The sequence below is a fragment of the Nannobrachium achirus genome (genome assembly GCF_963921795.1).
Source record: "Nannobrachium achirus genome assembly, chromosome: 8".
Lineage (NCBI taxonomy): Eukaryota > Metazoa > Chordata > Actinopteri > Myctophiformes > Myctophidae > Nannobrachium > Nannobrachium achirus.
In genome coordinates, this window is record NC_137817.1 from 54,249,767 (window position 1) to 54,321,855 (window position 72,089).

General features: G+C 42.5%; 1 protein-coding gene across 1 annotated transcript; it reads left to right on the forward strand.

Annotated features, from left to right (window-relative positions):
- Window positions 1-12,894: 12,894 nt before the first annotated feature.
- rcbtb2 (regulator of chromosome condensation (RCC1) and BTB (POZ) domain containing protein 2) lies at window positions 12,895-46,832 on the forward strand (the record flags this gene model as incomplete). The annotated part of the gene is made up of 12 exons (XM_080732297.1): window positions 12,895-13,111; window positions 15,483-15,662; window positions 25,658-25,808; window positions 28,680-28,846; window positions 29,594-29,752; window positions 30,907-31,014; window positions 31,663-31,805; window positions 33,324-33,514; window positions 38,174-38,300; window positions 41,713-41,852; window positions 43,975-44,105; window positions 46,692-46,832. The coding sequence occupies exons 2-12, from the start codon at window positions 15,537-15,539 to the stop codon at window positions 46,830-46,832; spliced, it is 1,584 nt and encodes a 527-aa protein (XP_080588423.1). The 5' UTR covers window positions 12,895-13,111; window positions 15,483-15,536.
- Window positions 46,833-72,089: the final 25,257 nt, after the last annotated feature.

A 72,089-nucleotide genomic window follows, 5' to 3' on the forward strand; every position in this document is an offset into this window, starting at 1 on the left:
TACACACCATCATTCACCACCACTACCAGCAGCAGCAATGAATGCATGACGTCTTCTAGCTTCCAAAGGCTCTGTGTGTGTGTGTGTGTGTGTGTGTGTGTGTGTGTGTGTGTGTGTGTGTGTGTGTGTGTGTGTGTGTGTGTGTGTGTGTGTGTGTGTGTGTGTGTGTGTGTGTGTGTGTGTGTGTGTGTGTGTGCGTGCGTGCGTGCGTGCGCGCGTGCGTGCGTGTGTTATATGCTATGGTTATATGAAATACTTCAATGGTTTCCTGTGGAAATAAGCCAAGTGCTTTTCTAGGATCTCCTTTTAGTTGACCTTGTACTGTACCTTTTCCTATGCAAACTTCTAATAAAGTCTTCAATCAATCAATCAATGTGTGTGTGTGTGTGTGTGTGTGTGTGTGTGTGTGTGTGTGTGTGTGTGTGTGTGTGTGTGTGTGTGTGTGTGTGTGTGTGCGCGCACGTGTGCGCGTGGTTGTCAAAGTCCCCCTCAAATAAGGTGTCAAGTGTAGACCTATGTTTTGAGGGCCAAAGATCAAAGGACCCCAATTGATTGATTGATTGATTGATTGATTGATTGACTGATGAATTAGTAGAAGGTTGCTTAGGAAAAGTTACAGTTTCATGACAGTACAAATCACAGGTACAAGGTCAACTAAAAGGAGATCCTGGTAAGCTTTTCGGCTTATTTACGAAGGAACCACTTTATGTATCTCATATAGCCTACCCTAACATTGAAAGACAGACGGATAGAACACAGTAGCTTTGCTACTTTGCTTATAGGAAATCATCAATAACAAAAGGGGGGAAAAAGCAGTCAAAGTCACACATTTTACCAATTATCATTATGCCAACTTTTTGTTCCCATTTGTAAACTCACCAACGTAGTATTTTTTTTCTTCTTCTTTTTGCATAATGTATGGACTATGGACATTATGCAAATGAGGAAAGGTTCCTCATTAATAGCTTTCACATGGAACAGTGTTGATTGTAGTAATACGTGTTGTTGTTGGAATTACCGTATGCACATCAGTGGTGTTTAAGGCCATTCAGGCACCCTATAGGCACGATGACGAGAACACATGCTGTGTGGAGAGTCAGGGACGTGCAAAGAATGTTAAAGAGGCAGGGGCTAAAACTTCTAAAAGGGCCTTTTGGTGGAAATATCGAAAATAGCAGACCTCCAAGCTCACAACGTGCGTTGTGAGCTTGGAGGTCGGCTATTTTCAGTGCATGATACCACACTGAACTAAGCATCTCTCTCTCTAGGTCGTCCTCAGACGAGCCTTCCATCGTCGCTTCCAGTCATCCCGGTTCTCCATACATCTGGCCAGCTCGTTGGTACTTTGCGCTCCTACGTCTTTCTTGAGTACATCCACGTATGTGATTGTGGGACGTCCTCGTGACCGGTGCCCATGTGTTGGTTCCCACAGCACCAGTTTGCTGGCAGGAAGCTCCTGGTGTCTTTGGCAGTGTCCTGCTAGTCTCATTCTTCTGGCAGCTATTTTCTCGCTCACCCTTGGTATTCCCTCATATAGGCTCTTGTTGGTAACATGTGCACTCTTACTGATGTTAAGTACTGCACGCAGCATTCTAGTGTAGCACCCATCGAAGAGACTTCTGCAGGGTTGGCTTCAGGGTCCAGCATTCACTGCCATAGAGGAGAACAGACTCCACCGTTGCAAAGAAGAAGCTGAGTTTGATTTGGCGGGGGAGGTTGGAGTTCCATACACTGTTCATGCCATTCAAGGCCCTCCATGCAAGTGCCTTCCTCACTTGAAGATCTTTCTCTGTTGAGTTGACCCATGCGCCCAGGTACTTGAAGTCCTTGACTACCTTCAGCACAGCGCCTCCTGTTGTTGTCAGAGGTGGGTGTTCTGGTAAGTTATAGGTGATAACCTCAGTTTTCTTGGCATTTAGCCTAAGGCCAACCTTGGCACACTCTAACTCCACTGTGTTCAAGAGTTCCTGTGCTTGTTTCATGTTGTCAGAGAGCACTGGAGATGTGGAGTAGCGACATGGATTTCTACACAAAGAGGGCAATTCTTTCAACATAAGATGCTGCATTCAAGTTCAGGAAAGGTAGGGCGATGCAATTCTCTTGAATGTTGTTGCCTTCAGGTATGGCATGGAAAGAGGGCATTTGCATTTCTTTCACCATAGTAAAAACTGCATTTATGATCTGGAAAGGACACTATTTACAGACGAATAAAGGGCAGGGGCTCAAGCCCCCTTTGATTTAAGCTGCCACAAGAACATACCTCACAGGAGGAAACCACTCACTCAGAGTCAAGATGCAACAGATTAGTGAAAGAGCAACGGAATCATCCTCAATCATCATTTACCTACGAAAGTCTTTGCTTTCAATATCTTATCTATACCGAGAACCTCCGGCTAAACATCCGGCTAGCTGTCTTTTTTACCAACTCACAATTTATCCTCTCTTTCAAAGTTAATGCAACATTATGGCAATTTCCATTTGACTTTCTAGGAACCTGCAAGAATGAAAAGGTATCGGTTAACAAACATTTACAAACATTATGGCCACCACAGACGGAGCCTAGCCTGGCATTAGCCAGACTGATAACTGGATTCACTCACACATTCCTCCATGGTATCAGTCTAGACTTCGGCCTATAGGAAGCGAGTTTGAAAAATCAGAAAATGACCGGACCAATCAGTGACTGCGATTCAACTGAACAGTGTAACGCAGTCAGTGATTGGCCTGGTCATTTTCTGATTACTCATACTCACTCTCTATGGGCCGGTGTCCAGACTGATACCGTGGGGGAATTTGTGATTGAATATCAGTCTGGCTAATGCCAGACGGAGCCTGACTGAAAAGTATTCATGGCCGATTATATGACCAGGGAGTCATTGTTACGAAAAGAAAATAGCTGGAATCGATTCAGCATCCACACAAACCTCTAATTAGACATTCCGCAGCTCATATTGGCCAATTTCAATTTTTCCAGTTTTTCTCCCATGCAGGCCCTCTTGACCCCAACATTGATTGGCTCTCACAAAGTTTCCCAGAGGAGTTGGATTGAGAGGTGTTAGTAGACACCTTTATAAAAACATTGGTGAAGAATGTTATTGGTAAGCATTTATTTTACAGATGGCTAAAACGTTGGCATAATAATAAAAATTGGTACAAATGTGATTATTATGGTGCACAGACACATAATACCAGCATGCATCCTTTAAAATCGCCCTGAAAAACCACTTACAGGCAGCAGCCGTTCGCAACTGGTAAAAACAAACCTAGCCCAGCTCAGCCCTACCCTCCCCTGCCCCTTCTTTGTATATACTTACTGTTTGTATTGACTTACTGTATTTTGTTCTTTCATTGTTTTTTTTTTTTTTTTACTGACTATATCTACTGCATAGTACTGTGTTCTATTTGTCTGTCATTCAATGTTATATGAGATACTTTAATGGTTTCCTGTGGTTTCCTGTGGAAAAAAAGCTTAGTCTTTTCAAGGATCTCCTTTTAGTAGCCTAGACCTTGTACCAGTGAACTGTACCGTCCTGAAACTGTACCTTTTCCTATGCAAACTTCTAATAAAGCCTTCAATCAATCAATCAATCAATGCCAAGAATAGTTTCATTGTACAGTAATCCTTGACCCTCAAAACATAGGTCTGGTCGTCTGGACACCTATTTGTGCAGTTACATGCGATATTGGCTGAAACTTTATTTAATTTTTTAACATGGTAGATGGGATATTTTGACAACTTTTTAGCATAGCTCATCATTTTCAGCACATTTTTTTCCAATCAGAGAACACTGATTAGAAGTATATTTCCAGTCAATGTTTATTTTCTTCCCACTAAACTAAACCAATGGTACCCTGCCTACATAATGCTGCCTAATCATGGCTGATTATGCAACAAGCTGATAGGAAAACAATAAACTGATAGTTATAACTGTAAAATGTTGGCTTATATTATCATGTATCTTGATTTCCAGTGCTTTTAACTGGCAAACTGGCAGGAATGTGAACTTGTATGTACTCCAACACAGCATAAAGACATATCTTGGTTGCAGGAATTCTAACAATATGCAAAAAGAAGAGAAAGAAATACAACCACCTGGAGTTATTATCACCGTTTAAATAGTCTATCGATATATATATTGTTATAACAGTTAATAAATAAAGATGTGTGTGGTATAACAATGGCTAGAAATGCATGAGGAATCAAATATCACAGGCGATGGGGCGTCCACTGGCCTACCGGTCCAGGCGCATACCACATAGGCTCAGTGTAGCCTTACAGCGTGTCCCTGGTTCGATTCCCGATCCCGACTACCTTTGCTGCGCTTCACTCCCCATCTCTCACAGGTGCATACAGACATCCTTGTGTAATCCTTTTAGTGCAGGCCCCATCCTTGAATGTGGCATTTGGAAGGACATTTTAGTTCATCAAAAAGTTTCAAAAGAACATTTTTACCTGGAGACAGAGAGTCCAGAGAGTCATACTCTTTTTTCGAACAAGAGCTCTTTCAATCGTTCAAGGTCGGTTGGAACGGAGAGAAACGATGTATCATTTAAGGCACGTGAAACACAGCTTTGGTTCATTTTTTTTTAAACGTGAGAAGTTTTACATCCAAAAGTCTGAAGACAGTGAAAACATAACATTCAGAGAACCTAAAATAGAATTATTTGTTCCACATGCAGACTGTATTGTAAAATGATTTACAAAATAATTTGCCTGGCGGGTCCGTTCTGGCCCACGGCCGGCTGTTGCCTACCACTGGCACTGCGGTACATGAAATACTATTACTATACTACTACAATGAAAAACAACGGTGATATGATTCTAACAATAGATATATGCAACCTATCTCTGAATATATGAATATATGAGCAGCATAATATACACTACTAGAGGTTCGCTGCGCACGCTCACATTCAAAATGCAGAACTATTATTTGTTGCAGCGTGATTCTGTCCAGGCGTCATCCTTATGTACTGACATCATATCGAGTAGCATAGAATATATAGCCTATTTATGTGCCACGTTTGTGTGCGTGTGTGTGTGTGTGTGTCTCAGTTGAGACATGTGTGTGTGTGCGTGCGTGTGTTTGTGTGTCCCAGTTGTTGAACGACCCCTGACAGTGAGCAGTCCTGCTGACCTCAATTTAACCTCCACTTCTGGGCTGTGTGTGTGTGTGTGTGTGTGTGTGTGTGTGTGTGTGTGTGTGTGTGTGTGTGTGTGTGTGTGTGCGTGCGTGCGTGCGTGCGTGCGTGCGTGCGTGCGTGCGTGCGTGCGTGCGTGCGTGCGTGCGTGCGTGCGTACGCGCGTACGCGCGTTCGTGTGTGGAGCTGCAAGACCACCCGCTGCATTGCTGGTCCTGTTTCTCAATTGTAAGATAAGATGTACTGTATGAATAGACCATTTTGTTTATTCCAAAAGAAGAAACTTCATAATTTCATCATTAATCATTCCATGACAATCTTTTTGTAAATTGTTTCCCCAAAATGTATGTACCGTATGAGTATGAGTTTGTACGGTAGTAGTCTGTTAACAGGTATGGTAACAGCCAACAGTCATACCGGTACATTCATATCAGCAAGGTGAGTGGTGTTTCACACAGTGCAGTGCAAATAGACAGTGTGCGATAAGCAGTGGGTGACACACTTTTTCAGCTTGTTGGCTGAATTTACCACATTGTAGAACATTCACACAGTGATTATTTTGGATAAAGACTGGAATTGGAATTTGGATGGCAGAATTTAGTCAAATATGCTCAGGTTTAAGGGTTAATTCTTCTAATTAGCACGCAAACAAACACTTTGTTTTATTCTATTCTATTGTATTATGTAGTATGCATGCCTCTGCCAGACAGTGGAAAGCCATTTGGCTGCAGGGGTGTCCAAAGTGCGTCCATTTATGACCATATATGGAGATATCATATATGGAGATCTCTGTATCTGTCTGTCTGTTTCCCTTTTATGCCCATATATGGAGATCTCTGTATCTGTCTGTGTCCTTTTATGCCCATATATGAATATCTCTGTCGCTTTTAGCTTGTTTCTTCTTTAAGCAGAATATGCAGATATCAGCAGCTAGATCTGTGACATCAGAACACGTCATACTGATGACATTCAATATGTAACCATGGCATTTTTTGAGCCGGGGAACGCACGTGCCGAATCTGAAGCCGGTGGGACAAACGGTTCTCGAGATACACGGATTACATCTACGCATACACGCACGCACGCTCACAGAGATTTGTCACATTTATTGTAAGATAAAAGGCCCGCCAGCACCGTCAAACAAGAATATTTTCCAATTTGTCTCATTCTGAATGGGTCAAAGAAAGGCTATTTTGTTGTATTTTTTACCTTGCACATCTGGTTACATTTATGTGAAATAAATAAGGCTTATGTGTGTTTTGTTCAGAGCAAACACCTTACAAAAGACCACTGATATATATTGATGATGATAGTTAAATCAAATATTGTAATTGAGATGCATAAAATGTGATTTTGGGTTATGGTCGGACCGAAATAAGCTTATGTCAGGAGATGTTGAGGTGTTTTAATATTGTCTAATGTGGCCCCCTTTGAAAAATGTTTGGACACCCCTAGAGTCATCATATACTTTCGGGTTATTTCGATACAAATCAATTGAGATTAGCCAACATTCCTGTCTTAAGAGCTTGTTTTAAACAAAACAACAAAACTAGAAGCAGTGCTCTTCCGAGCACAGGTCAGTTGTGGCCTCCTGGTGGTGCTATAATGGTCCAATGTGAAAAGTGTGCCATGTCTTCTTCAGCCTTTCACGGCAATCGAACATTGCATTTATGATTTGAGGCATTTTAAATTGTTTAGCAGAAGTTGACCTGCTGGTGGCGCTATAACAGGCCAATGTGAAGAGGGTGGCATTTTGTTCCTCGACCAAGTGGGAATGTGTGTGCATAGTTTCACCACAATCCAAAGCTGTGTTCATGATTTGCGGCATTTTGTTCAAAACGGGCCCTTCCTGCAAAGGTGTCAATCTTAGTCAATCAGGATGGAATATGAAAAAGCAAAGATATCCGTCTTGATATAGGCCTATATGAAAATATTAAAAATATGAAAGAACCGTTTTGTTTAATGACTATAGAGATACTGTGTACCGATTTGTGTGATCTTTGGACAAAATCTTCTGGAGTACTGTCAAATCCGCCTCCTGGTGGCGCTATAACAGGCCCATCTGAAAAAAATTGGGGCAGAGGTGCCAACGGTGCCAGAGATTAGATGTTCACACCGACAGACACACACACGCACACACACGGACGGACAGCCAGGGTCTGCAAAACATTAATCTGAGTTCCCAGAAGTTTTTCCTTTTTCTTTTTTTTTAGCGTGAAACATATTCTCGGCCATGCCTTTCGGCCTGGTGGAGAGAATGATCACTTCTGAACTTCATGAGATTGATGTACAGTAGTTCTGCTGAAGGAAGTTATGGTTTGGCAGAGCATTAGGGACATTTTGTTCTCTGTCTCCATCTACTGGACTGTATATATATATTGCACATTGTATGTAGAAAAGCCAACTTTCCCACTAAGCCAGGGGTCTTCAACAGGGGGTCCGGGACCCCTAGGGGGCCCTCAGAGTTACTACAGGGGGGCCGCCAAATTATTGTGGTAATTATTTTAAATGAACAACTTGAACCCTCGCATCCCTATTCCGAGTAGAACTTTAGCCAAAAATAGCAGAATAAGTAGTTGTAGATTGGCTATTTTCAGCAAATAGGTTTGGTGTAGAGGTAAAAAAAAAAAGAGCAGACCAAGTTCATAGTGAAAGGTCAAGTTTACAAGATATCACAATTTAAAGGACAACTTTGTTTTTTTACAACAAGGGTTCACATATTTTAGATTGTAATTAGAGAAAAGAAAGAGTGTTAAAATGTTTTCATTTGCTTCGTTCTATTGTTTTATTGCGTTTACTGTGCTAAAATGTGGGGCATGCGTACGCATGGGGGCATGCGTACAAGTGGCTAAATGTGTCTTTTTAGACACAATAAGACAGCAATTTCTTTATTGCTATTTACAGTAACACTTCTAGCCTCCATAAGTCACATCCAACCATGAAAGGTTGCGTTATATCTTGGGAATGGGCTTATTCTGTGTAAAATTACATATTTAGCCACTTGTACGCATGCCCCCAAACACTGAAATAAGCATCTGTAAAACAATAGAAAGAAGCAAATGAAATCAATTTAACACCCATCTTTTATATTCTTTAATTACAATCTAAAATATGAACCCTTGTTGTAAAAAACTAAAGTTGTCCTTTAAGTGGTTAAATGTCTGAAAATACACATTAACATGAATCCAACATAGACTGATGACTGTGCTGTCAAACAAGTCTATGAATCTATCTATGAAATCGATGAGAATCTCCATCACACATTTATACAATATGTAGAGGGGGTCCCTGCTTCATCTCCCTCTCAGCTAAGGGGTCCTTGGCCTGAAAACGTTGAAGATGTGTTTGCACATGCACATTCAGAGCAGAAGCAAAGATGAGCCTCAGCAATCGCAGAAAAGTTGATGCAGAGAACCGGTATAGGCTACTTTCATTTTACCATCTCATGCATGCAAATTCACTACCACTGTTTAATTTGCCAGAAAAGAGTGTCAGTTGTTAAGATCGTAATAATATTATAAAGCGCAATATATGAAAGAGTCAAGACAGAAGTTAACAAATGTTGTAATTATACCAACTGACATGTTAAGCTATTTGAGTATCCCTGGTGTAAAGTAACTCAGTACATTTAGGCTACTGTACTTACTTAAAAATGTGAGTTGTTGTTTTTTAACTTTCCAATTTCCAATACTTTTACTTCTACTCCAATATAACTCACAGACACATATTATCATCAACCACTTCAGCCTTATATATATATAATTATAATTTGTCCATTTGAAAATAGCAGATCAACAAGCTCACAATGTGTCGCGATGTGACGCATTGTGAGCTTGTAGTCTATTTTCAAAAGGTTTCGTTTTTAAAACACTTTGAACCACAAGGCAGTCTGCCTATCACTTTCTTTTTTCTATCGATTACTCACCCCATGGAGACCCAAGGATATATGTTTTTTGTCACATTCCTAAGACAATAATTTGAGGAGACTCTTTGTGTCTCCATAGGGAACACAAAGCAGGCTCTTTGTGTCTCCATAGGGAACAACTGCTGGTTTGATTGATTGATTGAATAATTTATTAGAAGTTTGCATAGGAAAAGGTATAGTTTCATGACAGTACAGTTCACTGGTACAAGTTCAATTAAAAGTATAAATTGAGATCTTTTTTTTAACTGATATAACATTGAATGTCAGACAGATAGAACACAGTACTATGCAGAAGATATTATCAGAAAAAAAAAACAGTCGTAAAAAAAAATGGTCATCAAATTACAAGGTGCTGGATATAGGCCTACGGTATCACAAATGCACAAGGACAATTTATCGTCTACAAAATGATCAGCCTGTGCAGGACTGCACTACATGCTGAGTTAACCCGCCACTGAGTATGACTCATGACATCTTGACTCATGATTGTGTTCATAATTCAGTGTACTTCTCAAGGACAGTTCTGTATCTGACTCATCATTTTATATATATATATATTATATATATATATATATATACTGTAAACTACGCACAAAAAAGTTAGGAAACTTAACTTCGGTCCATTATATCCCCCCTTTAATATACCAATTGATATTGTGTTTTATATCATTTTTAGAGTTGATCAGTCACCTTTACAACGAGGTACTGCTTGTAAGCATCGGGTAGCGCCCCCCAAAATTGTGCCAAAATGGCCTGCAATAGTGTTCTGCTGGCATTCACGCTCGTCTTGGGCTTCCCTGACACAGAGTTTAAAATTAACAAAGTGTAAAAACGTCCAATATGTGTTGTTTTTTCTTTTCCTTATTACTGTGGGAGAGTGCAATCATTCAATGTACCAAACGACAAAGGTGAATACCAACAGAACAGAAGTATTGCAGGCCTGCCAGGCCATTTTGACAATTTTCGGGGGGCACTTGACTATACCCACATGTTTGGCTGTGCTGCTCATTTTACAAATGTCTGATGATGCATACAAGCTGTACAAAGTTAAGTTTTCTAACTTTTTGTGTGGAGTAAAAAATACATGTCACTGGTTGTTTTCCAATCAGTAGTTTGCCAGATTCTGAGAAATAAGCAACCAGGTCTAGGCAAACAAGCCCAAAGGAACCAACTAGGAGCCACGCACCACTACCGTAGGCTATTATGACTATGAGCAACCTATACACTATATACTGCATACATTGAAATTAGCCTTGTAAAAGCTCACAACGCGCCACAATGCGACAAATTGTGAGCTTGTAGATCTGCTATTTTCAAAAGATTTTTACACATTTGATAACTTGACATTCGGCATAATGAGCACTTTCTACTGTTGGTACTTTAATTACATTTTCATTATAATACTTTTGTACTTTTACTCAATTTGCCTACATTTTGAATTCCTGAGTTTAACTTTTGAAATTATTTCTAAATTGCATGATTGATTACTTAACAGTTTGCAATACAGAGAAGTACAGTAGGCCTACAATACAGGTCTGCTATTTTTTTTTTTTTTTTTCAAGAAAGCCCAAGTATGGCTTGTTTCCATGGGGTCCTTTGTACTCAATTGATCGAAACATTGACAATATTGATACTTTTACCCAAGTAACAAACGTTAGTATCACCACTGAGAACCACTGTTAAAACAATTAAAAGCCCAAATAAGCAACTACACTTTAAAACAGGGGTCTTCAATCTTTTCAGGCCAGGGACCCTCAAAATGATCGGGAGATGCTCCACCTTGTAGGGTGCGGGTGGGGTGGGCCGGCTACAACATAATATTGTATATTGATTTATAAAATTGTTTTACATTATGTATAAACATATTCATACTTTTATTTTAAACATAGGCTACATGTAGAAGGTATAGGCCTACCGTGAGTAGGGTGGCCGTACCCTGCCATTTCTAAACATACCTTATTAACTGTCAATACTATCTACAATGTCAATTAATCATACAAGCTCTTAAAAATGGACAGAACCATGATTTATTTTTAAAGTTGAATATTGCATTATATGATAATTATACTACATTTAATAAATACCCTTTGTTTGAGATGTATATTTTTTCACATAATCAAAGGTTTTATGGTCACCAGGATGGCTTATAGGCTTAAAATATAATATTTTTGTAAAAGTTTTTTTTAGTGGCACCAGTAAACCACACCCATTGATGCCCTAAACCAGAGGTCTTCAACAGGGGGTCCGGGAACCCTAGGGGGTCCTCAGAGATACTGGGGGCCACAAAATCTTTGTGTGTGTGTGTGTGTGTGTGTGTGTGTGAGATGTTTTTTTTGTGTAACTGTAAACAGGGGCGCTGGGAGTGGGGTGCTGAGGGAGCTGCAGCTCCCCTGGTGGTGGGGAGGGGGAAATAAGCCTATATATACACACACACACAGAGCTATATTAAAACAATAATGTATTTGACTTTGGGGAATAAAATATGTTGAAAAAAGGTATTTGATTATCACATGGTGACCTAATCACATGGTCACCTTGCCACTTCCGGTCAGAAGGGAAGTCAAATTTAAATCCCGCTTTGATGGCACACCAAAGTCTATTTATTTGAGAACTAGAAACTGTCTATAGGCTCATTGTTGCAAACTAACACCGTTGTATATGGGGAATAAAAAACAGTAGAAAACTGTTACAAAAATAATACCCGATTTTGTAGTGTGTGTGTGAGTGACTGTGTGTGTGTGCATGCGTGTTGAGTGTTGCACTGTGTGCTAAAATAACTAGTAACTATACAGCTCCTTGTTACACCGTTGTGCGGGGAATAAGCACCCGAAACCGTAATAAAAATAACCCAAAACCGGATAAAAAACGTGAATTTTTCGGCGTGGGGCCTTTGGCCGCACGCATGAACTCCTCCAGGCTCAGCTCCCCTTGGGATTTGGGAGTTCCAGCGCCCCTGACTGTAAAGTTGTAACTGTAAGTCGTAAGCTTGTAGATCGGCTATTTTTGGCAAAGAGGTTTGTAAAGTATCGATGGTTCAAGAAGTGTGTCTGAAAATACACATCACTCCAACAGGATGACAGTGCTGTCTAAGACATCTATGAACATTTTTAATCTGCAACACAATTTTTGAATACAATATTTAGTGGGGGTCCCTGCTTCATCTCTCTCTCAGCTAAGGGGTCCCTGGCCTGAAAACGTTGAAGACCCCTGCCGGCCTGCCCTAAAGCAGTGATTCTCAACCTGTGGGTCGGGACCCCCAGGGGGGTCCCCACATTATTTTGGGGGGTCTCGGACAGATGATCAACTTAATGTGAAACATTGTTTTCTCATTCAACAGTAAACAAACAAACACAAAGTTTAAGTGTAGCTACTATAGAGGTTATCTGCACAATTTAAGGACAAATAAAATGACAAATTAAACACTTAAACCGCCACAGTGTCAAATATTAGAGGCAGAAATTGTGAAAATAGCCGATCTACATGCTACACGAGGCGTTGTGAGCATGTAGATCTGCTATTTTCACAATAAAACCATGTTATACAAAATGTGCTTCAACTTTTTAGTGCTCATCAGGGTTTGGGGGTCGCAGCCATAGAGTTATAATAAGAAGGTCGCAGCCTGAAAAGGTTGAGAACCATTGCCCTAAAAGAACTATAAAGCCTAACCTCAAAACCACGCCCACCTGGGCGAAACACCTGGGAAACGGGGATGCTCCTCCTCCTCCGATTCGATCTCTCCGTTCAGGAGGATTACAGGAAGTAAAGCAGTGCGGCTGCTCACAAACTGTACAATCAGTCAGACTCAGTACAGTACAAGTCAGGGAGAGAGTCCCTGCTGTGTCACTACAACAACAACAAGCGTTGATCAGAGATCACACACAGCTCAGATGATGCCATCATCATCATCATCATCATCAACACACTTGATTTGACGACAAACCGTCGAGACTGAGATAGAGAGAGAGAGATGTCGCCGGTGGGAGATATTCTGCAACAACAACAACATCGTCGCTAGCAGCAGCTTTGGAAGCTAAAAGGAGCGAGGTAAACATCATAATACGGGGACAAATGCATCATGTACCGCTCTGGTACTAGTGTTACTAGTGGTGCAACACATCGCATGTTCCTTGGGTGTATTTAACGCCTGTTGTTACTGACTGCCATGCCATTGTTTTCTTAAGTTTCCCTTTCTCACTGTTGTGTTGGCCGGGTCGCAGGAGCTCGTGTGTGTGTGTGTGTGTGTGTGTGTGTGTGTGTGTGTGTGTGTGTGAGAGAGAGAGAGAGAGAGAGAGAGAGAGAATGTTGAAATAATTTGCCCAGAATTCAGAAGTATGTCAGAGACAGAAAGGGAGAAATTGCCACTCCTTTTGGGAGAACTGAAAGAATGTGCAGTTGTTTTAGCAGCAAAATATGTCAGTTCCTGTCACAAGAAAGGGACAACCAGTAGGACACATATTATATACCATATGTTTTACCGCACCATCTCCTGTACTGTAATTTCATATTTTTTGTTGTTTGTCATAATTGTATTTGTGCTTTGGCAACATTTGTAAACTTTCATGCCAATAAAGCCAATTGAATTGAATTGAATTGAATGGCAGTCAATAAGACTGATGTAAAGTAGACCAACGTAATTGATTTTGATAAGTGTTGTCATGCTTTGCATACCACATCAGACCCACATTAACAACATGTGCAGGTATCTGTGTGTAGAATGTGTTAATGTTATCAGGGTTATGGCCTGGAATTCTGTAGCCTCGTAAACCAGTCTCCCTTCCTGCCTTCATTCGAATGATTCGAACTGAAGATGGGAGGAGTCAGTTTACTAGGCTAGGAATTCTGTGCTCCATGAAAAGACAAATACATCTACAGTATATACAGTATATATATATAATATATATATAGAGAGAGAGAGAGAATATTTAAGGTCCCCCTTAACATACACAGTAAAATCCCCATGGCTATTGTTTTTAAACTGTCCAAGGGAAGAAGACATTTGTTGTAAAGGGGAAAAAGGAGGGGTGACGAGTACAGATCCCTGGGGGTCCCCAGTCAACGAAGTTGGGGTCCCATTAGCCTGGCCATCACTTTTACTGCTTTTACGAAAGCTCTGACTGACTGACAGCTGTCAGATCCTCCTCTTAAATATTTGACAGGCAATTGATCTGCAATGGTTGCGACCTGTCTGTCTGTCTGTCTGTCTGTCTGTCTGTCTGTCTGTCTGTCAGTCAGTCAGCACCCCTGCTCTTATCTCTGCCACCGTTGACCCTATCAATGCCAAACTTTGTACACACAATCCTTGGATGGCAAATCACAACCTCCGCCCCTGATTTTTCACATGGCCCTCTTCTAGCGCCACCATCAGGCCGATTTGTGCAAAACACATTTTTGGACACTGCTCCTACAGGTTTCTGCCTAAAATCACGCAAAGCGGTTCACAGTAGGATCTCTTAAGTCATGTCATCAACATGGATTTGTCCCAAGATCAAGGCTAAGATCAAGTGTAGGTGTAGGGATGGGACCATAAGCGATATTATCGTTTATTGTGATAAAAAATCACTCACAATAACCGTATTGTGAAGATTTAATTTATTGTGATATCGTCCTCTGTCATGCGTCTGGGATCAATTCACCTTTTATTTGCCGAGCTGCATATCCGGTACCACTTAAACCCTCTATAAATTGGTAAAAGGTACTTATAATATACCTACTTGATACAGTCCTTTTTTCACTCTATCAAATGTCTTTGCCAAAAAATAGCCAATCTACAAGCTCACAGCGCGTCGTCGCGTTGTGAGCTTGTAGATTGTCTATTTTTGGGCAAATGTTCCGCCCCAGGATAATGGATTTTGATTAGGGGTCTTAAACAGGGAGTCCGGGACCCCTAGGGGGTCCTCAGAGTTACTACAGGGGGTCCTCCAAATCTTTGAGTGATAGAAACCTTTTTTCTCCTTTTTTATATTACGTCCATATTCTGAGAACTTTAGCCAAATTGTATTGTATATGTGGTTTTGTGTGTCTTTAAAAAAGGAAAAAAACAAAATAATATATTGTTTAAAAAAAAATAAAAAAAATAGCAGATCTACAAGTAGATCGGCTATTTTTGGCAAAGAGGTTTGGTGTAGAGGGGAAAAGAGCAGACTAAGTACAGAGTGAAAGGTCAAGTTTATTAAGTATTGATGATTCAAGTGGTTAAATATCTGAAAACACAAATTGACATGAATCCAAAATACACTGATGATTGTGCTGTCAAACGATGAAACTATATGGAATCTGGGGGTCCCTGCTTCATCTCTCTCTCAGCTAAGGGGTCCTTGGCCTGAAAACGTTGAAGACCCCTGATCGCGTAAATTGTGATTTCTTTTGTCAGAATAATGGTGAAATGTCATTTTCATATGGTCCCATCCCTGCTCAGGTGTTGCTGTTCCTGGCCTCCCCCCAGCAGCAGCAGCAGCAGCAGCAGAAGAGCATGCTGGACATTGGCAAGTGGCCAGTGTTTGCTCTGCTGCTCCCAGAGGAGCTGAGGCTGATCCGCCAGGCCTGTGTGTTTGGCAGCGCCGCCAACGAAGCCCTCTACGTCACCGTCAACGATGAGGTGAGTAGGTGTAAGTCACTGTTTACCAGGCACGTGCACACATAGACATCAAAGGGGGCTTGAGCCCCTGCTCTTTTATCCGTCTGTAAAAAGTGCCCTCTCCAGACCATGAATGCAGTAGGGATGGGACGATATGAAAATTTCGTATCACGATTATTGTGACAAAATAAATCGCGATTTACGATATTATCGCGATAATCAAAATCCATTATCCTGGGGTGGAACATTTGCCAAAAAAATAGCAGATCTACAAGTAGATCTTGTAGATCGGATATTTTTTGTTAAAGACAATTGATAAAGAGTGAAAAAAAGACTGTATCTAGTACGTATATTTTAAGTATCTTTTCCCAATTCACCCTTTGTCAGCCTTCTGATTGGTCCCTGACTGACCAACCAGCAGGCTCTTTCTGCCTTGTCCCGCCCTGGTTCCACCTTTTCTATGTTGAATTTGCTAAAACATAATTTTTGGAGAAATAAAAACATTTAAAAACATGCCCAGTCACTATTAGGGCTGTCCTCGACTCGGGATTTTTGAAGTCGATTCGAGTCGTGGGGTTCATTCCGACGCGTCGACGAATCGTTTTATAGTCTACTTTGTGTAAAAAAAAGAAAAAAAAAAAAAAAGTGTTGCTTTAAACGTCCACATCAACATAACACAATAATACATTAAGATGATTGAATACACAGTGTTTTCTGTGATATCGGTGCGCGAGCAAAAACGTTATCTGCATAGCAATTAGGGGTGCAACGGTTCACGGTATAAAACCGAACCGTACGGTACGCCCTGCACGGTTCAATACGCCTATGAACCGCGGTCTTGTTTGCAAATTAATTAATTTCTTACAGCTGGCCACTGTGCATCATGCCCTAGATCTCCACTAGCAGTACGTGCTGCACAAAACCCCGCCCCGCGAGTAAATAATGTCCAATCACCGTAGCCTTCACCCCCACCTACTGACTGTAACAAGAGCCGAGGATCACACACTCGCAGCATACTAGCAGAACAGTCGAGTCCTCGCAGAGACGGAAAAACGGAACAGTAAAGAAAAAGCATGGCAAGTGGCGGTAGAGAGGAGAGAGAGAGACCAAAGTTTACCGAAGCGCCTGCTTCTTTTAAGTCCGCGGTGTGGCGACATTTCGGGTTCCCTGTCCAGTACGGTGATGAAGGAGAGAAAATAGTGGACAGAAACAACACGATGTGCAAGCATTGCTTGCACATCGTCCGTTACTCGAGTGGAAACACTTCCAATATGAGCGCCCATCTGAGCCGTCACCACCCAGACGTGACACTCTCTCAGTCTCAAACCAGGACATCACAGGTAACACCCGGCAACAAATCACAGTCCACCATAGCCGATGCTTTCCATGAGCCGTACAGCTTTAACGCCCAAAGACACAAGACGATAACCCGTGCAGTGGGGGTGTTCATTGCTAAAGATATGCAGCCGTTCTCCGTGGTTGAGGATGCAGGCTTTGTTTACTTGATGAAAACTATGGATCCACGTTACGCTCTCCCCAGTCGTACATATTTCAATGACACTGTAATCCCCGACCTCTATGAAACAACTCGCCAAAAAATCGAGGATGAGATGTCTAAAGCACCAAACCCCTCACTGACCACTGATGGGTGGACGTCTCGGGCAGTCGAAAGTTACCTCACTGTGACGTCCCACTATATGCTGGACTGGGAAATGAAAAGCGCTGTCCTGCAAACTCGCCCCATATATGAAAGCCACACGAGCGCCAACTTGGCCGACGAACTGTGCAATGCAGTGGACGAGTGGAAGTTGAAGCGGCCAAATTGTACCATCCCAGTCACCACTGATAATGCCTCAAATATTGTCAACGCCGTCAATGAGGCCGAGGGACTGGGGCCACAGATCGGCTGCTTTGCCCACACTGTTAATCTGGCAGCCAAGAAGGCAGTGTCAATCAGCTCTGTGTGTCGCCTCCTTGGGAAAGTGAGGCGAGTGGTCGGTTTCTTTCACAAGAGCACCACAGCCAACGGTGTTTTGAAAGAGAAACAAAAATCATTAGATTTGAAACAACTGATGTTAATCCATGATGTCACCACTAGGTGGAATACAACACATGACATGTTGGAGCGATATGTGGAACAGCAGCCTGCCATCTATTCTGCATTAATGGACAAAGGTGTCAAGAAGAATGTCACCAAGGACATGGCAATGTTGAATGATAATGAACAACGAATGGCAGAACAACTCATTGAACTACTGCAACCACTGAAGAAAGTGACAAAACTCATGAGCAGTGAAACAACGCCCACTACATCAATGATCCTCCCTCTGAAGGATATTATCCTCAGAGACACAGAGCCAGGAGATGAGGACTCCCCTACAATCACAGAATGCAAAGCAGCCATTAAAAAGGACATGGAAAAAAGATACACAAACCCTGACCTCCAAAAGTACCTCAAGAAATTCACAGCCCTGGATCCCAGGTTTAAATCCATGCCATTCATTGATGAACCCTCCATGCCATTCATTGATGAACCCTCCATGCCATTCATTGATGAACCCTCCATGCCATTCATTGATGAACCCTCCATGCCATTCATTGATGAACCCTCCATGCCATTCATTGATGAACCCTCCATGCCATTCATTGATGAACCCTCCATGCCATTCATTGATGAACCCTCCCGCGCCCAAGTCTTCAGGGATCTCACCATTCATTGATGAACCCTCCCGCGCCCAAGTCTTCAGGGATCTCACCACAGAAATCTTGGAGCACGAACAGCAGGTATTTGATTATCATGTTTTTGTATTTTGTTATTTTATTATTGCATTATATATGATGTTTTTAATTATTATTGACACAAATGCATATATTCTGCTTCTGTGAAGTCAATTTAAAGGACCTCAATGGAAATAATGTGTGTATGGAACACAAAAAAGCATTACATTAGTTCCATTGTGGTCCTTTAAATTGAGTTCACAGAAGCAGAATATACATTTAGTTGTGCTGTTACCTGTTATATCTAATATCTTAAATTAAAACATGTGTTATTATTCTATCTTGCAGAGTCGAGCAGAGACGGAGACTGAGGAAAGGCCATCCGCATCCACAGAGGGACGGAATCCATCCTCCCCTCCTCCCCAGAAGAGGACAGCCATGGCAGAGCTATTTGGAAAGGTTTATAAAACACAGCAGCAACAGGTCAGGCCTCTTCACGTGCTACTTGAGGAGGAAGTCAACTTATACATGTTAGTGGACTGCATTAATGTGGATGACAATCCTTTTAAATGGTGGAAGGAAAATGAGGGCAAGTTCCCCCATTTGGCAAAAGCTGCTCAACGTTACCTCTCTGTGCCAGGAACCTCTGTTCCTAGCGAAAGAGTTTTCTCCACTGCAGGAGACATTGTTAGTGCATGCCGTTCTCGCCTTGCTCCAGAGAATGTTGACAGGCTTGTTTTTCTGTAAAAGAACCTAAAGATTGATTGATTTGATTGAAGTGTTTGTTGAAGTGCTGCTAGCCATCTTTTATGTTCCCTCTACTGTATTGCACTGTATTTGGCTGTCAGTTGCCAGATGTTAATGTGAACATTTTCTTTTGAAATGGTTTCCCTTTTATACTACTGTATACCGTGTATACTATACAGTATTCCAGTAGCCAGAGAGCTACAGTAAGACGAGGCACTTTGTTATTGTTTACATTTTATATATTTTAATACAACTGTATAATTTAAAGAGGAGTTAAGGCTAAGAAGAGGCACTGTCATAATTCAGTTTGCTTAAAGCAAAATAAAAAGAGATTTTTGAGAGTCAAACTTCTTGTTTTTTTATGCAAAACACGTACCGAAACCGTACCGAAACCGTGACCCCAAAACCGAGGTACGAACCGAACCGTGGGCTAAGCGAACCGTTGCACCCCTAATAGCAATGTACCATTAAAACAAATAAAACATCTCCGCTGTTCAACCCTGCCCCGTCTCTCTGCAGCGTGCAGTAGAGATGAGACATTCGCGAACGATTCCGCTCTCTTGAACGGCTCTTTTAAATGAGCGATTGGATTCAGTCCGCAGTCGCGGGACACCGATCACTGACAGAGTAATCAGTCGGTGGCGAGAACGGATTCATTTCAGAAACGGATCATAAACAGCGGGAGGCACAGCTCCCGCTAGAGCCAGCAGTGTGGACATGTCATGGACGCAAACACAGCGAAACAAACATCATCATGGATTACTACAACACTGGAACAATTCAGAAGCACTTTAATTAGAATATGTAACTAGTAGCCTACACTTGAGTATGTTAATTTGACTTTAGTAGATTGTTTAATTACTTTGTGGACGTGCGTTTGTGCTGTGGCAGATCATTTAATATGGGATTTTGACAGCAGTGCTTCTCCTCCGGAACACCGTCCCGGCTCCGAATGTTTTAACGATGCAGCGATTCTGGCCGTTCCGTCTCACTTTCACCCCTACGCTGGTGCGAGACAATAAATAACTGTTCGCCAATTGCTACATCTCTCAATTGGAAATACATGACACCAGTGCACTGTTGGCAACAGTGCACCGCAGTTGTAGGCTAACTAGTGATATAAAAAAATGTATATTTTCGACTCCTCGACTCAAACAATTGGCGTCGATTCCCGGGGCTTAAAGCGACGCGTCGATTCGTCGATTTTTAGAGGACAGGCCTAGTCACTATACTGAACCTGAGAGGCTCCTTTTGACTGAAACCAAGTTTAAATAAGAATTGAATACACAAAATAACAAGAAGAAGCAACTGAATTTCAATGGTAGTGGATGGAGAGAAAGGACTTTTGTCCCACCAAGACACAGCAACCAATGGGAGCGAAGAGGGGTGGGACAACGGGCGGGACTTGACAAAGGGTGAATTATAGAGGGTTTAAGTGGTACCAGATATGCAGCTCGGCAAATAGAAGCTGAATTGATCCCAGTGCATGACGGAGGACAATATCACGATAAATTAAATCTCCACAATACGATTATCGTGAGTGTTTTTTATCACGATAAACGATAATATCGCGTATCGTCCCATCCCTAGAATGCAGTTTTTACTATGGTGAAAGAAATGCAAATGCCCCTCTTTCCATGCCATACCTGAAGGCAGCATTCAAGAGAATTGCCTTGTACCAAACTCTCCTGAACTTGAATACAGCATCTTATGTTGAAAGAATCCATGCCGTTACGCCACATCTCCAGTATTGAATTGATTATGCTTAATTCAGTATGGTATGAAGCGCAGAAAATCTAGAGGTCACTCAATGGGTTGTAGTCCTTAGGGTGGTCGTATTCCATTCGATAGCCTTCTTTTATCGCAACAGTTCTCAAATCTATGCTGCTGTGTTCGGCTGTTCGCACTTTGTTGTATTTCTCCCAGTAGCCATGGGATTTCTTTTTTTAATCGTTTTTTTAAACTCACTTTGGGTGTGTGTAATCTGTGTGAAGTATATGTGTCTCCGATGTCTTGGTATAGTGTCCAGGTGGTTAGAAAGTGTAGCTCTGTTTCCATCACACTTTGTGTGCAGTGGTTACATATCGTCACTGTCGGGCAGAAACCTCGTGTCTCCAAGTTTCTCATTTTCTTTCTCGCAAAGTAAAGCACTGCTTCATCATACAAAGCCGTCGTGCAGAAGTAGTGAAAACAGCCGATCTACAAGCACACAGCGCGAGGCGTTGTGTGCTTGTAGAGTGTCTGTTTTCACTATAGTTTGAGTCATTTTTAAAATGATAAATGCAAAACGAACGCCTTTGGACATGCAAGGTTTCCACCCGACAACGACGATATATAATATATACATATATATAATTTTCAAATGCTTCTGGTCATACAGTCTGGAGCAACGAAGCTCTGATCATGAGCAAGCGATATAGTGGATGTGAAGCCTCTTCTCCACTTCTGTTTCATCATTACAGTCGCGGAAGTTTATCCTAATATAAATCAAATCGATTCCCATCCTTTTCTGGATCACGGCCCACTTGAAAATCTCAAAAAGCGTTTGTGGACCACCCACAAAGGATGGGTGGGCCACATGCAGTTTCGTTTTTATAAATACCACAAATCAAATCAATTGTTCCAGCTTTGATCAATGGAACTAGCGTGGTATAGTTTACCTTAACTTCCTAATTATCCGTATTTTAAAGAAAAATAGAATGCCATGACATTTATTTTTGAATAAACATTTCATAGCTACAGTATATTATTAAAAATCGAACCTCTGTTCGAAGTGGAGCTGTGTGTGTGTGTGTGTGTGTGTGTGTGTGTGTGTGTGTGTGTGTGTGTGTGTGTGTGTGTGTGTGTGTGTGTGTGTGTGTGTGTGTGTGTGTGTGTGTGTGTGTGTGTGTGTGTGTGTGTGTGTGTGTGTGTGTGTGTGTGTGTGTGTGTGTGTGTGTGTGTGTGTGTGTGTGTGCGTGCGTGCGTGTGTGTGTATTGCAGTTGATGCTCAGGGCAGGCTAGACTCAACAGCACCTCTCTGGTCACCCAGGGTTACTACATACAGGCTACATACATTACAGACCCACAGACCCACCCACCCACATACCCACATACCTACACACACGGCCACGTATAGGGGAGCTTGTGTTCCACACAGCTCCAAAAAATCTTACTGTTTTGACAATTATTTGGGAGCCCACTTGCAGAATCCAGGTTGAGAATTGCTGATCAACTGTTTTTCTACTTTCTTCTTATGATTGAATAGAAAGAAATGATTTCCGCTGTAAATGTTCTTTTTCAAATATAAAGTTGTCAAATATGTCAGTAATTTCTTTGTATATTTAGGTGGAGGTGTGCAACTTCAAAGCCTACGAGCCAAACAGGAATGTAATTGTCAACGTTAATCTCAATTATTTGAGTGACAATTAATTGTCATGTAAAATGTCATAATCGTGACAGCCCTAGGCATCTCACTCAGTGGTATTCTGCCCCCCCCCCCCCCCCACCCCCCAACACACAAACACAGGTATAAGCAGATCAAACGAGGCTATATTTAGTCGCAGTCAGAGGCCTAATACCCCAGTGAGCCTTGTTTGTGTCCCGCACTGACCCGCAGGAAGCTGAAGTAGAAGTGTCCTTTACTCCACTACTTCCTTTACAACTGCAGTGCATTGTGGGTCAGGAAAACGATCCATTGTGGAGCAGTCTGTTTTATCCAGCTCAGTGGCCTTGTGGTTAGAGTGTCCGCCCTGAGACTGGGAGGTCAGGGTTTGATCCCCGGTTGGGTCATACGTACCAAAGACTGTAAAAACAGGACCCAATGCCTACTGATTTCCTGAGCGCGGCATGGATGCGGCTCACCACTCCAAGAGATGGGTCAAATGCAGAGGACAAATCTTGCATACAGCAATGTATGTGACAAATAGTAGGAATCTTAATCTTATCCAGCTGGCTTTAGCTGTAGCGTATATGAGAACCCTATTGACAAAAACATAGACAGTAGGGGGGCTACCGCTGAATATTGTAGTAATTGGAAAGTGTTTTTCTTTTTTTCCTGATGGAGTGAAAGGAGGAATGTTTTGACAAGCTGAAAAGAGAGAACAACCAGTTTTTACTCAACAAGTTCAGTTAAAAATGTGCGATTGGTGCTTCTATAGGACAGGGTTCCCCAATAGGCGGCCCGTGGGCCATTTGCGGCCTGCGGGAGGCTACTGTCTGGCCCCCACCACCAACCCCAGTAATAATGGTGGTATAAGAGCAGCAACAACACTAGTATATCGTCGTTGTTGGGTGGAAACCTTGTATCTCAAAATGTGTACATTCTTTCAAAAAGTAAAGCCCTGCTTCATCATACGAGGCCGGCGCACAAAAGTAGTGAAAGCAGCAGATCTACAAGCACACAACGCCTCGCATCCGAGCTCTCAAAAAACAAAGGGTGTAAAATTATGGTACTTTATTCATTACAGAAATAATGAGTTTGTTATATTGACGAGCCATTGTGTTTCAAAACACAAGAGTTTTCAGCACCTTTCCTTGTCTCTCCATCCCTTGTACAGATCAATCTAAAGAAATTATAATATTGTGTCATTTTCTTGAAACTTTCATATATCTTTTGAAACTTTCATATGTTCTAGATACTGTACATTGCACATTCAGTGAATTATTCCAAACCTTTGTTAAGATTTTGATTTTTTATGGCATACAGCTCATGAATATCTAAAGTCCACATTTCAAAATATTACATTATTACACAAGACCACTCAAAACAAGGATTTATAATAGAGAAACATTTCACAGACTTTCTTTATGCAAACTCATCACGGAAGCCTATGCATCTCCATTATCCCACAGCCAGTGATTTGCAGGCTTTTCATATTTTAACGTGTGAAATTAAATTCACATCGAGTAACAGGACAGGACAGAAAATATCCATGCTAGTTTTCGACTGACGAAACAGAGGTGGGGCTCTAGAATGGCTGTCCTAAACAGGTACAGCATTTAGTGAATATTTCTATTCACTACTGACATTTTACTGATGTCAGTAAAATGTGTGATTTGCCATACTGTTGCCTCCTAAATCTAGGTATCGTTTAAAACCCATTTAGGCCTAGAATTATTGAATGCTTTACCAGTGAAAAATAGCAGATATACAAGCTCACAGCGCGGAACCGAGTGCCACGCTGTGAGCTTGTAGATCTGCTATTTTTGAAAAAATCGTAAAAATGTGTGCAAATCTTTGAATTATGTATTTTCAAAGCGAACGTTTGTAACTCAAATTTTGCTTCTGGGTGGTCCCTGGAATTAAATATTTTGAGATGCGGGTCCGTGGCCAAATACATGTAATTTTGGGGGTCCTTCACATGAAGGACCACTGACATAGTAGTCTCTCAAGAACAGACTAACTGAGCTCCAGCTAAGTGAAAAAGACCTTTTAATTGACGATGGCTCGCCAGATTGAAACATAGGGTTTTTCAAAAAATCTTAGAAGGATTCAAAAGACACTGGGTTTAACTAGAGCTTCATGCTCGCCCTCGTTCTGCCTTTCCGAAATCCGAACGGGCGTAAATTCAGCTCGTCTTGGTAATTGCTCCGACGGGGGAGACAAGTCAAGTTGAGCCAGCAGTATCCTGGGTTTTGGCTCAAGTGGGCTTGACTAATCTTGTTTTTACAATAAATTCTCAGCAGCCGTAAGCTACTGGCGGAGGTCTGGAGTGCTGTCTCACTGCTGCTGAATCATCCGGTAGATATATTGGTATTTTGTCTGCAGATTCCTCATCTTTCCTGCTGCAGCCCCCAGGAGTTAATACCATGGCTTACAGCACCGTCTGCCTTCTGGATAATAATGATTTAAAAATCTCTTTTAAAACGTAGCTTCTCAAAACAGATGCCTTTTGGTAGTGTGTGGTTGCTTGAGACGCTCGTCTAGAAGTCCAATGGTTCTCAAGTCTCAACCTTTTCAGGCGGTGACCCCCAAAATAATCATATTTGAACTGTCCCTGACCCTGACAGCACTTGGAATTGTAGGGGCTGAGGGTGCATTACATAACATTTCCAAAGAATGGGTGAAAATAGCCTTTCACAATGTTTGCCTCTTTCTCACGCAGTACAGCCTGAGCGCAGCAGGTGCTCTGAGCCTTTGATGAGGCATCGGGCTGTTATAGAGCGGTAACAGACCGCTGATTTCAACGACTGACCAATCAAAATAAAGTATTCAACCAAGCTGTGTAATAACTCTCTTTAATTGCCTGTGGCACCCTGTGTGTGTGTGTGTGTGTATGACGTTTTGAAGCAGATTCTCCTTGGCTGGCAAACCACAACCTCCACCCCTCATTTCTCACATGGCCCTCTTCTAGCGCCACCATCAGTCTAATTTTTGCAAAACACATTTTTGGACACTGCTCCTACAGATTTTGGCCTAAAATCACGCAAAGCGGTACACAGTACAGTCATGTCATCAACATGGATCTGTCCCATTTCCCATTTTCCCTCCTAATTGGCTACGATTGCCTTCTAAAGTTTGTGTATGCGACCTGAAGTGGCTGATATTGATGTTTTGACGTCATCCTCAGGTCTTTGCTCTGGGCACCAACTGCAGCGGCTGCCTGGGACTGGGGGACCTGCAGAGCACCATCGAGCCGCGCAGGATTGACCTGCTGTGTGGGAAGAAGATTGTGTCGCTCAGCTATGGAACGGGACCCCACGTGGTTATCGCCACAGCAGGTGCAGTACGACAGTAGTTCTCAACCTGTGGGTCAGGACTCCCAGGGGTGGTTCCCAAAATATTAACTTAAAGTGCAACAAGGTTGAGGCTTATATAGAGGGGGGGGGGGGGGGGGGGCACGGTCCTTCTAGCTGTGTTGTCTCACAGCTAGAAGGTCCTGGGTTCGATTCCCACCGGGGGATGCTGTGGGCGCTGGGGGCGTGTTCTCTCCTCCGCTTCATCAGCGCCCACACCCTAGGTGGGGTTGGCGAAAGGGCCCTTCTGTGTGGAGTTTGCTTGTTCTCCTTGTGTCTCCTAGGGTAGGTACCCTCACAAAAACATGCAGTAATCCTGGTCTGTATAATGCCTCCCCCTGGCCAGCCGGGGCGCCTGATGGAGGGGAAAGGAACTGGTTGGAATAACGTGTTCCTTCCGAGCAGGTGAAAAGAAGCAACTTGGACTACTCATGCATAGAGGGAAGCATGAGGTCAGTCCGTTGTCTCCCCAGGCGCGGCAGAGGGAGAGCAGAGACCAGGATTACATAGGCAATTGGCACTGGGTGAAAAAAAAAGGGCTACAAAAATCGTGGGATAAAAAATAAATAAAAAAAGTGTATAGAGCAGGGGTCTTCAACGTTTTCAGGCCGGGGACCCCCAAACTGATGGGGAGAAGGAGCAGGGACCCCCTACCACCTCGTAGGGTGGGGGGGGGGGGGGGGGGTCGGGGCTACGACATATTTTTTTATTTTAAACATGTACAAGTTACAGCGAGCAGGGTGGGCCGTACCACTACCATTTCTAAACATACTACTTATTAACTGAGAACCAATGTAAATAATATCAACAATCTGTCAATTGCATAGTAATCATGTATTCAAGCTATTCAAAATGGATAGAATCATGATTTTCTTTTTTACATAAATGTAAAAAAAAAAAAAAAAAAATGAAATCTTTTTTTTTTTTTTTAAGCAATAATTTCGCGGACCCCCTGCAGTACCTCCGCGGACCCCCTAGGGGTCGCGGACCCCCTGTTGAAGACCCCTGGTATAGAGGGTATCTGCACATTTCTAAAGGGACAATTTGAGGACTTTTTAACTTTTTAGGACCTCTGAAATGACAAAATTAAACATTGGCCAAATTGTCAAATATTAGAGGCAGAAAATGTGAAAATAGCCGATCTACGAGCTCACAACGCCTCGCAACACGAGGCGTTGTGAGCATGTAGATCTGCTATTTTCACAATAGAGACGTGTTTTACAAAATGTAATGCCTCAACTCTTACAACAAAAGTGCTCGTCAGGGTGGGTAAAATATGATTATTTTGGGGTCGCGGCCTGAAAAAGGTTGAGAACCAATGCACTATGGTGTGCTGTAACAGAACACAATGCAATTGTTTTTAGTTTTTTTTTCTTCTCTGCTAATAAGATTAGTGTTAAGCTACTCTGCATCTTGCAAAGTAGCTGCTATTGTTTTATTTTCCCCCCTTTTTTTCTCTCCTTTTTTATTTTTTTATTTTTTTTGTTTATCCACTCTTTAAGAAGTCTGGAAAAGGAATTATTTAGAACATGACCCTATTTGCTCCAGTGGAACAGTGTTTATTTTCTTTACTAAAACTATGACGAAAAAATTTGTCGACTGCCTTTTTTCACTTTGTAACTAAACAAAAACGTAATAAAAACTAAGCTATGATCACTAAACTAAGACTAAATATATTGATAATTTTGTCAACAAATAAAACCTAGACTAAAATGTTAGGGAGAGACTAGTGGAGAAGAGATCCAGTAGAACTAAAAGACAAATCATTTTATGTTTGTTTGTGCTCTGGTATTGCACTTTGAAAATAGCAGATCTACAAGTTCGCAAAGTGTTGCAGCATGAACGCTGCGAGCTTGTAGATCTGCTATTTTCAAAGCGCAATGCGCATGCAACCAAGTGTAAAATCTGCCATTAAGACACCATGAAGGTCTGGAAAAATGCATTAGAGTCGACAAAATCAACTGTTGATTCAGTTGACCAAAATCTTGTGATATTTAGTTGACCAACCCTGAAACATTTTAGATTTATAAAATATGCCATCAAAATCAACACTGCTTCTACATATAATCGTCTAATCGCAATTATTTTAGGTAGTCGCAATTATTTTTGCATATTCGTCATAATCGTTTCCATGTTGAAAAATGTTCATATTTTTTCAAACACTGGAAATAGCCGATCTACAAGCTCACAACTGGGAGCTTGTAGATCGGCTATTTCCACTATCAATGTTCTTTTTCTAAGTATAAAGTTGTCAAACATGTCAGTGATTTATATGTATGTTTAGGTTATGTCATATTATATTACTTCAAAGCCTACAAGCCAAAGAGAAATGTAATTGTCAACGACAAAAACACAATTAAATTGTTAACTCATTAAATGCCTGGCCCGAGTTTCCCCGAGTTATTTCAGTACCCCCAGGATGCCACGGCCCGAGTTTCCCGAGTTGGCAGCCATTTTGAAAAAAAATTAAAGATTTTCCAAAAATGCCTAAAATGTATTAGGCATGATCGCAATCGCGAAATTGCATGTTTAGCCCCATAACAAACACATCTTTCAAAATGGCAGCCATGTTTGTTTGTTTTTTTTTACTTTGAAGGCTTCTATCTCATGAATGCCTGAACGGATTTCCAAGCAGATTTTTTTGTTTGAAAGCTATGGTTCTGATCTAGGCATGGGCGTGCACGATCCGTGCACTAAAAATGTATCTGTGCACTAGAAATGTAGGAACGTGGCATCCTGGTACTTGGTGGCCATCTTGAAAAGGCAATGAATAAGTTAATAGCAATTATGTGAGTGACATTTAATCGACATGTAAAATGTCATAATGGTGACGGCCCTACTGATTGTGCTTCCTAGATGGAGAGGTGTACGCGTGGGGCCACAACGGCTACAGCCAGCTGGGCAACGGGACCACCAACCACGGCCTGACCCCAGCCCTGGTCTCCACCAACCTGCTCAGCAAGAGGGTGACGGAGGTGGCCTGCGGCTCCCATCACACCATCGCACTGACAGCAGATGGAGAGGTGACCTGTCTGTCCGCAACTAATGGAAGCATGATTAGCACACACTGTAAAATGACGAGTGTTCATTTAAAACACGGGCACGATTTGTGCGAATCTTTGGATATATCTATTTTTAAAGTGAACATTTGTAACTCAAATATTTGCTTCTGGGGTGTCCCTGGTACATAATATTTTGAGATGGGGGTCGGGCAGCCAAATACAGTACACATAATTCTTGAAACATGAAAATGTTTCAGAACCACTGATGTAGAAACATGCGTTTTTAAAAAAAAACATATTTTTAGATTTAGAAGAAATTTAAAGAATCGGGTAAAAAATATTCAAAGACTTGAATGTTGAATGTTCTTTCAAAAATAGCAGATCTACAAGCTGCCGTGCTGTGAGCTTGTATATCTGCTATTTTTGGAGTGGTGAAAGCACTCCCAATAGACAGGTATGTCTGTGGGTGGCTGGCTGGCTGGCTGGCTATGTGGCTGGCTGGCTATGTCTGTAGCCTGGCAATACCTCTAGTGGCCACACACAACACACATGTTAAAGGAGGGGTGCTGTTTAGCAGGCCAGGCACACTCAACACACACGCACGCACGCACGCACGCATGCACACACATGGTATAGCTGCTCAGATTCACCACTCCACTTCGATCCGAGGTTCGATTTTCAGTAGTTAAAGCATAAAATAACGGTTAAATTAATAATGCGTTCCTGGTCTAAATGGGGTTTCATTCCTTTTTCCCCTGTGTGTTCCAGGTATTTGCGTGGGGTTACAACAACTCGGGCCAGGTGGGCTCAGGCTCCACGGCCAACCAGCCCACGCCCCGGCGGGTCAGCAGCTGTCTGCAGAGCAAGGTGGTGGTCAACATAGCCTGCGGACAGCTCTGCTCCATGGCCGTGCTGGACAATGGAGAGGTAAACCCGTCCCCAACTCATGAGCCTGCTTCTTTGACAAGAACAATTTACTATTTAGGCATTTTAGCAGATTCCCCTTCCGTAGCTGATACGGAAGGTGAAGCTGATTTGTGCAGTTTCAGTTGCTCCACCAAAACTGTTGGGTGACAGGTTTTCCTCCAATCAGGATAGAGTGGGGCCTTCCTCCAATCATGGTCGAGTGGGGGCGGGCCTTACGCTCACCAAGGCCAAGGCCCCACTTGATCATGATTGGAGGAAGGCCCCCGTCTGTCAAATACATGAAAACTGAAACTTAAGTGTAATCACTTAACCTACCTTTAACAACGTAATCTCTCTGTTAGACTTGGTCGTACAATGATTTTGTGTTTAAACATTGTGACTTGCAGGCCTACGGATGGGGCTACAACTGTAATGTTTTAAACATTGTGACTTGCAGGCCTACGGATGGGGCTACAACTGTAATGTTTTAAACATTGTGACTTGCAGGCCTACGGATGGGGCTACAACTGTAATGTTTTAAACATTGTGACTTGCAGGCCTACGGATGGGGCTACAACTGTAATGTTTTAAACATTGTGACTTGCAGGCCTACGGATGGGGCTACAACTGTAATGTTTTAAACATTGTGACTTGCAGGCCTACGGATGGGGCTACAACTGTAACGTTTTAAACATTGTGACTTGCAGGCCTACGGATGGGGCTACAACTGTAATGTTTTAAACATTGTGACTTGCAGGCCTACGGATGGGGCTACAACTGTAATGTTTTAAACATTGTGACTTGCAGGCCTACGGATGGGCCTACAACTGTAATGTTTTAAACATTGTGACTTGCAGGCCTACGGATGGGGCTACAACTGTAATGTTTTAAACATTGTGACTTGCAGGCCTACGGATGGGCCTACAACTGTAATGTTTTAAACATTGTGACTTGCAGGCCTACGGATGGGGCTACAACTGTAATGTTTTAGTAAACATTGTGACTTGCAGGCCTACGGATGGGGCTACAACTGTAATGATTTAGTGTAAACATTGTGACTTGCAGGCCTACGGATGGGGCTACAACTGTAATGATTTAGTGTAAACATTGTGACTTGCAGGCCTACGGATGGGGCTACAACTGTAATGATTTAGTGTAAACATTGTGACTTGCAGGCCTACGGATGGGGCTACAACTGTAACGGGCAGCTGGGCCTGGGGAACAACGGCAACCAGCAGACCCCCTGCAGGATCGCTGCCCTCCAGGGTGTCAACATTGTCCAAGTGAGAGAGAGCGCCACATTATCATTTTAAAAGCTTGATTATAGTACATTTACCTCCTTTGATTCCGGATCCCATCCGGAAACAATAGGGGTAGATTTATTGAAATCAAATCATTGTCTTAGGAATGTGACAAAACCCCAAAAATAGGGGTTTGGGGGTGAACTACTCCTTTAATACCATGACACCGTTGACGGGTCAGCTCGTCACACTTACTATAAATACAGTAACACTGTTATGACTTACTGTACGTCTTGGCTGTCCATTCTGCATCGGTAATGTCCGTGATTTGTTTACAACGCACGCAAAGTGAAGCTCCTCCATAGAAATCCATTGATCTTTCAATAAAGAGACTTCATTTACTCGAAAAAATACATTTTGATCCCAAGGTTGGCATGTTTCGAGCTAAATCTGCATTTGTGTGGTGGCCGCCATGACACTTTCATGTCAACACACTCTCACATGACTAGATTGGGTAAACGTTGAAGAAAGTGAAGTAAAAAAAAAAAAAAAAACGGTGCAAATTCCCGCCCGGCCCTTCAAAATAGGAGCGGCAGCCTATGGAGGAAGCGGCGCGGCAGCAAGGAAAATTCATCCCTTCAAAGTAAGGGGCAGCAAAAGTGTTAATATTGTTTAATGTTCACTCTACAGATTACCTGTGGCTATGCCCACACACTGGCCCTTACAGATGAGGGGATGGTTTACGCCTGGGGTGCCAACTCCTACGGGCAGCTGGGAACCGGAAACAAGAGTAACCAGGCTCTTCCCACCCAGATCAACACAGACAAGGAGAGGTTAGTTATGCAGTACGTACAGTATGTCTGTGTGTCTGAAAGAATATATGACTTACTGAAATACTCCTATACACAACTTTCCAACATCCCATTGTGCATTGCGCAGAAGGCGACGCAGCCGAGTGTGATTTACAAGCTCACAAAGGTTGCATCTGCGATGCGACGTGAGCTTGTATGTCTGCTGTTAACCGGAAGTGTCCTGCAGATAATGCTACAGTAAAGTCTTGCGGAAACGGGTGGATAAGGGGTTTTGGAAGCTAGGAGTGTGGTTTCATTAGGAATTCAGGTTAACACATTAGGTGCCCCTAGATGGCGCCACATTTATCCCCTCTGGATGCCCAGACCAGCCACCATTGTATTGCACACGGCCCTGCTGCGTCAATGCATGCGTCATGCCGTCACTTGGTCACATGACCGCAGACAGGATGTTGTTGTGTAACGTATGGGCCAGTGTTGATCATAGCTGTTGATTGCCGATCAAAAGTTGGTCATTTTGCCACAGTCTGCCACAGTTTTAGCCATAAAAAAACATCAGAGATAAAAAGCGTTAAAGATGGGGAAATGCATTGGAGTATATGGAGAAAAATGGCCTAACCCTAACCCTAACCAGCGGTGAATGGGCTACATCCCGGCGTAGCCCCGACCTTACGGTGAGATTTAAAGTTGTTACTGTAAATACAGTAAACGCGGCAGACGCGTCGTGGGCCTCCAGCGACATCAAATAGTTTGACGCGTGGGCACCCGCTGAGTTAAGGTACGTGTAAGCGGGCATTTGGATCTGTGCCCTAGCTTGGTGTGGGAGGCCAGGCATTTGGTTTGGTATACAAAGCTACAGTATTAATACTTAATACAAATGAAGGAATAATGTGTGGGCACCCGCTGGCCTACTGGTCCAGGCGCATACCACATTGGCATTGATGCCTGACGGCGTCGCTGGTTCGATTCCCGATCCAGACGACCTTTGCCACCTCTATTGTCCTATCCAATAAAGGCATAAAAGCCCAAAAACAAATCTTAAAATTTTACACATTATTTTTCTGTGAAGAGATTTGGTGTAGAAGGAAAAGGTGGGGGGGGTATATAGTTGCTGACGGGCGGGAACCTCTTATTGCCATATTTCTTTTATTTCTTTTGTAAATAAATGCCCAACTTTATCACACTATTCTTGGGTTGAGGACCAACACAGGTGTTTCAATGTGTCTTACTTTTATAACAAATGAAAAATAGCAGATCTACAAGCCACAGGCTCGCAGCTTGAAAATCAGCTTCTAAATCAGTGGTTCTCAAACCTTTTCATGTCGAGGAACCCCCAAAATTACATGTATTTGGCCACGGACCCCCATCTCAAAATATGTCGTTCCATGGACGCCCCCAGAAGCAAATATTTTAGTTACAAATGCCCACTCTGAAAAGGATGTATTCAAAAATTGTCAAAAATGTTTGGCAAAGGCTATCAGACTGGGGAAAAGCTCCTGGCATTGAATTTGAGTGGTTAACAGATGTTTTATGTGTCCCCAGGATGGTGGAGGTGGCTGCGTGCCACACCAGCCACACGTCGGCCGCTAGGACCCAGAGCGGCCAGGTGCTGATGTGGGGCCAGTGCCGGGGCCAGGCGGTGGCCAGCCCCCACCTCACCCACTTCAGCAGCACGGACGACGTGTTCGCCTGCTTCGCCACGCCCGCTGTCACCTGGCACCTGCTCACCGTGGGTAAGAGAGAGAGAGAGGGTGGCATGGTGTCCTGTAGGGGTGGGCCAAAACATCCATTCACTCAACTATCATGATTTTTTTAATGCCAATTCTTCCTTTTTTTAAGTGAAATAAGTTACAATGAGTTTCAAAAATGAAAATCATACTGCCTCCAAAGTAGCTGCAGCCTCTCTCCCATCTCTCTTCCAAGTGCCTTGGTACATTTTTAATCCAAAGATTATTGCGACCGTAGGTCGCATTTACTATCAAAACCTCCACAGGCTGTCCGTGAGTGAGTCAGTCAGTCAGTCAGTCAGTCCGTCAGTCACACGTCACACTCTTGCCCTGCTCATATCTCCGCAACCGTTGCCCCGATCCATGCCAAATTTTGCACACACACTCCTTACCTGCCAAACTACAACCTCCAAGGACCCCCGGAGCTCCAGGGACCCCCAGGTCCCTGGGGGACCCCCAGATGTAAAAAATGACCAAATGTGCTAAACTGACCAAATGACCACCCCAACAGGGCTGCTCACGGGGAATTCCCGGGGACCACCGACTCCTGGTGCTCCAGAACGGATGCAAAAGTGGTGGCGCCCCCAGTGGAGGACCCCCTACACTGCAGCTCACATAAAATGCCGTAACTCCGGCTAGGAGCGACCGGGACAGCCGGGGCCGGTACCTATTCGTCCGCCTTGGCGGCGCGGAGACCCCACCCCTCATTTCTCACATGGCCCTCTTCTAGCGCCACCATGAGGCCGATTCTTGCAAAACACATTTTTGGACACTGCTCCTACAATTTTTGCCCTAAAATCACGCAAATCGGTACACAGTATGTCTACACTCATCCCATCAACATGAATCTCTCCCATATAGCGCCACCTCCAGGCTGATTTTTAAAAACACATTTTTGGACACTGCTCCTACAGATTTTGCCCTAAAATCACGAAAATCACTACACAGTATGTCTACACTCATGTCATCAACATGGATCAGGAAGATTTTCGCAAAACAAATTTTTGCCCTATTTGTGGAGATAAGTGACCTACGGTCGCTTATCTCCCGATTAGGGAGCCTTACTGGTAAAAAGGCTATGTAATTTGGGGACAGGGCTGTGATAGGTGCCGAGTGAACAAATGGAAAACAAAACAAAAGGACTAAAGTATTAACACATGGGAAGCCAAGGTTTCTAACATTTCTAGCTGTTGCTGCTGCCGTCGTTCACTTACGCTTTAATTTTGAAGAGCCTCGGAAGCTTCGTGCGAGTGCACGTGAGTGTCCACTGACGATTGAGGAGGATAATCCATTTGTTTACAAACGCTTGCGAAACTAAAATCCAAACCGGGGCCGACCATCGCGGTAAAGTGTCGCCATGAAAACAAGCAGATCTCTGCTTCCCTGGCGTTCTTTGCACCTTATTCATAGATAAAGCTGTTTTTATGTTTCAGCCTAGAATGGAAGTCAATGCAGCCTAGACCATCCAGTCTGTGTCTCTGCGAGCCACAGTGTGACGTATGGACCAGGGTCATTCACAGACAACACAACATGCGCGCAGCACGCTGCACAGTTAACCCTTTGTTGTCTCGTTGAGGAACGAGACAACTCCTTTTGACAGAGCGACCTCTAGTGGCCTTATCTCGTTACAGAACGAGTTTGGCCCCTTGGGTGTTAAATGTCCATGTAAAGCAAACCCACAGTTTGAGTTAAACGGTGTCCTTCTGGAACACCTGTTTCGAATGATTTCAGTGCATTGAATGAGAAATTATCAAGTGTTTTCAAGTGTTTGAATGGTCTGGTATCTCGGATACTCAATTCTGGGTATCCCGGTATCTCACAGTGGATGGTTGATCAAAACAATGAAACAGTGGCTTGATTAGTAGTGAAATGTCGACATCTAGTGGTCAACCTCAGAGGTACACAATAACAAAAACTGAGCTGAATTCCAGCATCGAACTAGAAGCCATGGATTCTCTGTTCCCCGGTGTACCGCTCCACGCCACAGACCCCGACGGAGCGGCGCGGTATTGAGCGCCGATGACCCCCGTGAGTCGCCACCGAGGCGAGCGCTAGCGAGCCGAGTTGCCGCGACGAGCGGTGGGAACGGCGCTCAATCCCACTCAGCCGCGTTACCGAGATATGTGCCGTTATGGACAGAATAGTAAATATTCAGTCCCTCACTATCCACGTCTACCCCACTGCACGTCTCCAGCACTATCCACGTCAAAGATAAATGCACAAAAAAGGAGTCACATCATCCGTTCATTAGCTCAGTCAGTAGAGCACGGATGCAACAAACCCACGGCTTGGGTTCGATTCCAGTGAGGGGAATATAATATTCGAGGCGACAGATATCGGCGCATGCGTACATCAAAGTTCACGGAAACAGGATACCCCGTGGATACTCCGTAGATACCCTGTGGATACCCCGTGGATTCAAACGTCTGATAAATGGTGAAAAAGTCCGATTGAATGCGAAGAGAGCAGTCGAAGCTGGTGTCTGGAATGGGTATTATATAACCTGCTTGTGGGAAATCACTGAATCAGATAATCATTTCCAGTGAAACGATTCTTCTGGATTGTGTGTTTCTAATGGTATAATGGTTTCCAACCAAGCCTCAGAGGATTCCACTAATTACTTTCCCTCTCTCTCTCAATCTCTCTCTCTCTCTCTGCTTGAAGATGTGCCAATTAGTGAAATAACCTGATACAGTGTTTTGAATGTATTCTGCTCTCTGTGGTACAGTCATACGTCTCATTTGTGAAATTGTAGATAGAAGTACTGTATATGAATCTATCATAGATTCATATACTGTACTTTGGCTGTTATGTCAGATATCCACACCCTATAGGGCAATGTTTCTCAAACTTTCAAATTTCACTCTTGACAGTGTACAAATGGAACCAAATGAACCTGTTAACTGAGTTACGGACTTGTAAGGGTCAATTTAGACCGAAGGTCGCAGTTTACCATGAGAAATGTTGCAGCGTGTCTCCGTCTGTCTGTCTGTGTCAGTCAGTACACATTTTTACAGTCTATGGGTTGGTTCCCTTGTCACTGTGACATCACAGGTGATATCACAGGTGACATCACCTATGTAAAAGTCCATATTCCCCAGAATCCCTTTTATGCCCATATACGAAGATCCCTGATGTCATTGATATACAGTATATCACTGGCCAGATGGCCAAGACATGGCCCATATCTGTGTGGCTGGTTCAGATAGAGATCTCCATGTATGGGCATAACATATATTGTATGCTGTGATGTCATGGGAACCACTCTAACAGGATCCCTTTTATGCCCATATATGGAGATCCCTTATGTCATCAATATTAAGCCCATATCTAACAGGACTTCGTATGGGAATGCCCATACATGGAGGAAGGCAGCCCATATCTGGTTCAGACAGGGATCTCCATGTATGGGCATAAAAGGGATGTACTATATACAGTACATGGATCTCTATATATGGGTAACTGGTCCGATATACATCACTGGCCAGATGGCCAAGAATTGGCCCTAAAGGGCGAGGCGTCATTACTAGTTCTCATTTTCATGGGATGGCTGATATTACATTGCTGGGAGTGACCTGGCAATGATTGAGACCCCACCCAACAATCACCCCATCAGGATAGACTGATTGGGGTGTGGACACTAACAAAATGTTTGCTGCACCTGGGCGCCTAAGGGCTGTAACAGTGTGGGACACAGCATTGGAACACAGCAGAGGAGCAAGAGGAGCTTTTCCCATGTTCTTGCTTTCTTGAAGACACTATTGTAGTTTATTTTAGTTTAGAGGATATTACTTTTGAAGACTATTGAAGAATATTGGATCTTCTTGGATTATCTATTCCATACATGGGCAACTGGCGGCCCGGGGGCCACATGCGGCCCCCACCTTCACTTAATGCGGCCCGCAGGTTAATATCAGAATACTGATATATTATTGATTTCAGCTGTTATAATTCCAAATGTGCAAACATGACCTGCTTTAATTACTTCAGTCGACTGTATATTAGTATCTTCTTGATGACTAGTAGCCTACAGCAAGTCTTTTTTTTTCTTTCTGTCCAATGCGTTTGTGATTAAGTTCATAAAGTAAGAAGTAACATAAGTAACATAAGAACCTGCACATGCATTTGAAATTAAATTAAAAATGTACTTTCAGGATGCCACCAAAAAAATAGCAAAAAATAATGCAGATCTACAAGCTCAAAACGCATCGCGTTTTGAGCTTGTAGACAGGGATCTCCATGTATGGGCATAAAAGGGATTGTATGTATGATGTCAGATGTGATAGACATCATAGAATTTTCACATAACTAATAACTGAGTAAGCATGTTTGGGGTCTCATATCTCCATATACAGTACATGGATCTCCATATATGGGTAACTGGTCCGATATGCATCACTGGCCAGACGGCCAAGACATGAGGCCCTGATGCGTCTTACTAGTCAATACCCTTTGTTTAGCGGTTGTCACTTCATTTCTTCCCCCACAGAGAATCAAAGCTTTTATGGTCATCATGGATTCACCAGGATCATGGATGGCTTTATTCTAGGCTTAAAACAACTGATATAAATATGTTTGGAAATCTCTATGGGAAAAAGTAAATGGGGTTCTTGTTTCGCCTTGTTTTGTTTGTTTTTTACGACGATGCTTTCTTGTGTGTGGCAGATGGAGATGACTATCTGACGGTGGCTCAGTCTCTGAAGAGGGAATTCGACAGCCCAGAGATTTCAGACCTGAAGTTCCTGGTTGACGGGAAATGCATCCATGTTCACAAAGCCCTGCTCAAGATCAGGTACACAAACCATGACACTGAAGTAGATGATTCATTTCAACGTCAGTTCATTTCATTAACTGTCCTACTGCCAGATGTTATTATTTATTTATTGGGGCTGGTGCCAGCAAAAAGCAGCTTACCTTTGCGATGTTATAGAATATTATCTATTGGTTCTTTCTAAACAAATTCATTTTTCAATGGACGCTAAAATGTGTACTTTGGCCATACTGGCGGCAGAGGGCAGCCTTATGCAAGAATTAATGTGAATTGGGCCGCTCCGGTTGCCATACATTCAGAGCATAGAAATGCATAATCTAGCTCAGGTCCACAGAAACTAGACCAGGTCACCTGGTTGTGCCAGACCCGCAATGAAAACTAGTATGGCACTGAACTAACACATGAACACACAGGATTTTATAGTCTCAGCAACAAAGCGTAGTGAGCTTGTAGATCGGCTGTTTTCACTAGTATGGCACTGAACTAACACATGAACACACAGGATTTTATAGTCTCAGCAACAAAGCGTAGTGAGCTTGTAGATCGGCTGTTTTGACTAGTATGGCACTGAACTAACACATGAACACACAGGATTTTATAGGCTGAGCAGCTGGAAATGTTTGTGAGCTTGTAGATGGGCTGTTTTCACTAGTATGGCTGTGGGGCAAATGTTTTGCAGCACTGAACTAACACATGAACACACAGGAATTTATAGTCTCAGCAGCTCGTCAGCCAACTCAACTCAGCTGGTCCCGTACAGGTGACGGCACTCAAGGCAATCAGCCGAGCAAGGGAAGGGAGGGGCAGATGAGCAGTCAGAGGCAAACACAGGCACACTGAGGAAAAGAGGGACACTGAGGAAAAGAGGGACCGACCGACCGACCGACAGACCGACAAAGCCTTATGTAGGCCGACCCCCTGGGTCTGGCAAACAGCCAGGAAGTGATTTCCAGGAAGTGATTTCAGCTTACAGTCATCAGACGAGGTAAAAAGAACGAGCCATATTGGCAACGCGCCGCCGTCAAAATCGTTGTGAACGGGAACGTCCGAAGCAGTAAAAGAGTTAAGCGTCCCGCAATGCTTGGCCAATGAACCAAGTGTGGGATGGACATACATACATGCATGCATACAAACAGACAAAGACAGATGTAGGAGCAGTTAGCACCGCTGGAGGGGGGAAAAAATCACACCTAGTGTGAAGTGAGCGGTGCTATTTATGAGTTAATTTCATCAAGCGTCCCGCTAGCCAATCAGAGCGCATCCTACGAAGCTTGGCCTATGGGACCCTGGGCGTACAACAAACTCTTAAGCCGTTTGTGCCAAGATGTAGGCTGCACACTGTAAGCCCCAGACAAGCCCCGGACATTTTTGAAGTAATTCGTACCTGGTATAATCCAGCCTGACGGCACTGTCAGTCATCAGGCTGCTGAACAAAGCCTGGTTCAGTATATCTGCTATTTTTTGAGCGGTGCAAACCGCTCCTATAGAAGTGGCTGTGCGTGTGTCCGTAGCCTTTTTCCTCAGCGTTTTGCCATAGTAAAATGTGTGTGCGTAGCATCATGTATGTCTAGTGATGTCATATGTCGTATGTCTGTAGCCTTTTTCCTCAGCGTTTTGCCATAGCAAAATATGTGTGTGTGTAGCATAGCCTGTACATCCTAGACTTAAATCCTTGTCTGAAGATGTTATGCAAGCACGACCACCGCTCACTTCTCATTGGGTGTGATTTTTGAATAAGAAATGCAAAAAATAAGAATCTAAGATAACGTGCTTTCCCGTTTTTAATGGGTTTTAATGTAGAGCGAAAACAGAAAAGACTAGCATAGAGCCCTGGGGGACTCCGCTCAACAAAATATGAGGTTTTAAGTGGTTAAGGTTTTTGGGTGTTATGACCTTGTGTTATTTTCCTGTTGATGTCAGGAGGATGCGACGACAGAGCTTGTGTTTCCCCTTTCTTTCTTTTTATAACACACACATTCTGCTGCTGATAGGAGGAAGGAGTCTCACTGTCTGCAGACGCCGGCTCTGTCCACACACACACACGCACGCACGCACGCGCGCACACACACACACACACACACACACACACACACACACACACACACACACACACACACACACACGCACTGCTGCTTGATCCTCTTTGATCTTCTCACAGAATTGATCATCAGAGACAAGTGTTGATTTTGCCGAATAAAACGGATGAAAAATGCTCGTTGACTACCTTTTTACACTGACGAAAACTAGATAAAAACTAAACTAACTATTAGATGAAGACTAATACTAAATCTAAATATATTCACAATTTCATCAACAAATAAAAACTAGACTAAAATGTTAGGGAGGGACTAGTGGAGAAGAGAGCCAGTAGAACTAAAAGACAAGTAATTTTATGTTTGGTTGCGCTTGCCTTGGGCGTTGTAGCAGATCTACTGAAACTTGAATTTGGTCCATTATATATCCCCTTTAATAATACCCATTCATATTGTGTTTGATATCATTGTTATCGATGATTTGTCACCTTTACAACAAGGTACAGACTGTAAGGATCTGGCATTCGTGGAATGAGCAAGACAGCCAAACGTGTGGGTAGTGCCCCTCCAAAAATGGTCAAAATGGCCTGGCAGGCCAGCAATACTGTTCTTTTGGTGTTCACCTTTGTTGCTTGGTTCAGTGAATGATTGCACTCTCCCACAGTAATAAGTAAAAGAGAAAATGACACATATTGGCCATTTTTACACTTTGTTCATTTTAAGCTGTGTAGCTCATGCCTCGAATGCCCGATACTTACAAGCTGTACCTTGTTGTAAAGGTGACGAATCAACTATGAAAGTTATATAAAATACAATACAAATTGGTATTAACTGCTTTAGTGCCTATCCCGAACTAGTTCGGGATAATTTGGACCGTCCTGGGTGCCTATCCCGAACTAGTTCGGCTTTTAATTTTATTTTTATTTTATTTTTTTCGAGCCGGGCCGCCGGCCGTCATTTGTTTACACGGCCCGCGAGAGCGTCGCGCCGCCGATATTTACCATCCACTCCAATGCAAGCCAGGATCTTTAGAGCTCATTTTCTCTGTTCCATGCATATCCATGAGGTGTGCAAGGTTTAATCATGGCTAAATCGCCGAAAATAGGGCTTCTAAAATGCTTGGTAGCCAATAGCTAACTTCAAGCTAACTTCATCCTGTCCCTGTTGATGACACAAAGGAAAGTGTTCAGGCTTGTCATGGCTGCACACGGCTTGTGCTGTTACGACGCTTGTGGATGAGGTTTTCTATGGCCATTGGGCGCCCTCTAGTGGTGAAAAGGTGGCATTGAAAGCGTTAAAGGGGAGATATAATGGACCAAAGTCAAGTTTCCTTCCTTTTTGTGCTGAGTTCATATCAATATAACCTCTTCAGAGTCTCCCTTGTGACATATGTGTTTCAGGTGTGAGCATTTCCGTGCACTGCTGAATGAGAGCGACGAGGAATCCATAGAGATCCACCAGTTCTCCTACCTGGTATACAGAGCCTTCCTGGAATACCTGTACACTGACAGCATCAACCTACCACCGGAGGACGCTATAGGTAACCTCAGCCATAAATACTACTGCATGTAGATCAGTGATTCTCAACCTGTTTAACTCAGAGTAGTACAAGAGGAGAGTAGCGTCACACTTTGATATTGCCGCAAAGCGGAAGTTGCGTCGCTGGAGCCTGGTGACATTCCTAACAGTCTGCTGCTCTTCAGCCCCGTCCACCTCCCTTGTAACTGAGGCATTTTCACTTGCTGGTAAGTAGACTAAATCACGTCTTTTTTTTCCCCTTTTAACGCATTCACAGGCCTCTCCAAGTTAGGCAACGTTATTATTTCACGTAATCGGCTCTAGTTATGGTAATGTTTCTCGTAAGAATATTGACTTCATTGACTTTAAAATGATTGACTTTATTATCTTTAAGATTTACTCAAATTAACGTGGAGAGGCCCACGAATACGTTAAAAGGGGGAACAGACGTGATTTAGTCATTTCACTTGCCAGCAAGTGAAAGGCCTCGGTTACAATGGAGGTGGACGAGGCTGAAGAGCAGCAGACTGTTGTTAGGAATATCACCAGACTCCAGTACGCTAAATAGTGATGTCACGTCCGCTTTCCACGCTTACAATGGGAGTCGACGTGTCAGAACTCTCTCTTTCTAGGAGTCTGGTTTAACCTTAACACATCGGATGCCCACGTGGTGTCTACAAGTCAATTTCTTTGATGTCGCTGGAGGCCCACGACGCGTTTGACGCGTTGTACAGTAAACTATACTGTACTGTAGCTACTGCACTTGGCTACCGCGGTGATGAAACAAACTCCATTTCCCAACATGCAGCGCGCAATTACGTCACCCGGACGTGCTGTGTGTCTCGTTGACTTCCTGTTTAGCGGCTGCACAAAAATGCTGTTTTCTCCGGATTCTCTTCCTTTTTTCATTTTTTTCTCAAAACGGCAGCCTCTTCTACATGCCGTAACACAAACACTGTGGCTTAGAAATGATAAAAAACGGTCCTGACTGAAAGAAAAGATTTTCGCGAAATAAACAGGACATACTCGGATTACATTTACTCGGATTACTTTTCTCGCCAGTACTCTCGCCGGTAGGTAAAATGACGCGTTGTCATGGGCACCAGCAAATTAAGACAACAAAACCACGTGGGCGTCCGATGTGTTAAAGGGATATTTCACTAAATCATCTGGGATCCAATCTGTTATACTCTATCTGGGTCCCTGTGGCTGAGCTGCCACAGGCTGCTATAGCTAACCTTAGCCACTAGAGGAGGCTATGGGTAAGCTCAGCCAGGGTTTGGAGACTACTAGATGCAGCCAGGAGTAGGCACCCTGTTGGAAACCAGTGTTCATTTTGACAGCACATTTTGATTCAGCTTTTAGTACTATTCACTGTTGTTTGCTGCTGCTGGATCTGGCCACTTACTACAGAGAGAGTAATGTAATGCATGGGTCTTCAACAGGGGGTCCTCAGAGTTACTACAGGGGGTCCTCCAAATCTTTGTGTGATAGAAACTTATTTTTCTCCTTTTTGGAGCGGTGAAAGCGCTCCCAATAGACAGGTATGTCCGTGGGTGGCTATGTGGCTGGCTATGTCTGTAGCCTGGCAATACCTTGAGTGGCCACACAAGTTAAAGGAGGGGCGCTGTTGTGCAGGCACACACACACACACACACACACACACACACACACACACACACACACACACACACACACAGACAGGGTATAGCTGCTCTGATTCACCGCTCCACTTCGAACCGAGGTTTGATTTTTTCATTAACTACTTGAACCCTAGCCTCCATAATCGGAGAACTTTAGACACAAGTAGCAGATCTACAAGCTCAGCGCGAGGCGTTGTGAGCTTGTAGATCGTCTGTTTTCGGCAAAGAGCTTTGGTGTAGAGGGGGAAAAGAGCAGACCAAGTACAGAGTGAAAGGTCAAGTTTATTAAGTATTGACGGTTCAAGTGGTTAAATATCTGAAAACACAAATTGACACAAATCCAAAATAAACTGATGATTGTGCTGTCAAACGATGAAACTATGGATTCTATGAACAGGTTGTGGGGGTCCCTGCTTCATCTCTCTCTCAACTAAGGGGTCCTTGGCCTGAAAACGTTGAAGACCCCTGATCTAATTAATCTATTGTGTTGCTGTGTTTCAGGGCTGCTGGACCTGGCCACGTACTACAGAGAGAGCCGTCTGAAGAGGCTGTGTCAGGAGACCATCAAGCGAGGCATCAGCGAGGAGAACGCCATCACTCTGCTCTGTGCCGCCGTCAAGTACGAGGCGCGGGTGAGTCGACTCGCTCTGTCGTTAATGTTTCCCTGTACACGCGCTCGCACCACACGCCACGCCACGCCGCAGTCAACAACGGCGCGGATGGAAGTGCTTTTTTATTTTCGTGTGATACGATGGAACTTAATGTTTCCCTGCACACACGCTCGCACCACACACCATGCCGCAGTCAACAACGCCACGGATGGAAGTGTTTTTTTGTTTTTTTTACCGCGTGATACGAGGGAACTTAATTGCTCCCCGAGGGGGATGAGTCGGCAAGTTTTCAGCAGCCACTCATTTAAGTAGACATAGGTGGGTGTGTGTGTGTGTGTGTGTGTGTGTGAACCCCTAGGGAAGATCTGGCACTTGACCAATCAGCACAAGCTGATGCTCAGTCCTTTTTATGACTCCCCTCGCCTCCCTTCACCCATGTAAAATGAAGGCTGGGTATCTATCTGATAAATAATATATCTGTGTGCCATTGATAATATATGCCCAATAATACCTCGTAAATAGCGTGAATCAGACATGGTCGCATCCAACCTGGTTTCATGTTGAAGCAGATTAAGTGCGCAGCGTGTAAGGCTGTCACATTTCTGTAGCTAAACATATTTATTTACCAAAGCAGCACAGAAAAATACTATCCACACATGAAGGTAATTTTTTATTATCATTCACAGTATACAAAACAGTATCAAACTCCATCCACTCCTCAGACCTGTACCACTTGTTGATCCATTGAGAATACGTTGGAAGAAGGAGCTCTTTCTATTTTCTCCGGGCCAAAAGAGTGTATTTGTGTTTATAGTGTTTTTTAACTGTAACCCTAGTTGTGTCTCAAACTGGTTGTAGTGGTGGCAGTCAGGGACGTCACAAGGGGGGTAAAGTGGGACCGAGTGCCCTGCTGCGAACTTGTAGATCTGCTATTTTTGAAAAGTCGTGAAAATGTCTTTGAACATATGTATTTTTTACATTTGTAGTTCAAATGTTGCTTCTGGGGGGTCCCTGGAACTAAATATTTTGAGATGGGGGTCCGTGGCCAAATACATATAATTTTTCACATGAAAAGGTTTGAGCACCACTGACATAGAAACAGTTTTTTTCAAAAAAGTCACGATTTTTCAAAAATAGCAGATCTACAAGCTTGCCAAGTGCCGCACTGTGAGCTTGTATATCTGCTATTTTTATAAAGCGTAAAAAATAAAGCGTAATAATGCGTTCACAGTCTAAATGGGTTAAACCCCCTCCCCTTATGAAGAGCATTCCTGGGGGGCCCGCACTGAATTCTTGTACCCAGGGCCCAGAATTTGGTGCGACACCCCTGGTGGCAGTGGCTCAGTAGGTAGAGTGGCACACTGGAAATTGGAAAATCCCCAGTTTGATACTTGGCTCCTCCAGGCTTTTTGTCGAAGTTTTCCTGAACAAGACTCTTAACCCCTAACTGTACCCCATGCGCTCAAAAGTAATTTCCCCATCGGGAGAGGAAAAAAATAAACTTTATTTCTTTATTTTATAGCTAGTGATCTGTTCAGGGAGCCAAAATCATTCCGGTAAACGTTCCAGTGGACTGGAAGTTCAACTCCCTAGAAAATTCCCAGAAAGTGCTGTAAAAAACAGTGTGTGCATCTTTGATTTCTTATGCTTCTTAGGCTGTGACAACTGCAATTCTGTAATGCTGCTGATGCACTCATTTAAGGACTCCAGAGCATTAACGTTCCAGTTGTGCACAGAGCTTGCACTCGATGTCTAATGAGCCTGTGACCTTGGAGTCCTGTCATGACATGAGACCTGCCCCACGTCCTGAAGCGCATGATGAAAGCGGAACCCCTGAAATTGATTTCATTTTAAAGGTCTATTGTCACAGCTACACAACTGTTTGTTAAGCAGATTACGCTTCGTATTTCCAAGACTATCGAGATATCCGGCCGATAGATTGTCAGTTGCTGCCTTGAAATCCTGTCGCACGGTATCAACCCTCAGTGAACCAGTAACCTAACCAGCACCTGAAATCCAAGTCACTTCATGGTGACTCACTACTTAACTACTGATTCTCAACCTGTGGGTCCAAATTATAATTCTTTTTTTTGGGGGGGGGGGGGTTCCCCAAATGATTAACTTATGTGCAACACTGTTTTATCATTCAACAGTAAACAAACCACCATAAAGTTTAAGTGCATAGAGGGAATATCTGCACATTTTTAAGTGACAATTTAAGGACTTTTAATACCTCTATCTAATATTAAACATAGGCCAAATTGTTAAATATTAGAGGCCGAAGTTGTGAACAACATCGCCGACCTACATGCTCACAATGCCTTGCGTTGTAGATCGGATGTAGATTAGGTATTTTCACAGTAGAACCGTGTTATACAAAATGTAATTCCTCAACTCTTCGTGCTCGTCAGGGAGTGGGGGGTCCCCAGTTAAAATATGATTATTTTGGGGGACACGGCCTGAAAAGGTTGAGAACCACTGACCTAACTGACCAGTTCGAGACACAACCCGGTTGTCTTTTTGGGTAAACTTAGCTGATACGGGCCAATGCTACTCTCTGTTGTTGTGCTCCTCAGCATTGACCAGCCCAGCCCTCTTCATTTTTAGGACCTGGAGGATTTCTGCTTCAAGTTCTGCGTCAACCACCTCACGGCGGTCACCCAGACACAGGCCTTCGCAGACATGGACCACGAGCTGCTTAAGAACTTCATCAGTAAAGCTAGCCGCTACGGCGCCTTCAGAAACTGACTGTAAGCAGTGGGCGCCGGGGGCTGTCAGACGTGGGAGGAGGGGGATGGGAACAGAACAGAGAAACCGAACCCTACATCTAAAGGGTCGACACCATGAAGCCGGCCGGGCTTTTGGTGATCTGAGTTCGTTTGGGAACAGACGCAGGGTTACGCCACCAGATGAAAGCACAGAACGATAACCCTTGGCCTGATACTGTACACTTGGTTGCTCGCCGCTGTCGCGCACTGAACATAACATCTACAAAGCCACGTTAGTTGTTACTTGTGGAGAACTTGTATTGCTGCTTGTGAGAGCGGCAGGCAGCCATGACTGTAAACAAAGACAAACAAAGCGTTAAATAATGAGAAGAGACGGAGAAGACTACCGCTGGCCTTCATCTCACAGAGTGTTCGTTAAAAGGATGTTTAATGTCCCCAACGTGCTGCGGTGCATTGAGTTTGTAGATCGGCTGTTGTCGGTGCACGACTTCGGCGAGTTACACTCTACTAAGTATAACTCGCCCTTAAGGATACGGAAGCAACACTCCTACCCTTCTGTTCTAGTTGTCATGAATGGAAGAATGGGTCTTCCAAGATCAGTCAGATGTCACTAAAAACATGCTTTACGCATCGGAGGGAAGAGGAGATTTAAAGAGGCTAATTGGCCCATTCCACATTACAAAGCAGCAACCATATTCACATTTGAACAGCTACAAAGGTTCCCACAGTCTCATGAAAATCCTTGAAAAGTTAATGGAACATTGTAAATGGGATTTCCGAGGCCTAGATGAGTTTGGGAAGATGAACATAAATGATCTATGACATTTAAGTCTACTTAAATGTACTAAGCCAACCAGCGACCTCAGAGACTGCATGGATTGTTCTGGTTTGTCTCATGATTTAATTCCCACTTGTCTGCCTAAAACAAGCAGTGTGTTATGGTGGCTTTGAGGGAGGCTTTAACTAGATACTACCAGGCAATGCTAGATCTCAGGGACGTGCTGGCCATTGGGAAAAGCGGGACAACTCCCGAACGGCCGGTTCATTCCCGGCCGGTCCAGGCCGGCCATTAGGAAAAAATGGAAAAATAAAATGTCGGCCTTCGTTCCATTTTGGGGGCTGGGTGGCCAACAAAGTAAATCGTCACTGTGGGGCAGAAACCTCGTATCTCCAAGTTTCAAATTGATAAATTTTTTCGCAAAGCAAAGCCCTGCTTCATCATACAAGGCTGTCGCACAAAAGTAGTGAAAACAGCAGATCTACAAGCACACAACGCCTCGCACCGCGAGGCGTTGTGTGCTTGTAGATCGGCTGTTTTCACTAGTTTAAATCATTTTTAAAATGATAAATACAAAACAAACGGTTTTGGACATGCAAGGTTTCCACCCGACAACGACAAAATATAACTCACGTACAGTAATTGGCCCACTGGCTTGTCACTTGTCATGATCTGAAATGGCAAATCTTTGAGTAGCAGCAGCGCTATAGAGAGAGATCTCCCTCTATAGCGCGCAATGAGGGCATCTCTAACTCTTTTTTTCCCAGGCTGAATCAGGGGCCCAGCAGATGATTGAGAGTTTAAATAAATCCTAAGGTTGATCTTACATTATCAGATGAATTTGTTATTCAAGGTGTAGCCAATATGGGTCCATTATAAAAAATAGTTGTGACTCATAAATGCATAACCTTGGCTAATAATAAGCTTTGGAAGATTCATGGAAAACTTGGCGTTTCATTGGAGTGGTAACTTTGCGAGCACTAAATGTAAAACTTGGAATGTCATCAGGGCATTGGAAACCTCGCCATTCTAACATGCTTATGTGGCTTATTTCTCACGCGAACACATTACACATAATCCCAGCACTTTGTTGAAATCTAACCACCACACAAAGACCACGATCCCTCAAAGCCAAAAATCCAGCTTTTTTGACGTAAAATATAGTTGTTGTCATTGGAGTGGGGAAACTTGCGACCCTGTTTGTGTGAACGATCTCTCACGCATACATGTTTACAACAAACTCGGTTGAAATCCGACCATGATCCCTCAAAGCCAAAAATCCTGATTTTGACATGAAATATTTGTTTTATAATTACAGCAACATCTGACTGATTTTGGTTTTGGAGATTCAAGTCTTTGAATCATTCAGTCTTTGACTGTTTAGTGTCCAGAGAAAGGTCTATGTTAATGCTTGGAATTGGCTCACGGAATACTTGGGATGCCTGAAACTTTTCTGAACAAGTTTAGTTTCCCTGTACATGTAGACACAGTATAGATTACAATACTATTTATAGCTATGAATAAATCCTACACATATTACGTATGTACTGTACAGCATATACACATGTTCACAGACTATGATGCTACATATTCAGATTTTAATCCCTTACCCATTGTGACAACCGACATCCCGATTCTGGGCATGCCATTATAGTTTAAATAGCATTTCATTTCATTGTTGAAAATGGCACATTTACAAGCTGAGAACGCATCTTGACTTGTAGATCGGCTATTTTGGAAATAATGTATATCCTTTATGTGATTAAAAGGATCCCTGGCTAATAAGCCTTATATGCCTTAATACATTATAATTGCCCTACTGTATATTACTAAAATTAGACGCCTTAAATATTGTATTATATATTTTTTTTTAAGATTTGTTTTGGGGCTTTTATGCCTTTATTGATAGGACAGTAGACTGACATGAAGTGGGGGGAGAGACGGGGAGTGACATGCGGCGAAGGTCGTCCAGATCAGGAATCGAACCGGCGATCCCTATATGGCAATGCCTAATTGGTATGCGCCTTGACCAGTAGGCCAGCTCCTGAACATGATTGGTCAGAAACACATGATTTACCTCCTTCATGGCTTTCACCTTGTCAGCCAGGGCACGCTCTCTCTCTCTCTCTCTGCTCTTCCACGGTCTTCCTCCTGGACTCATTCAGTGTCCTGATGGCTGAGACACTGGGCCGCAAGAGCCCTCCTGCAGATCCTGTTTGAACTCCTCCTGCAGCTTGTAAATCTGCTATTTTCACTAGAGAACTGTTACAAAAATGTAATGCCTCAACCCTTAGTGCTCCCCAGTTAAAATATGATTATTTGGGGGTCACGGCCTGAAAAGGTTGAGGACCACTGACCCAGCACATCCTCTGCTGCTCTTACTGCTCCACACAGACTAACCAGCCATATACTATATGATATCCTTTTATTCATATGATATTTTATTTTATTATATATATATATATATATATAGATATAGATATAGATATATAGATATAGATACTGTATATAGATAGAGAGAGGGGGAGAGCGTGGAAAGATTAATATACTCTAAATATACTCTACTTCAAACTGGACATGTCTAAACTGGACATGTCTCTTGTTTATATTGAGCAGAGGTTCCTTGCTTGATTGTATGTTTCAGTTGTAGCTGTTAAGCCGTCTTGATATAATGTTGTCCAGTAGGAGGCGCTCCACAGCAGGGTCTCCAGACCAACAGCCCAGCCTTAAGGATAAAGAGCCCTTCTCTGTGTGTGAGAGAGAGAGACTCTATTATATAATATTTATTATATATACTCTCATATAATACACTGTATGATATTGTGTGTCACAGATGAAAAAACATGAAACAGAAAACGGTACTTGCGCCTCGCTTTGCTGACTGCCGCAAGTAAATACAATATTTAAGGTGTTTTTTAAGGCATATAAGGCTTATTGGCCAGGGATCCTTTTAAGTGTATTGGAGAGACATACTATAACCTCAGTCTACTGCCCTATCTAATGAATGCAAAGAGGGTACATTATATACACTGTGTACTGTAATACATGCAGGAGCTGGAGCTACATTATATGGTGTACTGTATATTGTACTGTAACATGAACAGGAAACGGAGGGAGAGTTAAACGGGCTGCCGGTCATGTTGGAGCCTTCGCTTTGTTCTGCCTTTATCCTCTAAACCAGGGGTCTTCAACTAGTTCAGAGTTACTACAAATTACTATTAGTTTTTGTCTTAGTCAAGTATTGACCGTTCAAGTGGTTAAATATCTGAAAATACAAATTGACATGATTCCAAATTCACTGATGATTGTGCTGTCAAAAGATGAAACTATATGGAATCTTTGAACAGGTAGTGGGGGTCCCTGCTTCATCACTCTCAACTAAGGGGTTGAAGACCCCTGCTCTAAGCACATTCTGAACCTGAATTGAGAAGTAGCATTTTTGTGATCCAATGACACAAACTGGTTGTTCGTTACATTTGGGATATGCTTCATAATGTAATTGTATTTTAATGTTTTCATATTTTTGCTTGTTTGATTTTTTTTCTTTTTATTTTATTTTACAGTTCATTATGGTCCTATCTTGACCAATGTTATTGTTCTTTTTTGCCCTTCATGAATGTCCAAATATTATTTAGACACTTTTTTTTTTTGTGTACATATAATTGCTTTTGCCATTGTTTTAGGTTTTTTTTACGTGTACTTTTTTGTGCACAGACCGCAGTCTGGGAGGAAAAGTCTCAGTCCGTCCCTCACCCCATGCTCCTTCCCTGGTCTTTGATCTGGAAAGGGAGATGAGATCGCTACATTTTGACATTCATCGAGAACTTAAGACTAGTTCCATCCTGACTGTCCAAACTAGTTCGGTAAGCGCCGTCCGAAACAGAAGTATTTTATATTGTTGGTGTTTCCCTAGCAATAAAGATGTGTCCTGGAAATTAGACTTCCCCACAAAAAACAAGACTGCCACCGTCAAATTACTGTCGCATTTACACCCTGTAGAAGGATGGCAGGCACACAGGAAATCGCATCCCATACCCGTCATGTACTGTAATATCATTTTGTTTTTGATTTACCTACCTATTGTTTTTTTTTTGTGTGCACAATCAGTTGCCTCTCTACTCTTTTACTTTGCAATGCACTTCAAGTAATATCTCCATGCACGTACGCAGGTAGCAGTAGTGGAATTGTGATTCAAACTTTGCCGTTGACAGGGACGAAAATGTGTCTTCCTGGGTGGAGGTTTGGTGTGTTTTACTCCTGCATTTAAAACCCATTTAGGCCTGAACACATTATGACGCAATATTTTATGCTTTAAATATAAAAAAATAGCAGATATACAAGCTCACAGCGAGCTGCGAGCTTGTAGATCTGCTATTTTTGAAAAATCGTGAAAATTTGAATTTTGACCCGATTCTATAAGTGTCTTTTGAATCCTAAGATTTTTGGAAAAAACCTATGTTTCTTTGTCAGCAGTCTGGCCAGCCATCGTCAAAGAAAAGGTCCTTTTCACTTAACTGGAGCTCAGTTAGTCTGTTCTTGAGAGACTACTATGTCAGTGGTGCTCAAACCTTTTCATGTGAAGGACCCCCAAAATGATATGTATTTGGCCACGGACCCCCATCTCAAAATATGTAGTTCCAGGGACCACCCAGAAGCAAAATTTGAGTTACAAACGTTCGCTTTGAAAATGCATATATTCAAAGATTTGCACACATTTTCACGACTTTTTCAAAAATAGCAGATCTACAAGCTCGCAGCGCGGCACTCGGTGCCGCGCTGTGAGCTTGTATATCTGCTATTTTTCACTGGTTAAAGCATTCAATAATTCTAGGCCTAAATGGGTTAACCACACCAACCCTAGCGCGCCTATCCTAGGCCTGTGGTCATAATTGGACTCACAACGTGTCGGAGCATGGCCGCAGTGTGAGCTCGCAGAACGGCTATGTTTCGCCTAAGAGATTTGGTGTAGAGGAGGGGGAAAATGACTTGGGAACCCCGGTTAATAAATTACATTGTGCTTTAAGTGGTTAATTCCCAGGTGTAAAGTGTTCTAAAATGTTCAGATCTAAGCTGCTCAGGCTACCAACGTCCATAATTAACCCTCTACTACGTTATATGGGGCCTTGTCCACCGGCAAAGAACCGGTTCGGGTTGCATTCTCCCGCCTGTGGGATGAACCAAAGGTGAGCTTTTCCACCAAGAACCGAGTTGGTTCCGAACCCGTAAAAGTTGGTTCGCGGACAGTTCGCTCGCAAGAACGAACCAAGGTTCCAAGAAAGTTGCCATCCCATAGGCGGGAGAAAGAACCGGAACCGGTTCTTTAATGGTGGAAAAGGCCCCTACAGTATGTGCAGGTGGAAATGCTACACTATATGATGCTCCTAATTAGACGACTGTCTTCATGTATTTACGTGTCTGTTTGATGTTGCACTATACTGTAGGACACAACGACAACGAACGTGCTTGGAGATTTCTGTATGTTTACACAGAGGTTCATTTGTGGTTTAAAAGAGGGTATGTGCGTGACATCATCACACCCGGAACTTATGCGGGAACGCCTACTACTGAGTGGCAAAAAAAAAAAAAAAAAAACGTCTGTCAGGAGGAGTTTCCCAACGAGCGCTTCCAAACTCCCAACGCTTCACGCTGCTTTATGTTTTGCCACTCAGTCTAGATGAGTGGCATATGATGCATACCCTCTATTCACGCCCCTTTGTTTACACGGTATAGCCGCGGGGTCATCACTATGTTCCCAGGGGCCTGTGTTCCCTAGGACTAATTCCAATAATGAAATTCACCTCCTCCGTCATCTGTCCACCAGCATGGCCATGGAAATTGGTGACTTGCGGATATATGTGTCCATTCCTGCAGAGTTCACATAACTTAACATGGAGGTCTTTAAATATGTGGCCTAAATACCGCCAGGATGAACTCTGCCAATAAGCAAAAGTCAATGATTTACGCTCGGACACTGGCATTACGTGACGCCTACGCGATTGTCACATATTTCGGCGGGTCACCAATTTCACCGTAACATCACCGTGCTGGAGGACTGACGGTGTAAGCGAGGAGGTAGAAATGTGAGTGTTGGAATTGAGCTTTGGTGTTTTGTATGACTGTTACTCTCCCTGCTAGATCACCTTGAGTCTCCATGACTGCTTGCCTGTTGTAAAATGCCAACTTGTTGAATGCTGTCCATGTCTGGGGAAGGAACCAACTGGTCAGTTTAGAAATGATTCATCATAGGCTTCTCTCCCACTAAATCAAATGTTATATATGCTTTTACTTAAACAAGCCAATCAATAAAACATTTTGAACATTTTGATAAATATGTACTGTAAGTAGTCTGTGTTCTCATTGAAAATGCTGTATGTTTTGTATATTATATATTAGCTTCACATGTACAGTAGCACTGAGTTCATTTGACAGATTGAAAGCAAGCCAGAATAACAAATATGAAATTAGATTACTAACAAAACCACATTAAAATGAAAGACATTTATTTCAGACAATAACAATAACAGGGCATGTTTCAACGAGCCATGTTTTTGAATTTTTCGATTCGATTGACAAACATACCCTCAGGCGCAGAATGTTTCACAATGAGACCACAGCTAAAGCACCGACTAATGACTCTGGATTTCTGCCATCACCTGAACGACTAAACGGTTAAATCAAATGCAAATAGGGGGCTCTTAACTACAGAACATCTAAACTGGGGGGACCGCACTGACCGTTCTGAGCCATAGAGGGGCAGTGTTTCCCACTATAAAGAGTAGTTGACTATACATTAGCTGTATATACAGTACCTCTATAGTGCTGACTTAGAGATGATGGAGCTTGCAGTATGTTCATGGATGTTGCCATGTTTTTACATTGGCAATGCTCAAATTGAATTGCTCAAGAGCTTCCTCAGCATTGTGTGTTTTGCAATAGGCTTCCAGTTGCCTGCTCAAACAAGTTATTATAGACGTAGGCTGCTCTTACTCACTGGATTTGGTGTTCCCTAAATGTGGCAAGACATGTGTCATGTCACCGGTGCTGTCGGGCAGAAGCCTCATATCTCCATATTCCACTTAATATGTTTTTATCCCTCACCGTAAATTAATGCCCTACAAATTCATTATAGAGACATGTAGAAAAAATAGCAGATCTACAAGCTAACAACGTGTTGCGATGCAATGCGTTGTCAGCTTGTAGAACGGCTACCTTCAAATGTTTTTTGGACATGTTTTCTTCCACCTACAGCGACAATGTGAATCTGGCTTATGCCTCTGCATAAACATGCTCTTACCTGCTGGAGTAGGCCTATTCCTTAAAATGTACCAATACATATTTCATATCAATCTGCAAGGCAAGTGCCTTTGTTTGACGGGCGGCAGTGGCTAAGGAGGTAGAGCAGCATTGATCCGTGGGTCGGCGGTTCGAATCCCGGCTCCTCCTGTCCAGATGTCGAAGTGTCCTTGGGCAAGACACTGAACTCCACATTGCCTCCAATGAGTCGGTCGGAGTCAGCTTTGCCACCATTGGTGTGTGAATGTGGGAAGTGAGGACGCTGGCGTCGACTGTTCGCCGCTTCACCTCCCAATGTATGAATGAATGAACCATTGTAAAGCGCTTTGAGTACTTACTGTATAGAAAAGCGCTATAAAATGCAATTAATGTGTCTCTGCAACATAAGGAAACCCAACTCCTTTCTGTGCATCGTGTGCAGCTAGCAGCTACAAACTGACGTTAAAGGAGTAGTTCACCCCCAAAATGACTTTTTTCCTATTGATTAGTCATGCCATGGAGAGTAGAGTTCAATAATATTTTTTGGTTTTTGTCACATTCCTAAGACAAAAATTTGATTCGAGTAAATTTACCCCCATTGATTCCGGATGGTGACCCGTTTCGAAACGGGTCACCATCCGTAATGAATGGGGGTAAATTTATTGTTATCACATTTTTGTCTTAGGAATGTGACAAAAACCAAAAAAAAATATTGAACTCTAGTCTCCATGGCGTGACTAATCAATAGAAAAAAAGTCATTTTGGGGGTGAACTACTCCTTTAATATCTCTACAATTAATAGCAGTGTATTAACGGCAGATCCAGCACTTTGCCGTTCAGTGCTGGGTCTGCATTGCACACAGTGCTTCTTATCTGGTCTATTTTATCAACCATGAAGTCAGGATGCACCGCATTTAAATATATTTCTTCTATCAAAGATGTTCCTGAGCCCACACTCCTGTCGTACTAAACTGTACGAATTCTGGGCCCACAGGACGAACAACACCGCTCTGTTGAGTACATTTACTCCTGTACTACTTCAGCACAGTTTTGACTTGAGGTACTTCAGTATTTCCTTCTCTTATTTTTTCAATTCTTTGTACTTCTACTACACTACATTTACTCTACTGCGATGCATTGACAACTTTAGTTACTGGTTAATTTGCAGATTTATATTGTTAATACGACATGCATTGACTGCACAAGACCAATATTTTATATCTCTGCTATTCAAAATAGTCGATTTACAAGCCCCCAATGCCAATACCTTTGCACTATTACTCAAGTAAAATTTTGAATACAAGTCTCTTTTTATTGTAACAGAGTATTTCTTCTTGGTCTACCTACGTTTTCTGTTTATATACTTTTGATGTTTATTGTCCCATTATTATCCCATTTAGGAATAGGATTATTGACTGCTTTAACTATTGAAAAATAGCAGATCTACAAGCTCACAGCTGCGAGCTTGTAGATCTGCTATTTTTGAAAAATCCTGATTTGTTTTGCAAGTCTTTGAATATATCTACTTAAAAGCGGACATTTGTAACTCAAATATTTACTTCTGGGTGGTCCCTAGAACAACATATTTTGAAATGGGGGTCCGTGGCCAAATACCTGTAATTTTGGGGGTCCTTGACATGAAAAAGTTTGAGAACCACTGATTCAGAGGAAGGATTTAGAAGTCGGGTCAAAGATCGGGTCAAAGATATTCAAAGACTTGCACTCGTTTTCAGGACTTTTCAAAAATAGCAGATCTACAAGCTTGCAGCTGTGAGCTTGTATATATGCTATTTGTCTAAAGTTAAAGCATAAAATAACGGTTAAAGTGGTTAAAATCTAGCGCGACTCGGGCGCGTTCCAGGTATTTGAGAGTTAATGTAAAGTGCTCTGGAAGAGTGTCCGCTAAATGCCTAAATTGTAAATTGTATTTCTTATATTGTTGTATTGCTACATTTTACCCCAGTAAAAGAAAAGAACATCTGATTACTTCTTCCACCGCTGTCTTGTTGATATCTCCTAATGGCTTCTGTTGGCAGTGAGTCATTGTGTTGTGGATCATGATAAGCCTCAGTGCCAGTCCCAGAGAGCCAGACACTTTGTTTTGGTACACTGTGATGCATGCCAGATCCATTCTGCAGCACACTGGATAATCCTATTTCTTGCTACTCCCTAATGCCTTCTCCCAAAACAAATTACTTCAATGAACGACCTGTGTGGGCCGGGTAAAAAGAGAATTCTCTGTATTTTCTCTCTCTCCTTTGATGATCAGAGGCCAGAGTATAGTCCTTATCAAACATTTTCATGTCAAGGACCCCCTGATTGATATGCATTTAGTCGCAGACCCCCCATCGGAAAAACGATTTGTGCCAGGAAGATTTGTTTTGTTAAAATGGCTTTACAATCATTCAAAATGTGTCCCAATTTTCAAGATTTGTATTTACTTGAAAATACAAGACCTCAAGCCATCACATTGTGGTATGTTGTGAGCTTGTAGAACGACTATCTTTTGAATATTAAAAGTATAAAATGTGGTGGTTTAACTGATTTTTATACTAACATATTTTGCATGGGGCCCCCTGGAACCCCCTCAAGGACCGCTGGTGGTCCCCGTACCCAGCTATTGAGAGGTCATTGTCTATAGCATTATTAATAGATCACAGTGATGCTGAAATGTCTGAGGTTTGTGCAAGAGAAATTATCGTTATTATTGGTAGTATAAACAGCAATTAGCTGTAGGAAAAGCAAAACTAAAAAACTAAAGGGGAAACAAATCAACAGCCCTTTTACAAGAAGAAATGGAACTGTAGTTGAAGCAGACATGTTCTGTCAGAACGTAGCAGTACAGTTTGTTGTTACTTGGTCAACGGTTTTCCACAGAGGGAAGTAGACATGGTCACAGTTAACTGCCAGCGGTGAACCGCAGGGCCATGCCAGGGTTTGTGGGCACAGTGCCAGGAGTGCCAGTGCCACACAACCTTACATACTGTACCAGTAGTTATAAGGAAAGGTGGTTCATCACCCAATTTTCTTACTACCGAATTTTCTTACTACTTACTTAAAGGAGCTTTAGTCAACTTTTTCTTGAAAAACAGGTGCTAAAATAAAAAATAATGTTTTGAAAATATTTTACACAAAAACAAGCTTCATATATGTGTGTTTCTATTCAAAAATGACCACAAAAAGCATAAAATAATGATGAAAATAATCATTTGGGCCATTGTCAGGCTGACACTTTATTTACATCCTAGTCTAACACTATCAAAGAATAGACTAGAATGTAAACAAAGTGTCAGCCTGACAAAAAGTTGACTATAGCTTCTTTAAACCCTATATACTATATGGGACGATATGGAAATTACACGTCACGATTATTGTGGTAAAGATAATTGTGATTAACGTTATTACCACAATAGCAAGCAAGTTTAGGTGAGGGGTTTGTGTTTATTAAAGGTGCGCTGTCATGCCCTTTCTTTGGATGACATACAGTCTTTAACGAGTCTGGTGGCAGAGGGGATGAAACTAGCACTGCCCTTTGCCTTCTTGAATTTAGAGGCCCCATATCTCCTACCCGAGGGCAGGACCTTGAAGCAGGTGCTGAGGTTCTTCACTGTCATCTCCTCAGAGATGCTGAAGGGCAGAGCACTGCACCCCTCGCATATTTCGCAACTTTTATGCATATTTTGCAACTTTCCACAATTTCACAGCATAAAATCATAAAAAAATACATAGACTATTTCATATGCAAATTCAAGGATTTTGGCCCACATAGTTGAGGATTTTAGCCCTAGCCCGTTTTTTTGGAGGGTCTAAATTATCTACAGGGGTGACCTGAGACAAAAAAAGTTTGAGAACCACTGCTTTAGGGTTCATGTTTTTTTTCTGATCGCCAAAATAAAAGCCTGGGTTTCCGAGGCTAGGGTTCATGTGGTTCAACTGGATTTACTTAGTGTTTGCATGGAGATGGTGACTCATCCAGTCTGTGTTGAAAATGAAATGTTGGCCAATGGCCATATAGTGCTTCTGTTTGAATGAAGCTGACAGTTTGATAGAAGAGGACTTCTGTGTGCTTATATTTTATTTGGCTTGGTAGGTTACTTTATGTTTAGATAGATAGACATTTATGGGTCCTACTGGGGAGATTCAATTGTCATCATGTTTCTTGTTGCTAGTTTCATCCTATAGTGTCTGCCATGGGAACTTTGGTAAAGTAATTGTTGTGACCTGAGTTGCTCAGGTATGCTGTGCTACTTGTCGTTTATCCCCTAGGCCTGGAGCAAAGGTGACATAGTTAAACCTGTCTAGTTTAGTCTGTGCTGGGAGCAGAATGTTAAAGTAGTTTGAAGAGGTGTAAAGCAACCTGCCACAAGTGTGATTGATTGTTGAGAGAGAACAGCTTTATAGCCTTTGTTACACTTTCAGTGTTAATTTCATCAACTAAAACTAACTACCTTTTTTCACTTGCGAAAATGTAATAAAAACTAATCTATGATGACTAAGACTAAATATATTGACAATTTCGTCACAAATAAAAACTATAGAGAGTGTTAGAGAGGGACAAGTGGAGAAGAGATACAGTAAAACTAAAAAAGACGTTCGGGTGTGAAAATAGAAGATCTACAAACTCACAAAGCGTTGCGCTGTCCAGCTGTGTCTTGTCTTGGAATGTTGTGACATTCACACACATTTGCAATATTATGCAAAAAAAGTATACACAAAATATATAGTAGGCCTACTCATTTCCCAATACAAAGGCAGTAAGGCACAGTCTATACGCTAAAACAAATGCTTTACTAGTATACCGGTAGAGCAGTGGTTTCCATCATTTACTGACCTCATGCTTCCTTAAATGCATGAGGAGTGAGTAGGCCGCTTCTTACCACCTGACAGGGGTAGGTTCCCTAGCGCGCATGGAAGGAAGACGTTATTCCAAATAGTTCCTTTCCCCTCCATCAGGCACCCCGGCTGACCAGGGGGAGGCGTTATAGAGACTAGGATTACTGCATGTTTTTTGTGAGGGTATCTACCCTAGGGGACATGGGGAGAACATGCAAACGCCACACAGAAAGGCCCTTTTGCCAACCCCACCTAGGGTGTGGGCACTGATGACGCGGAGGAGGGAACACGCCCCCAGCACCCACAGCGTCCCCCGGCGGGAATCGAACCCAGGACCTTCTAGCTGGAACCCAGGACCTTCTAGCTGACAGTGCTACCGACGGCACCAACGCGCCCCCCATTCATGTTTATTTCAATGGTCATCAATCGTGATCCAGCTTGGATCAAAGGAACTAACATAGTATACTTTTAAGATCATCAGTATCACAATAAAAACTCATTCTTCCAACTTTGTTTATTTTATTTTTTTATTAAAGTTATATTATCAGTTGTTTAGGTGCCCACTTGCAATATCCTTACAGCCCACCAATGGGCCCCGACTCGGTGACTGCTCTCCATTCCGACAGTGACTTCTTATTGTCGGAGTGGCAACACTTCCAAAGAGGTTAGGTTTAGGGTTAGTGTCGGAATGGAGACATGTCGGAAAGGAGACATGTATGAATGGAGACATGTAACCCCCCAACCCACATCTATCGAATCCATCGAATCTCTAATAGTTTTGTTATTTCGCTTTTTTCTTTTTTATTATTTGGATTGATATTATCCTCTCAGCACCCATTAGACGCCTGGCTCCTCTTTTGTGATCTTTCCCGAGTTGTCTTTCTTTTCTTTTCCCGTCAATGGTTTTTGTTCTTGGAAGTCTTTCCTCACCCTATTGAGGGTCTTCTAGAGAACACTCCACGGACAAGGGCTTTTGTTTGTTGCTTTTTACAGAAGTCATACTGTGTAACTTTGCTTTTTGGAGTGTTTTTCACAACACCTCGCCATACCCTGGTCATTACAGCATCGGTTCATACTGCAGCTTGTTTTTACTGCTGGCTTCACTAATAATACACTTCCGGGAAAAAAGACAAATGAAAGAAAAAATACACTTCCCAGGCACTTTCTTTACTGTAAGTGCCCGTGTCATTTTGCCAGGAGTGCAGCGGGAAGACAAAGGGAAGAGACACCCGACTAAATATAGTATTTGGAGAAGTGGCCACTGGCCGCACAATGCATTTATACATAATGTGTTGTAGTATGTGGAAATGAAAATGAAAGTGAAAAATTATAATTATAATTTCAGTTTCAAAGAGATTTTGTTGTTGAGCAGTGGTTTTCAACCTTTTTCATATCAAGGTCTATTATTTATTCGCCCCTCAGATAGGGCTGTCACAATTATTACATAATCGTCTAAACGTGATTATTTGACATTATCGCAATTATTTTGTCATAATCGTCATAATCTTGAATGTTGAAAAATTTCCGAAATAGTGGAAATAGCAGATCTACAAGCTCACAACGTGTCGCATCGCGACGCGTTGTGAGCCTGTAGATCGGCTATTTCCACTATCAAAGTTATTTTTTAAGTAGAAAGTTGTCAAATATGTCAGTAATTTCTTTGTATATTTAGGTTATGTGTCATATCTACCATGTACAACTTCAACGCCTAAAAGCTGAAATGTAATTATCAACGACAAAAACACAATTAAATTGTTAATCGCCAATTATTTGAGTGACAATTAATCGTCATGTAAAATGTCATATCGTGACAGCTCCACCCTCAGACCACAAACTTTAGCAATTCCATGCTCTATTGATGTGGTACCATAGGAGAGATAACAGGCCAACGTTGATCATAATAACAATTCTTCTACGTTCTCTAATTGTGTGGACTTTGTGTAAATTAAGCAATACATATTTAACAATTCTCTTGAGAGCATAAAATGAAACCAAATGGACCCAGAAAGGGGGCCATTCGGTTTCATTTTACACTTTCAAGAGTTAAAGAACTATAAGGGTCCATTTGGTTACCAAATCGCCATCATTTAGCTGGGGACCACCTGGAACCCCCTCAAGGACCACTGGTTGAACACCACTGGTGTAGTAGGGGGAAAAAAAGGGCAGACCAATACAGAGCAGACCCCGATCCAACTAAGCATCAAGTTTACTGAGTATCTAAAGCAAATCTGTGGCACTTTAGATTTGAACCACTTTAACCATTATTTTATGCTTTAACTATTAAAAAATAACAGATATACAAGCTCACAAGCTTCTTTTTTTTATCGTGAACATTTGTGCAGGTCTTTGAATATTTTTGACCCAGTTCCATAAATGTCTTCTAAATCCTTGTTCTAAATCAGTGATTTTCAAACTTCTCATGTCAAGGACCCCCAAAATGACATGTAATTGGCCACAGATCCCCATCTCAAAATATGTTGTTCCAGGGAACCCCCAGAAGCAAATATCTGAGTTACAAATGTTCGCTTTTAAAAAGATTTATTCAAAGATTTGCCAAAAGATTCATGATTTTTCAAAAATAGCAGAACTACGAGTTTGCAGCGCGGCACTCGGTGCTGCGCTGTGAGCTTGTATATCTGCTATGTTCAGGGACGTGCTGGGCCCCTGATTCAGCCCGGGAAAAAGAGTTGGAGAGGCCCTAATTTTTTTTTTATATTTCGTCGTTGTCGGGTGGAAACCTTGTATGTCCAAAACCGTTTGTTTTGTATTTATCATTTAAAAAATTATTTAAACTAATGAAAACAGCCGATCTACAAGCACACAACGCCTCGCACCGCGAGGCGTTGTGTGCCTCACGGCAATTTATAAATTTGAAACTTGGAGATACGAGGTTTCTGCCCGACAGTGACGATTTACTTTGTTGGCCACCCAGCCCCCGAAATGGAACGAAGGCCGACATTTTATTTGATTTTTTTTCCTAATGGCCGGCCTGGACCGGCCGGGGAATGAACCGGCCGTTCGGGAGTTGTCCCGCTTTTCCCAATGGCCAGCACGTCCCTGGCTATGTTTCAAGTAAGTTAAAGCATTAAATAATTCTGGGCCTAAAACGGTTTAATTTCATCGTGAGAACTAGGCTTTAGTTTAGAACAACATGAGCATCCTCCTCCTGACTGCATAGTTGTTGACCCACAGTTCCGGACCCATTATGAAACAGTTGAGACCTCCTAGCCATTTAAAAAAAGTAAAGTGCAGATACAGGTTTGTTGCCTGTCAATTAGACTGCTGTCAATACTGACATGACATTTAACAGAGAGAGAGAAACTCGTTTTTTTTTTGGGACAACTGTCACAACATGCCAGGACATGTCAAACTTTATCTGCATACCACAATTCATAGTATACGAATACTAGCCTGCAACTAAACATCTTCTATTGACAATTTTTTATGTATTAATCAGTTAGTGAAGAAGCACATTTCTTTATAGTTTTAAATTTGTATATATTTATTTGTATCAACAAATCAACTTGAAAATGTTCATAATATAAATATATATATATATATATTTATATATTTATATATATTTTTTTTTACTACTTTCTTAACCGCCTTGGATTGCCACAAGAGCGGTGTAAGCTCTGCTTTATAATTCATCATTCAAACCCCCCCCCCCCCACCCACTTAGATTATTTTATTCAAATTGATTTATTTTAATCATCAATTAAATTGTGTTTGACTAACCACACGCGTAGCACCCTGTAGACAATATGCCTTCCGGTGTGTTCCAAGATTTCTAGCGGAAGTCTGCGTTTAACGGACGTTACGTCATGCGGTGCGGGTCTGTTTACATTCCCCAGCGAAAAAACTAAAATAGATTGTAGCTCATAACTCACTCTTAATAGGTGTAACATTGCTTGAATCAATGTTTTTGTTTGTATATTGTTTATTGCGAGCGCAACCGACGGAGCAGGAGACGTAGACCAGAGTTAATTTCGTGCAGGGAATACGTTTGCAGGAACACCGCACCGTGAAAAAAATACAGCTTCCGGTGAAATTCCTACGGCGGAAGTTGAACGCTGCACGGTCTAGAGAGGGCACTTTTTACAGAATGATGGGCAGGGGCTCAAGCCCCCTTTGATGTCTATGTGTGCACGTGCCTGAATGAGATGTCGGACTGTCGTTTGCTAGCCTGATTTCAGACTCAGCTCACGCTTAAGAGTCCACTCTGAGAGTGGGCGGGGTCTATGGTCTGGAAGCAGGCTAGTCGTTTGCCCCCCCATCAAAGGTTTTTGTTCTTGGAAGACTTTCCTCACCGATATAGGGTCTATATCCCCCCCCCCCACACACACACACACACACACACACACACACACACACACACACACACACACACACACACACACACACACACACACACACACACACATACACCAGCCAAAACACAAGACCTCTTTACATAATTATGTCCATTCAACACTTTGGTCCCAAACAAGATAAACTAGTTGCCTGAGGATGCACCCTACACTGCCTTGTGTGGTGGTGACCTCACCTCTGTGACCGTTACTGTAGCACCATGATGATGCACCCCTCAGGCTGGGAGGTTGAACCATGAATGATGTTATCTTGTTTAACTCTCACTGTTCCTGTACTGTCTGACCAGAGCTATACCTCAGCCACTTAAAACCCTATTATGATTGTTCCTGTACTGTCTGACCAGAGCTATACCTCAGCCACTTAAAACCCTATTATGATTGTTCCTGTACTGTCTGACCAGAGCTATACCTCAGCCACTTAAAACCCTATTATGATTACTGTCTGACCAGAGCTATACCTCAGCCACTTAAAACCCTATTATGATTACTGTCTGACCAGAGCTATACCTCAGCCACTTAAAACCCTATTATGATTACTGTCTGACCAGAGCTATACCTCAGCCACTTAAAACCCTATTATGATTACTGTCTGACCAGAGCTATACCTCAGCCACTTAAAACCCTATTATGATTACTGTCTGACCAGAGCTATACCTCAGCCACTTAAAACCCTATTATGATTACTGTCTGACCAGAGCTATACCTCAGCCACTTAAAACCCTATTATGATTACTGTCTGACCAGAGCTATACCTCAGCCACTTAAAACCCTATTATGATTACTGTCTGACCAGAGCTATACCTCAGCCACTTAAAACCCTATTATGATTACTGTCTGACCAGAGCTATACCTCAGCCACTTAAAACCCTATTATGATTACTGTCTGACCAGAGCTATACCTCAGCCACTTAAAACCCTATTATGATTACTGTCTGACCAGAGCTATACCTCAGCCACTTAAAACCCTATTATGATTACTGTCTGACCAGAGCTATACCTCAGCCACTTAAAACCCTATTATGATTACTGTCTGACCAGAGCTATACCTCAGCCACTTAAAACCCTATTATGATTACTGTCTGACCAGAGCTATACCTCAGCCACTTAAAACCCTATTATGATTACTGTCTGACCAGAGCTATACCTCAGCCACTTAAAACCCTATTATGATTACTGTCTGACCAGAGCTATACCTCAGCCACTTAAAACCCTATTATGATTACTGTCTGACCAGAGCTATACCTCAGCCACTTAAAACCCTATTATGATTGTTCCTGTACTGTCTGACCAGAGCTATACCTCAGCCACTTAAAACCCTATTATGATTGTTCCTGTACTGTCTGACCAGAGCTATACCTCAGCCACTTAAAACCCTATTATGATTGTTCCTGTACTGTCTGACCAGAGCTATACCTCAGCCACTTAAAACCCTATTATGACTGAGCAGAGTGGAGTCCCTCAGGGCTCTATGCTAGATTAGTATCTGTTCTGTTATTGTGGGGAAAGCTTAATTGCTCACCACAGAGTCGTACACTGGTGGGTACACTCGGGACTACAGTGATTTAACAACCTGGACCAGTGGTTTTCAACCCTTTTTCATATCAAGGCCCATTATTTATTTGGCATTTGAGTCTCGGATCACTTAGCCTCTCAGACGTCAGACCCCAAACTTAGAATATGTTATTGTCGTTGGATACAGGGAACACTACAAACATTACTTTTGTTGAGCTATTTGCATTGTTCTTGTAAGATTTATTTATTTCATTCAGTTGACAGTTTGTGAATTTAGCAGATTTGCAGAGGGGGGGTTGAATCATTTTGACGGTATGTCCGTGGCAAAAATTGACACCACAAGCCAACATGGTGATGTCTCATGCTCCGTTTGTTCTGATCACCACTTCTCCCTTTTCCCCATTCAAGTTTAGATCCGTTGGTGAGTCAGTGTGGTCATTCAACTGGTCATGTCGTGTGCAGTTAACTTAAAGGACAACTTTAGTTTTTTACAACAAGGGTTCATATTTTAGATTGTAATTAGAGAATATAAAAGATGAGTGTTAAAATTGTTTTAGAGATTCTTATTTCAGTGGTTGGGGGCATGCGTACAAGTGGCTAAATATGTCATTTTACACAGAATAAGCCCATTCCCAAGATACAACGCAACCTTTCATGGTTGGATGTGACTAGAAATGTTACTGTAAATAGCAATAAAGAAACTGCTGGCTTATTGTATCTAAAAAGACATATTTAGCCACTTGTACGCATGCCCCCATGCGTATGCATGCCCCACATTTTAGCACAGTAAATGTGATAAAACAATAGAACGAAGCAAATGAAAACATTTTAACACTCACTTTTTCTTTTCTCTAATTACAATCTAAAATATGAACCCTTGTTGTAAAAAAAACAAAGTTGTCCTTTAAAGCCACGATAAGGAATTTCATTCCTTGAATAGTCGTGGCTTGTTCTTCATGTGCGGGCAGAGCTCAGGGCATTGCAATACTATACAAACAAAGATGGACGCCATTATTTATTGTTTTTGCCGCTGGTGTTGGCTCTGTGCTTGCGCTGGGGGTTGAGGGTATATCGTCGTTGTCGGGTGGAAACCTCGTATCTCCAAGTTTCAAATTTGTACGTTCTTTCGCAAAGCAAAGCCCTGCTTCATCATACAAGGCCGTCGCACAGAAGTAGTGAAAACAGTAGATCTACAAGCACACAACGCCTCGCACCGCGAGGCGTTGTGTGCTTGTAGATCGGCTGTTTTTTAAATGATAAATGCAAAATGAAAGGTTTTGGACATACAAGGTTTCCACCCGACAACGACGATATGCAGACTCGCAACCTTTGTTGTTGGTACACGTTGTAAAGCCCTTTGGATAAAAGGCACTATATAAATGCACCGTTCACTATTTACAGTATGTCATGGAACATGAATGAATACTACTTTTGTGTAAAAGTTTATTTGATAAAATAATAATCTTTATATCGTTTATCAGTTGGTCTTGTTTACGTAAATGAAAAAACGTTAGATTTATTTTCTTTTTTCCTCGTTTGGGGGAGGGGACATTATTTTTATAGAGCGATAGTTGGAGAGAGTAGGGGAATTACGCAGCAAATGGTCCCAGCTAGGATCATCAAATGGGGAATGCGCTGATTGGGGCACTTTGTGCCCATAACCCATATTATGGTATGCATACCCTAACCACTGGGCTATCAGGACACCCACACTATAGATTATTCCATACAGGAAATCTCAGTGTGCTTCAAGAGGGATATGAAGACACATACTGTACATATAGTACAAAAATAGTTCTAATATCCCTGCCAACAGAAAAAAATCATTAAAAAAACACAAAAACAAGGGAAAATGTGAATGTAAGAATGAGGGGAATGCCTTGTTGAATTCCAGACATTCTGTGTGGACCGTCTGTCCGGTGGTGCCAGGAAACGGAGTGACCCTGAACATCAATGGCTCTGCATGGAACTCTTTGGCTGAAGTTGGCCCTGACTTGGCAAGCCTTTGGTTGGTCCTGGTAGCTCAGGGGGGCTAAAGCTGTGCTGTTTACAATTGGATAACACTATGCTACTGCACATTGCTGAGAAATAAATTAACATGAACTCCTATAGCATTATAGCAGGGGAGATGAAGCAGGGACCCCCACTACTATTGTATAAAAGCGTTATGCAGATTTTTACCGACTTGTTTGACAACACTGTCATCATTCTATGTTGGATTCGTGTTAATATTTTTTCAGACATTTAGCCACTTCAATTGTCCATATGTAGTAAACTTGACCTTTCACTCTGTACTTGGTCTGCTCTTTTGACCCCCATACCAACTCTTTGCCGAAAATAGCCAATCTACAAGCTCTCAACGCCTCGCAGCGCGAGGCGTTGAGAGCTTGTAGATCTGCTGTTTTTGGCTAAAGTTATCCTCAGAATAAGGATGTGGGTTCAAAGTTTTTAATTGAAAATAATTATCCTATCACACAAGGATTTGGTGCCCCCCCTGTAGTAACTCTGAGGACCCCCTAGGGGTCCCGGACCCCCTGTTGAAGACCTCTGGCATATAGGTAGGATCCTCACTCACATGCCCTCCTTAATGGTTAAGTACCGTAATGAGGCTTTAATAAGATTAATATACCGGCACTGCCGGCACAATACTGTAACCCTAAGCATTTTAACATGATTTTACCTCGATGGGTTGAATCGGAGAAGTCTGCTACTTTTTAACAGTATATATTTTTTAAAGCGCACTTTTGTCAGTTTGTAAGTCAAATCTTTGTGTGTGTGCGCGCGCGGCATGTTGTTTTTGTGTGAAGGAAGCCATCAATCATGCGTCAGAGTTTCACACCACAACCACCCTCACACTGGCCTCGGTAACCAGGCTTTTGAGTTCTGAAATTCTGCCCGAACCCGACCCAACGCTTTTTAAGAACAGAGCCACAAACTGCTTGACAGAAGAATCAATAATACAATGAAGAATCCACAATACAAAGACAACAACACATCACAAAGGGGAAAAAATAAACAAAATACAATAATGACATTAAAATGATTCCTAGGGGTTGAAAGCAGAGGTGAGGGATTTAAAACGGGGCAAAGAGTCAGCAAGCCTTATCTCTTCAGGCAAGGCATTACAAAGTGTGGGGGCTCTAAAAGCAAAGGCACGATCAACTTTTGTTTTATAATTGCAAGCTGGAACGTGTCCTTTGCCTGGGGATCTGAGTTCACGGGATGTAAGGGTTGAGTAAGTCCGAAATGTAGGACGGTGCAAGGCCAGATATGGCCTTTTAAGCGATGAGTGAAATTTTAAACTCAATCCTAAAAGAAACAGGCAACCATTGCATTGAATAGAATTTTTGGAGCCGTTAAAAGCTGTGCAGCCGCATTTTGAACGAGCTGGAGAGATCTTTTTTGGAGAGGCAGGAATAAAGGGAATTACAGTAGTCGAGGCGTGAATAAATAAATGCATGAATAACTTTTGTCAAGTCAGGGGTGGAAAGAAAGGATAAGACACGTACAAACACATACAAATGAATGCTTTTTTGTTATAGAGAAAATGTTATGTGTTACACCCAGTTATTTCTAATGCACACCCAAATGATTTATTTTTTCTGGCTACAATAATACTGTAGCTAGCCTGTCGGAGCCAAAGGACTACATTATTTCAGGAATGTTTTGATTATATTACTAGAGTGAATATATTTTATATTCATTATACTATTTCAGCAGATGGTAGCCTAACTCAAAGTAGCATACACTTTATAACTGACGCCTTCTTCAGGTTGTAGCTAGCTAGCTAGTTACCATGTATGTTATTTTTTTTAAGTCCAAGGTGAAGAGCTAATGTAACACCTAAAAATTAAACAGTAAAACTACACCGCAGTGAGGTGATAGCTCTTCACCTTGGACTATGATAGAGGCTTAAGAGACATGAAGGACCGACATTGACAACAACTCCTGGTACAGTATACTATAGGCTCGGTGGAGATGGAGGAAATGGAGGCACCTTGCACCGTGAACACCTCATGACAGGGCAACAGAAACGGTCAGAGGCTTCAGCAGACAAGAGGGACCACATGCAGAGAAGAGCACAACAACGCAGACCAGAGCACCAGACCCACCACAAACAACCACACACCGATGCAACCTCCGTGCCGCTTCTCCAGACCAGATACCCAGGGGGCAAAGGAAGGTGTGCTGCATTTGCCCCGACATACAAAGTTGTCCACCAGAAATATTATCTATGACCCAGTAGGATCACAACCTATATGGACAACCCGGTCAATTTGTACAACAAAGTCCAATATGGCCGCCTCAATATTAGCCCCTATTAGTTTTAATGGGGGGTGAATAGGGCAAAATTTTAAACTGAGGGATATTTCCACGAAACTTCACAGGTTGATCAATGGTATACATATGAACATTTTTTGTATTGCAAGTTTCCATGAAATCCAATATGGCCGCCACAATATGGCCGCCATAATGTAAGGACCCAGAAAATAGGTTTTGCCTCTAACTTCTGAACCAGATGAGCTAGAAATGCAAACTTGGTGTCTATTTCATGGTGTCTGACCATGGGAGACTCAATGGAATAGCTAATTCTATTATTGGGTGTGTCTGGACCTTTATTGTGCATATTTGCAAGATGGTGGACTCCCAAAATAGAGCTTTAACATAATTTCTACCATGAGTGTTGACTGCTTTTGCAAATACAAGCAATATGAATCCATTTGCTAAGATTTATGGCACAGAAGGGACTTATACCTGTATTATTCTTGAGTTTGCATGTTGTCAAAATGGCTGTAAACGAGATATTATATTTCCTTTCCGATTCTACTGTATGTAGTTGTAGCAATGCCTTCAGATAAAATCAGAGACCAAAACAATGTATCTTAGAAATTATTTTTTAATTTAAAAAAAAGAAAAAAAGAGAGAGATTATCTCAATGAAATGAATGCAACTGCCTTTTTGGATCTTTCACACATAGACATGCACATGCTTTCCAACAACTTCAGCTTCAGGGAAATTATAATGAACACATGATTAAAACAGGCTGCATTATAATGCAAATAATTGCTAGTCACTATCACTGTCATGTGTACCTATCCTGCTGCATCTTGTCTCCAGTCCTTGGCAACGACACCCCAAGTAGCATGCAATTCCCTTCTTCGCACATGAACAGTTTTTCTGGCAGCCTTTGATACAGCTACATGATATTGCCTTGTCCATTGATATAGGCCAGGCTGGCTCTGTAGATGGACAGGGGACTGCCTTCCCATCACTGAGAGACCATCCATATTCAGTGAAGCAAGGGATGTCTGGCTTCGCGATGTGTGCAGTTTTATCTATTATGGCTGCTAGAGCAGCTCTTTTCAGGTGCAGGCCAAAGGCATTTTCTGTAGGTGGCAGCAGCTTCAACAGGGTTGATAGGTTATTTAGGAACTTGTACACTCTCAGCTTTGCCAGGTCGAAGTCCTCCGAATGGTCAACTTTTGATGCATATACAGCTATTGTGAGGTCTCTAGCCTGATTCTTGACATCCTCTGAGAGGGAATAAGAGGAATTTTCACCAAACTCCTGAAGTGCAGGGAGATCTAGACCCATGCTGGTCTTGAACCATGCCTTCTTTCCAGTAAACACAGGTATGTCCATTCAAAACCTGCAAAAGAATATGAAGTCTCTGCACAATATACAGCTCCTGATCCTCAAGAGTTGTTTGCTGTCTCTGAAAACAAAGCAAACCTTCTAAGATTCCTCTGTGAAGAATGGTGTCAAAATGAGACAGTTAAGTCTGCTCTTGGTACAACCCATCTTTACCTGAGTGGAGGATTTAAAGAAGAGACAAGGAGTGTGGTGATCAAGGAGGGGTGTGTTGTTGATGTCCCTGCACTAGAGTCAACACAACAGGAGGCCGACACAAGGGTAATTCTACACACCATCTACAGTGTCCAGGCTCACAAAGTTGACAGAGTTGTCATCCATGCTAATGACACAGACATCATCATCATGTGCCTATATCATGCTGCCACCCACCTCCTAGACCTTCCAGAGCTGTGGGTGAGAACAGAGCAGGATATCTTCCTATCCATCACATGGTCTCAGCCCTTGGACTCACACAGTGTCGTGCCCTGCCCTTTATTCACAGCCTGAGTGGCAGAGATACCACCAGCTATCCCTTTTTTCACTGGAAAGAAGGCATGGTTCAAGACCAGCATGGGTCTAGATCTCCCTGCACTTCAGGAGTTCGGTGAAAATTCCTCTTATTCCCTCTCAGAGGATGTCAAGAATCAGGCTAGAGACCTCACAATAGCTGTATATGCATCAAAAGTTGACCATTCGGAGGACTTTGACCTGGCAAAGCTGAGAGTGTACAAGTTCCTAAATAACCGATCAACCCTGTTGAAGCTGCTGCCACCTACAGAAAATGCCTTTGGCCTGCACCTGAAAAGAGCTGCTCTAGCAGCTATAATAGATAAAACTGCACACATCGCGAAGCCAGACATCCCTTGCTTCACTGAAT